Below are 72,089 nucleotides of genomic sequence, written 5' to 3'. Positions count from 1 at the left end.
TTCCGTATGACAGACTCTAGGTCCGTCCGCCTCACTACAAATAACTCAATTTCATTTCTTTTTATGGCTGAGTAATATTCCATTGTATATATGTGCCACATCTTCTTTATCCATTCATCTGTCAATGGACATTTAGGTTGCTTCCACGTCCTGGCTATTGTAAATAGAGCTGCAATGAACATTGTGGTACATGACTCTTTTTGAATTATGGTTTTCTCAGGGTATATGCCCAGTAGAGGGATTGCTGGGTTGTATGCTAGTTCTATTTTTAGTTTTTTTAAGGAACCTCCATACTGTTCTCCATAGTGGCTGTATCAATTTACATTCCCACCAACAGTGCAAGAGGGTTCCCTTTTCTCCACACCCTCTCCAGCATTTATTGTTTGTAGATTTTTAATTAAGACATTTTTGTTAAAGGACCTCACAAAAACTGTAGGAAAAGATTTTCCAGGAGGACAGTGTGAAACAAAAGAAGAATATCTAAAAAATATTGACTTTATCAAATAGTAACATTATGACCTAGTGTTAAGATAAAACACGATAGAAGTAAAACACTGGAAAAGGTATAATTTGGGAAAGAGCACAGTAAAGACACTTACTTTTCAGTAAATGGGTAAAGCAGGGTAGAGACACAGTAAAGACCTTGTTACATTATATGGTATACTAAATTTCAAAGGTGATCATTAAATTATTAGAAATAGGTGTTTGCTTAAGGTAAGCAGAAGAGGAAAAATTGAAGGGAAAACAATCATTGCTTTTTTTCAAGGAGAAAATTATAGAAATATGTAAACTCAAAAATACAAAATTTGTCAGTAATTTAGTATGTATAAATGGGCTACTCTTAAAAACAAATATGTTCAGAATTGATTTTAAAATTTTAGTCTCATAGTGTTTGTAAAAGATACAGGTGAAGCATTAACTTGTAGAAAGTTTGGAATTATAAGAAAGGGGAAAATAATACCAGACAAATACAAACTACTTAAAAATTGCAGTGGCTATATTAAAATATATATATGTGTGTGTGTATATTAATATATATATATATACTTTTATTAAAAAGCATTTCTGAAAAAATGGATACAAGCATTGTGCATATCTAAAAATGTAGCTAGGTAGATAGATAGTTGTAGATATATATATATATATATATATATATATATATGCATTAGACAGAACTTCAAGAAGAAATTAGGGAAAGATTGTAATACACTTCTATTAATTGATATATTAAGAAAAAAATAGTAAAGGTATAGAATTTTTTCACAGCACAATTAAAAAGTTTGATTTCATATACACTTATAGAACCCCTCACACAAGAATGGGAAAATACACTATTGTTTTCAAGCACACTTAGAATCTTCCAAAAATTGACTGCATACTAAGTAATGAAAAATATCAAAGAATTGGGATAATACAAAACAGTCTGACTACAATGCTCCAAATTTGGAAATCAGTGTTAAAAGGTAACCTTAAAATCCTATATATTTAGAAATTTAAACACTCATTTCCAACTGACTCATTTGTCAAAGAATAAATCAGAAAATAATTAGAAAATAATTAAAAATAAATAATAATTAAAATAAAGTATAAAAATATAGAAGATGGTTAAAAGGACAAAGGAAAACTTGTAACTCTAAATGTTTATATTTGAAAAGAGGAGAGTCTACAGATTTGTAAGCTAAGTGTTCAACTTATGAAATCAGAAAAAGAAAAAACGAATAAATACTAATGAAGCAAAGGGGAATAAAAAATAAGAGAAATCAATGAAATAGAAAAAATAATACAGAGGATTAATGAAGGTACACCGTTTCTCTTTGAGAAGATTAATAACATGGACAGTGCTTTGGCAAGATTGATCAAGTAACATATAGAAAGGGTTCAAATGATATTAGAATCAAAACAGGTATATAACTATAATTGTTACAGAATTTTAAAAAGATAATTCAACAATGTTTTGAATAAATTCATGCCAACAGATTTGAAAGCTTAGTCAAAATACCTTTCTAGAAAAATACAAATTGCCAAAACTGAATCAAGAAGTAATAGAAAAATTGAATACTTCTGTAATTGTTAAAGAATTGAATCAGTGATTAAGAATCTTTCCACAGATATTATAACAGGCAAAGATAGCTTTATGGAAGTCAACTGAAAATCCAAGGCAGAGTTAGTTTGCTAGAATACAAACTCATGCAGTGAACAAAAAAGGAGGGGATACTTGATCACTCTATTAATGTAACTATTTCAGCCTACTTCCAAACCAGAAAAGGCCAATGAGAGGAAAAAGCAAAATAAACAGGTCAATTTCACTCATAAAAGTAGATGCCAGCATTCCAAAACAAACTAAATAATATTTTTAAAAGAAAATACCATCATGTACAAGAGATATGGTGTTGGTTCAACATTACAAAATCTGTTAATATATTCATAACATTAACAGATTAAAGAATAAAAACCATTTAAACACCTCAGTAGATACAGGGGGAAAATAGTGATAAAACTTCTCACAGGCTAGGAATAGAGGGAAACTTCTATAAGCCAATGAATCTATGCAAACCTACAGCAAATATCGTACGTCAGTGAACTATTAGAAACATTTAGGTATTGTCAATGGCTGCTTTCATGCTACAATGGCAAAGTTGAATAATTGCTAGAGACCGTATGGCCCTTGGAGTCTAAAATGTTTACTATCTGGTCCTTAACAGAAAAAAAAAAGCCAATTCCTGGTCTATAGTCTAAAATTATTAGATTTAATAAAGCAGTTTATCAAGTTTGTCAAATATATCAATAAAAATTAATTGCATTGCTTTATATTTACAGTAAGAACTTAAACATATTTATATATATGTTTTATACACATAAAATATTTTAGAAATAGAAATTGAAGTAATAGAATTTCAGAAATCTCATTTTGAAGAATATTATTGAAAAATAATCAAAGAATTTAAGGAAGATTAAATAGATGGAGAGAGAGAGACACCACACTCATAGGTAGGAATACCTAAAATTGGAAAGACTGTTACCAAACCCATTTTGGGTCGCTCACCTGATGCACAGTGAAGCCAGTCTACTGACACCAGGTTGTAATGAAGGAAAGTACAGTGTTTATTGCAAGGCACACAATCTGGGGACAAGTGGGGAGAAGAGGCAGCTATGCTCAAATGAGACTCCCAGATGGGTAAGAGTTTTTAAAGGCGAGCGGGAGAGGGTGGCGGGGTGCCTGACCAACTAGTGCTCGGTTCTCTGATTGGTTCATGGTGAGGTAGCCAGATGGTATTTGGGGACTCTCAATCATCATCCTTCTGGTTCCAACCTGTCTTGGGTCTATGTGCTGCTGGTCAGCATGCAGTGAACTTCCTCCACCTGGTGGGGGTTTTAGTATCTGCAAAACAACTCAAGGATGTGACTCAGAATATTATCTGCACTCCTTGAGGGGAACTAAAGGTCCTACTTTGTTTTATGGTTAAACTATTATTATTTTGTCTTGCTTGACTGTTTTCCTTTGTTTCTGTATTTTCTCACTTCTCTGATTAAATTTTATTATTTGTCATTGTGAATAAGAATTCACACAACTATTGAAATCTAGTAGTTTGATTCCTAGATATACACCTTAGTGTAACTCTCAAGTGCACTAGGAAATGTACACAAGGATGTTTAAAAAAGGAGTGCATCTAGCAACAAATTCCTAGAGGCAGGATAACTAAATGAACCATCTATTAGAGTAAATCTCCAAAGCCAAATGCTGAGCGAATAAAGCACACAAGAGTATACACAGTATGTTTCCCTGACTAAAATGCCCAAACACACAAGACTAAACCATATCTAGGAGAACAATATATGTGGTAAAACTCTGAGGAAAATCAAAGTGATGGTCAGTTAGAAATACAGTTCGATGTTCACTTCCTGGGCAGAGGACGGGGGTATTGTTGATAATGTTCTCATTCTTATCAGGAGTGACGAAAATTAGGTGTGCTCTTTTAGTCTCTACACATAGGTTAGTCATACTCGCTGGTATAAATGATACCCTTTTTTATAATACATAGCTGTAAAATATTTTTGAACCAACTAGACAAATGGTAAATAAAGAGCATGTTCCTACAAAAGGTTGAGGTTAAAGGTTTGATTCTTAAATGTATAAAGGTTCACCCTTTATATCACACACCAACTACTGTAAATTCATTCACAACTCCTCCACTACAGCTCTAGCTCCCACCCCCACCTCCACAGATGATCACTAACAATTTTTTGATAGCTGAAAGCTCTGATGTGGCATTCAACCTCTAGATTTTTCATAGGGTAGGCTAAAAAAGAAGAAAAACAAATACCACTACATACTATTTGTAATTCTTTATTTTTCAGAGTCACATTGGAAAATGTGCTGTATCCATTAACCTTTTTGCAAAGAGCAGAAGGTAAGCTAGTTAACATTCGGCAGCTTCGCTGTCTATCGACTTCTAATGAAAAATGCACTGCTACCTTTATTTTCTGTACACTTGTCAGTTGCAGAGAGTTTGTTACAAGGAGAGCCATTACTAGCACTGTGTTTTACTTTCCCAATCCCCCATTTTCTGTCAGTACATATAAATTGAGGGAGATCTTGTCTTACTACCATATGCATTTTAATTTTCTCACTCAGAAATCTCATATTGACCAGTCGCTTGTTAATGGTTTAGTCTGTGCCTAATGAATTTTGAAGATCTTGGAAATAGTGCTTGATAGTGATCCTGTAGGATAATCCAGAGTTAACTGTCTTGCATTTAATATGAAGCAAGAAGAGGCTAATGGAAACAACACATTCCTCTCTGGCCTTGGAAATTATCCAGCATGTTCCCTTAACCATAGAATGATTAAAAATGATGATGGTATCATGGAATATTTGTGCAGGGGACAACAAAGGTGCAGGCGTAGTAATAATAATATGGTGGCAGAGTCCCAAAAGGAAAAAGGTGAGTTTCCGGTCTAGAATATCATCTCTAGATGGTGGATGTCCTTTCTGGCATATAATTAATAGCCTGGGATTTCACTCAGTAATTGGTGATTACATAAGGCTTTACCATTTGCTGATAGGTAATTCAAAAGTCCCCATAGGTCTTTGTCAGTCCTCTATAAATGCAGGCAATAGAGCATATACCCTTTCCCAATTCCTTTTTTATGCCGTCCGTACATATCTGTATAATTCTTAGCATTTGTATCAATTTGGATAATTTCAACTTCAGGTAACAGCCATAATTAGCATATATATATGTATATATTTCTCTCACATAATAAGTCCTCAAGTGAGTTTCCAAGGTTAGTTAATTCCGCTGCTGAACAATGTCGGTGAGGAGACAGAGTTTCCCAGTCTTTCACCCCGCCATCCTCAGCCTCTTGACCTTTGTTCTGAGGCTTGTCCCCTCTTAGTCATGAGGAACCCACATATCATGGCCTTAGGTAATAATTACCAAGCAATTATTTTAAAATTCTTTTCCAGATTTATTGAGATACAAATGATTTATAACATTGTGTAAGTTTAAGGTGTACAACATAATGTTTTGATATGTGTATGTACTGTGAAATGATTGCCACAATAAGCTTAGCTAACACATCTGTCACCTCACATAAGTTATGATTTGTTTTTTTTTGGTATGGTGAGAACTCTTAAGATTTATTCTCTTAGCAACTTTCAAGTATACATTATTGTTAACTATAGTCATCATGTTGTACATTACATCCCCAGGACTTATTTATCTTACCACTGGAAGTTTGTACCCTTTGACCACCTCTACACATTTGTCTCCACACCCCCACTTCCCCAGAAAACACCAATTTACTCTCTGTTTCTATGAGCCCATTTTTGTTTTTTTAGATGCCACATATGAGTGAGATTATTCACTATTTGCCTTTCTCCATCTGACTTATTTCATTTAACATAATGCCCTCAAGTTCTACCCACATTGTCACAAATAGCAGGATTTTCTTCTTTTTTATGGCTAAATAATATTTCGTTGTATATATGTGTGTGTGTCCATGTCTTGGCTATTGTAGATAATGCTGCAATAAATATGAGTGCAGATCTCTCTTCCAGATAGTGATTTTATTTCCTTCAGATAAATACCCAGAAGTGGAATTGTTGAATCATATAGTAATTCTATTTTTAGTCTTTGATTAAATTTCATACTGTTTTCCATAGTGGTTATACCAATTTCCAATCCCACCAAGCATGTGAAAGGTTTCCCTTTAATCCACATCCTCCACAGCACTTATCTCTTGTATGTTTGATGATAGCCATTCTGACAGATGTGAAGTTATAGCTCACTGTGATTTTGATTTGCCTTTCCTGATCATTTGTAATGTTGAACATCTTTGCATGTATCTTCCGGCCATTTGAATATCTTCTTTGGAAAAAATGTCTATTCGGGTCCTTTGCCCAGTTTTAATTGGATTATTTGTGGTACCTCCAGCTTTGTTCTTCTATTTTAGGATTACTTTGGCTACTTGGGGTCTTTTCTGGTTCCATACAAATTTTAGAATTTTTTTTAATAATTCTGTAAAAATGCCATTGGAATCTTAATAGGGATTACATTGAATCTATAGATGATTTTGAGTAGTATGGGCATACTATTCCAACCCCAGTGGAGTCTCATTTCTCATGATTCAGAATTGGGTCACATCCATTTCTATACCAGTCACTGACAATATACATAGATTTGCTTATACTAATTAAGATTTACTCCTTAACCTGCTATCAGCTGGGCAGGGATGCAACCTTTACTGAAAAGCAAGATAATTTTATGTAACAAACTCAGCATCCTGTTGGGCTGATGGCTGTTAAGTTGGTAACCAAGAGTGTCTGCCACAGAAATGGAAAAGGCTTTTAGAACTTTCCATGCAGTGCCTTTACCTAAATCTATATAAAACCCAAATCATCTCTGCTCATTTGACTCTTACATAGATTCTTTTCTTAATGATCCACAAGAGAAAGCTCATTATAATTTTTAAAGAAAGTCCTCTAAGTCCTTTAGTAAAATGATTTTTTCTTCTAATATCTCATATTTAAGCAGAAAAATGTTTTAGATGATAGATTACTTGTAAACTTCTAAACAAAAGCAAGAAGCTTAATATCTAGACACTTTGTAGTATTTCTCAGGGAAGATACTTAGACTTCTGATTGAAGAAAGAACATACAGCAGATGGAAACAATCATAGATGTTTTTTTTAAGTCAGCATTTAGTTCAAGACAGATCCAATAGGAAATCCAGGAAGAGAGATTGAACAGAAATTTGACTTTTATCTATTCATAATTCTTACCTCATCATGCTTTTAAATGAAAATATATACTATAACCTTACCGTGGGATTTGAAGATAGAGGAAATGTGTGACAAAGAACTTGCCAAGTTTTCAGAAATAATTCTCTGCATTATTGCAAGCATTTTGAAAGGAGCTTGTTCAGTGTCTAAGTGGCTCAAAATATGTATAAAGGAGAAGAAATATGAGGAAAGTAAGCTAATATGTATAGAATACCCACGGTATGTAAGGTACAGGACTAGAAACTTTATATACCTTTTAAAGTGTTCTTTGCCTGACAGACTTGAAAAAATACACATTGCTGCCATGTTTTATTTGGAGAAATTGTTGAACAGAGAAATGATGTGATTGGCCATATTGCTCACAGGGGTTGTGTGTGACAGAGCTGGGAATCAAACAGACATGTCTCTGACCACATAGCACATACCTGTGCCAGGACACAGAGGGATCCCGCCCTCTGCCTTAACCTACCACATTACCAAAAATGTCTAAGGAAAGAGATGAAATAAGTGAAAACACTTAGAAAAACTCTACTTTGGATACACAAAAATTGGTTAAGTCTATGCATTAAGTTATGGGAATGGTGGTGAAATGGAAAATTTTTACTTGTTTTGTGAAAGAGGTCTTTATGTAGAGCCCTTGGAATCAAATGTCTATTCTCCTGAATTGTTGGAAATAATAGGAAAGCAAGAGGCAAATATATTTTAAATTAAATGTAGATACTTCCTACATTTCAGAACATACTCTTTTTTTTTTAATGTGTCTATAGTTATAGAACACACACTCTTGGAATGGAATGTATACTTTTTGATGGGGATTTCAAACAAGAAAACTGCAAACGTAGAAATTCCTACCTTCTAAGATAGACCGTGGAGAGGGTTGACAGGGGAGGGAAGCGTTGGTGGCAATGACGGAAAAACACCTAGAAGGGAGGCTGCACCGGACACTACTCCCCCCATGTTTCACATTGTAGCTCCATGTGTGAGCACTGGGCTGCTCTCCACACCATAGTGCAAAGTGTAACTCTGAGCACCACTGAAAAGGGGACTTCTCCCGGTGCCACACAAGTACCAAAACACCTGCATAGCAAATGTCCCTTATTCAAAAAACAATATCTGAATGCACTCTTTTTTATTTTTTAACGTTTTTATTGGAGTATAATTGCTTTACAATGGTGTGTTAGTTTCTGCTTCATAACAAAGTGAATCAGTTATACATATACATATATCCCCATATCTCTTCCTCTTGCGTCTCCTTCCCTCCCACCCTCCCTATCCCACTCTTCTAGCTGGTCACAAAACACTGAGCTGATCTCCCTGTGCTATGTGACTGCTTCCCACTAGCTATCTATTTTACATTTGGTAGTGTTTATATGTCCATACATACACTATCACTCTCTCACTCTGTCCCAGCTTACCCTTCCCCATCCCCGTTTCCTCAAGTCCATTCTCTAGTAGATCTACATTTTTATTCCCGTCTTGCCTCTAGGTTCTTCATGACCATTTTTTTTAGATTCCATATATATGTGTTAGCATACGGTATTTGTTTTTCTCTTTCTGACCTACTTCACTCTTTATGACAGATTCTAGGTCCATCCATTGAATGCACTCTTAATTCTCAGGCTCACAGGGTTTGTGTGTGTGTGTGTGTGTGTGTGTGTGTGTGTGTGTGTGTGTGTGTGTGTGTGTGTGTGTGTATACACATACACTAYATAGTTCCATAAAAAGCATACATAAATAATGTAAATATTGAAACAATTTTAGAGATTATATTTTATAGATTATTGGAGGGTAATACAAATGCATGAATAAGGGTTCATTCGTTTTCCTACACAATTTTATTTTCTTCACTTGCTGGTTCCATTTGATAATGGAAAATATAATGGCGTAGAACTGATATTAAAGCTATTATATCTATGCTAAACAAATTTAAACATATAGAGTTACAGTCAGAAATACAAATAAAGGTTACCTGGAAAAACAAGGTATTTGTAACAAGAATATATTAAAAAAAAAAGTAAAAACTAGGATATTGGTCATTTAAAGTTTTCCTTCATTAGATTACATTCTGATAGGCTAAGGTAGACAATAGAGATCATTTTCTTGGCATGTAATTAAACTGGTTGAACAGATAACTGTCTTACCAGGGAACCTGTTGCTACCATGTAAGAGATTAGGAGGTGCCCTCCATGTCCAAGGAAGTCACATCATTAGGAGTGCATTTTACCTATTTTAGCTCTCTTTGTGGTCCTTCACTTCAAAATTATCACAGATAGAGAAAGGGTTATATAGAGGTTAAGGGTGGAAGGGTCCATTTTGGGTTTCACTGTATTTTATCTTAAAGGACTTTTATTAAATTATATCAGCTGGAAAGAGTCAGAACCATCTCTTTTGAGTCAGTTCCTCTGCACAATTCCCATGGCCCTTAGGACTTTAACCTTGGTCTTGTAGACTTGTGTTCATATTACTTCTATAATGTAAATTTTACTGGAGGCAAGGTCCTTGTCTGTTTGGTTCATTCAGGAAACAACAATGGAGCATGTGACACGTTGTAGGAACATAAGATAAATAAGGTAGACCACTGGTGGTCTAGATAAGGAGAAAGATAAGAAAGTCAATAATGACCATACCAGGAGAGACATTTACTGACGTAAATTTAGTTATATCAGAAATCTGACTGGGAAATACAGAGCAGAGAGTTGGCAACTCTGCTCGGAGGTAAATGAGATTTCACAGAGGCAGTTACTTTTAGGATGAGGCTTAAAGATAGGCATTAAGGAGGAAAAGTTTTTTTCAAAGTAAACAGCACTGTTGAAAGTACTATATCATGATAACTAGGGCATGTTTAGAGAACTCGCAGAATTCAGTTCTGTCCAGAGTGTAGGATGTACAATGCTAGAAAGTTTGTATTTTAACCTGAATCCACTGAAGAATTTTTAGCTGTGACAAAATTGACAAAATCAGATTTTTCTGGTAAGAGGATATGATCCCTCCTGTGGTCCTATGGTAACTACGAAATATGTGAGGTCAATCAGACTGAAAGCAAGTAATGGAAAATTCAATCTAAGGTAATTTATAGCTTAAAGATGATTGGTTGGCTCCTAACCAGTATTAAGGTGGATTCTCTGTATGGGTCCAGTCAGGGCTTAGGCTCCATTTCTCTCCGAGTCCTCACTGGCCTCCTCCATGACTTGACTTTTCCTCAGACTGGCTCCTCTCAAGGTACAAAATGGCTCTCATCATTAACTGGCACTACATATTTACTCCTTCACATCTGAGGGGAAAGAGGTTTTATCCCACAAAGATTAAACAATGATTCTAAGTTTTGCTTGTATTAGCTCAACTTGAACACTGCAGTGTGAGGGATGAGATCATGCATATTGGTTTGTGTCAGTCAGAGGTGATGTCTAGAGCTGGTAGTCACATTGATCCTAACGGTATTGGGGGGTAGCTACACAATGGGGTGACTTGGCTTCCAAAAGGAAATTATGAATGTTATTAAAAAAGGAAAACAGAAAAGGGAAAGAATACAGTAATGGCTGCTGGGTAGGCAACCAACAAAGGAGCATAAAGGAATATACTCTTATCACTGTCCGGGCAAGAAATGACAAGAACTTGAATTTATGTACTGGAATTAGAAATAGGGAACAGTGGAAAGTCTTAAAGGTGTCAAATGATTGACTTTGACATGTGTGGAAACAAGAGAAAATGAAGAATGCCTCCAAGTTTTATGGTTTGGGTAAATGAAAACTTGGTAGTGACATAAACAAAGGTAGAGGAAATAGAATGTGATTAAGTTTTCAAAAAAAGGATAAAAAGGTAAGATTATGAATTGTTTGGAATATATGGAGTTTAAGGTGCTTGTGTGAATTTAAATCGACCTGATTAATAAGTAATCTAATAAATTGTTGTGGATTTCTATTGGTATATACAGATCTTGACTGAAGACAGAGACATAGATAAAAGTAGAGGTTAATGGTAATTTAAATGAAGGTAATGGATGAGAATAACAAGTAGATTTCTTGAGTGAAAGAGAAAACGACCAAATACAGAACCCTGACAATGTTAAAATTAAGAGATTGTTTGAACAAGATTAAAAAGTAGCACTGGCAACTGAGAAAGAAGTATGTTTAAAGCAGAACCAGTAGAGTGTATGAGATTTTACTGTAATGGGAGGAAGAATGTCAGAAAGGGGACAGGGTCATCTACATGTTATTAATTTTATATAATAAGTATTATTTAAAAGCATGTCTAGGGAAGAAGTGGGCTCTTTCAGATAGAACTGTAAGGGAAGGCCTCTCTGCAGAGGTGATAATTGACCTGAGACCTAATTTTAAAAAGTAAGGAGACATTCAAAATATGGGGGGAAACTTTCTCAGGCACTCAGAATAGCAAGCAAGGTAAGCTGGAAATGGGTGAAAAGTGGCAAGAAGGCCAGTGTGGCTGGAGCATGACTAGATATGGGCACAGATTGGAGCAAAGAATGGTTTACAGGCCATGGAATTTAGACAGTAGACTTTAGTGTTAATGGGAGGACGTTGAAATGTTTTAAGCCGAAACGTACCATGATCTAATTTACATTTTCAGAAGGATTTCATGGTTCTTAGCTGGAGGAATGTCTACAGGGAGAGAAAGAAGAAAGATGGAGATCAGTTGGCATCTACTACAGGAGACCAGGTGAAGAGGATGGTGGGATGATCTAGGATGTTTGCAGTACAGAGGTGAGAACCATTTGCATTCAGAATCTATTCTGAAGATGGCAATGTTTAAAGCACTTGATAATGTACAGTAGAGAGAATGGGACAAGTCAAGGTGACGCGTAGCTGCTGATCTAGATGTGAAACACTGAGATAAGAGTTAGTTGGAAGAGGGAGGATGGACATTTCTCCTTTGGCCCACATTAATTTTCTGTGTTTTGTAAACATTCAGATGGAGCTATTGAGTAGATAGTGTAATAATATGTGTAGAGGTAAGAGAAGAGTTTGGGGCTAGAGATAAAGGGGGATTTGAATGACATCATGTGGTTAGAAAAGAGATGCACTGGCTGAGGTCTGCAGAATTCATATTTAGAGTTTTGAAAAATAAGAAATATCTCAAAAAGGAGACTGGGAAAAAGTCATCTTCGTAGTAGGAGGAAAACCTTGAGAGTGTGTTATCCCTGTGGCCAAGTGAAAACAGTGACTCACAAGGCAGGGAGCATCTTCTGTTTTAAATGCTGCCGAGAGCTCAAAAAAGAGAAGGTAGGGAAAACAATCATTCAAGCTGAAGAATTCAGTGAGAGAAATTCAGTGGGTTGTTGGGGATAAGATGTTGGATGGAGAAGACTATAAAAAGAATAGGAATTAAGGAATTAAAGATAGCAGATACAGAAGTCTTCTGATAACTTTTTCTATAAACAAGAGCATAAAAGTGGAAGATGTAGTTTGAAAAGGCTGTGACATCAGAGGAGTGTCTTTTTTTTTTAAGTACAAGAGATAATAGAGCATGCTTGCATGCTAATGCGAATCTTCTTGTGGAGAAGGAGAAATTGATGATGTAACTTCAAAGTTTTTGAGTGAAACAGAAAGGTGACATTAGCTACAGTGGAGGGGTTGACTTAATTTTTGGGATCATTCACCCATTTGTGGAGAAAGAAAAACAGCACACGGCTATAAATTGAGATAGATTGTTGGATTTGTTAATGAAAAGATTAAATTATCTTCCAGTTGCTTCTGTTTTTATCAGGGAAGAAAGAATCAAGTTATTAGTTGAGAGTAAGAAATTTATTTGGACAAAATGAATTTGGTTATCAATTGTTAATCAATAGTTGGAAATAATGCCATTGAAGTTTACAACTGACCAAAATTATTGTTAGAGATATACTTGTATAAGATGCCAAAACCAGAGTTAGCAATATGACTAAACTAGGACAAATTAAAAGACTATCATATAGTTAACATCGAGGTCCTAGTTAGTTCTCTTGACTGTTAACATGCTCTTTGCTCTCTTTATGTTTCCCCATATTTCTATGCTTTTTTTCCCTTCTTGAATCATCTTCTCCAGTAGAGTATTAGCAGAAAAATGTAAGAGACCGTAAATGTCAAATCACTTTATTTTCATGAGAAATTTCTAGACAAATGTTTGTTGGGAGAGATAACTCCCAGAGAATATTGTACTCTGGACTTATTTGTGGATATAGTTTATCTAGGCTAGCTTTATCTCTTTTGAAAATGGGTAATCAAAAGTTGTTTGTATCTCTATCCAGGTATAGGTTTTCAATAAGGAAAAGGAAACGATAGTAAAAAGTCCACTGTGATTCAGTCTTCTAATTGTGAGAAGACTGGATGTGCTTTATTGTAAGTTCACCTTTGTTCACTACACAATGCCTTCTTGATTAACTCTTAGGAAATTATACCTTTAGCAGTTGTTCATGCAGATTCTGTAGACTTGTGCCACAACAATTTGACTCTTCAAATACTTTACTTTTGAAGATGTGCCATTAGTTCAATGGGAGAAAAACTTAAATCTAAGACTTCTGGTGAATATAAGGAAAATGGCAGCATCCTCAATCTTGGTACGACACAAGCTGATTGCTACTCAATTTCCCAAGACACATTTGCATACCCTGAACAATGTCTTGGAAAGGCAGCTGATAAAGTTTTTATGCATGTAATTCTCACATTCTAGGGTTGGAGTGTGTGTTAAGGTATTTACAAACTTTTTTAATGGATATAAATTTGATGGAAGGTAATTCACCTTAATCATTTAGTTTGTCACAGTAGGTATATTAAACCTAATGAGCATCCAGACCCTCCCTGAAGGGTAAGGAAAAGAGTACTTGTCTCTCTGCTGAAGGGCTTTTCAATAACGGGGCACAATCATGAATAACTGCTCACACGAAGATGTCTCCAACTTTCAACTCATACTAGAATGAACATAGTGTCTACAGTGTAGTACATTCTCAGTAAAATTTTCACATATAAAGAATAAATGCCTACCCCCTTGTCAGCCAACAGGATTTTTTATATTTATCTTTTTCCTTCTGTAGTCCTCCAACTGTTTGGTTGCATTTTGTTTTTAAGGTTATCTTCTGCTGAGAAATTAGTGTCATGTTTGAATCTTTTAATTTGTTCATACCTATACGTATACAGGGAAACCCAGAGTGCACTGGCTCCCAGATTTTGGCACCCAAGGAGAAAGGGCTATCACATTTCCTATCCAGGCTTCTTGTTGGAAGATTTCTTTCTTCGTTGTTGGAAAGCTTTCTCCTTGTTGGAATGTTTCTGGAGCACAGAGAGGTAGCTACAACTAAGTGTGTCTGAGGTGATGTCCATTTTTGTTAACCGAAATCAGGATAGTATCATGATAAGTTTAGATTTTCTAAAGGGCCATGATAATGATAATATCTCAAATTCCACCCATTTCTTTCCCACCAGGCCTTTTGTTAGTTCTCTATTTGCAAAGTCCCGTCAGGGTTCATTTTAACGTAGTGAAGAGGGTCTGTAAGCCAGATTGCAGATGTTAGAGTGGGTAGAATGTGAAAAAGTGGAGGCAGAGAGTATATGCAAATCCTTCAAGGGACCTATCAGTAGAGAGAACTATGAAGCTTGGGGGTAAATGAGGCAGGTTTGAGTTTCACATGATTCAGCCACCAGAGTCCTTCTGTTTATGACTACACCATCTTTACTATATGGCTAAATTTTTTTCTAATACCTTACCAGAATTCAAGTCACCCCTTCCTCCTTTTTTAATATGGAAGATTCTTGACCACATTCCTCTAGAAAGACAACAGATAAGAGGAAAGGCTGATAATATATGACAGAAAGAGAAAAACTGATAGAGCAAAATACATTCAAAGGCAGAAAAGCCCAGGTGGATCCAGGGCCCAGGAAGGGGGAAAAGACTTCTCTTCTATTATATCAAAAAGAAAAATGGAAGAAAAAGAAAACCAAAAAGACCAGGTTCTTTAAGTTTGTGAATTTTTTAAGGATATTAAGAACATCCGATCTAATAGGTCTCAGTTTTCTTTGCTGAGTAGTAAGCAGGATAATCTGCTGAGAGTGGAGGGAAGGAGGTTGTCTCCAGAGATTTGAAACTATCCCAGAAGGTTTGAAGTAGTTTCTTTGGAGAATGTGAAAATGAGCTGATGAAGAAAACAAAGATTATCAGGAAATGTTTGAATGACACTCACACATTTGTAGAACCTAATGAGGTATTAAGCAACCAGAATAGGAGTTTCGGGAAATGGGATACTTGAAATTTAAACATTCATAGTTAGAACATTTCTAATAATGATAAGACCCAGAATGTGACCCTAGCGAGGGTTTACTGAAACAGAGGGAAAGTCATTAGGGAAGAGGAGATAAAGGAACCGGCTGATGGACTTTGTTGGATAGGTTATTCACACTGACTTTGAAATTACCTTTGACATAGCTTTTTCAGTGTGTCCAACCACATTTATGATTTGACTGCATGTAAGCAGCCTCAAAGATGGACCAGATGATTCCCATTCCTGGGATTTGTTTGGTGTTTCTTTGTGCGATCCCCTCCCACATTTAATAGAGTGGATCTTTTAACCACTATGGTATTGTGGAAATGACGCAAATTAAATTCATATTTTTCAAGGAGATTGACAGTAAAGAGGACCAAAGTGAAGAGAGCTTGAGCTTCAAAAGATTCTGGGAATTTGACACCTGAGGTGAGGCCATAAAGACACTTGGCACTCATCTTTTTTCTCTTAGATCACTTGTTCTGAAGGAAGCTGCCATGTTGTGAGGATAGTCAGGCAGCCCTCTAGAGAGATCCACCTGAAAAGGAACTGAGGCCTTCTACCAAAACTAGGACTAGATTTCCAAGCATGAGATTGAGCTAACGTAGAATTGGATTCTTCAACACTAGCTGTCAAGTAGAGTACCATGTACCGGTTACCAATCCAGGGGGAGGACCATAAACACTTCTACCCATTGCATCTTGGTACCAGAATCACCAAGGAAAACACAACTCAATCAAGTAGTAGATGGAACAAAGTGCTGTTTACATACAGAAAAGACAGAGAAAGATTAGTTTTGTGCCACAGTGGAAGGACCCCGTCCCCTTCCCTAGAGGACAGACATAACAGTGGAGTTGGCCAAATGCCATATGAGGCATGTGCTTTAAGCAGAAACAAAAGAGTACTCATTGAGTGTGAAACAAGGAAAGATATTCCCACCAAAGTGATAAGCCTGTCATAAGCTGTGTGGGCTCTTTATATCTTGGTAAAGAACTGTTCCAGGACCAAGGCCTATTCTTTATGCAACTGAGGGAGACCAAAAAGACTGCATGCATGAGACTGCCTTTCCCAAACATAGCCAAAGCTTCAGATGGTTGCAATCCTGACCAACATCTTGGTGTCAGGAACATTTAATGGCCTACTGAAAATTGATTTATAATTTCTGCTTCTGATAGTTTAAGTTTAACCTTGTATTGAGCTAGTGTTTCCAAATATGACTGGAGTATTTGCTAAAAATGCAGCTCCCTGCAGTTTTTACCTCAGACCTAGTGTATCAGAATCTTCAAAAGAAGAGCCTGTAAATCTATATATTCTACTATATCCATGATTATTCATGATTAGCAGAATTTTGGAAATACTAGGTGTGCCAGAGTATCAAAAAACTGAATACTTGGGCCATGACAATCTAATCCTTGATGTAAATTATTTAGGCATTATGGTATCAGCCTATATCAATAGACATTATAATATGAATTTTTATGAAGAGTGTTTGGGTGTGTCTAAGAGTGTATTATTGAATATATTTAAGTTGTTCCACCAGTCACATTTTGTTAAAAAAAATTCCAGACTTAGTGGCATAGAACAATGATCACTTTATTGTGTTTATTGATTTCTTGAGTCACAAATTTGGATATAAGCACAGTGGAGCTGGCTTGTCCCTGCTCCATGTCTGAGACTGTGTCTGGGAAGACCTAAATAATTGGGGAAACTAAAAAAGCTAATAGCTAGAAAGACCTGGAGACTTAGTCTCATCTACAGTGTCTGGTTTCATATGACTCAAAGAATGAGCTCTGCTAGAATATTGGCTGGAGTGTCCACATGAAATACCACTATGTGCCTTGGTGTTTCTCAAAGCATGGCAGTCTTAGGGTAGTCATGTGTCTTGCATGGGAGCTCAGGGCTCCAAGAGGGAGCATTCCAACAAATGAGGCAGAATTTGCATGGCTTCTTCTGACATAGCCTTGGAAAATCATGCATCATTTTTTCTGCTGTATACTATTAGCTACAAGTAAATTACTAAGGCCAGGCTGTATTTAATGTTTGGGGAATCCGACCTCACCTTTTAGTGTCTTAGCTGGAGGAGTGTCAAATAATTTGAGGCCATCTTTAAAACTAACAAAATGATGTACCGAGAGTTTTTCAGAGAAAGAGAACTAACTGTGTGTGTGTGTGTGTGTGTGTGTGTGTGTGTGTGTGTGTGTGTGTCATATGACTTTGGTTGATAACACTGTATTGTATAATTGATATTTTAAAAAAAAAAGAAGAAAAAAAAAAGAGAAGACACTGTATGTGATGTTTAACGTGTCACTTCACTGGCTATGAAGTGCCAAAATTAAACATTATTTCTTGATGTGTCTGTGAAGTTGTTTATGGATGAAATTAGCATTTGAATCAGTGAACTCAGTAAAGTAGACTGCCCTCCCTAATGTGGGTGGACATCAACCCAATTAATGCTTTAATTGAACAAAAGTTGGAGGAAAGACATTTTTGACCCTTTTTTCTTGCCTCACTGTCTGAGCTATCTCATGCCATCTTCTCTTGTCCTCGGGCTGGGATTTACAGCATTGGCTCATATGGTTCTCAGGCTTTTGGACTTGGACTGAATTATACCACTGTAATTCAGTTTACAGATAGCCTCCATAATCATGTGAGCCAGTTCCTCACAGTAAATGTCCTAACAATATCAACAATCACATTAAATGGTTTAAATATTCCAGTTAAAAGGCAGAGATGGTTAGTTGGATTTAACAGCCACATCCAACTATGCATTGCTTATGAGAAACTCACTTTAAAGATAAAGACATAAATAAATTAAGAGTAAAAGGAACGAAAAAACTATACCATGCTAATATTAATCCAAAGAAAGCTGAAGAGGCTATATTAATGTCAGTCCAAGCGGATTACAGAGAAAATAATATTACTTGAGATACAGCGTATCATCCCATAATTATAAAGGGGTCAGTATACCAAGAAGGCAGAATAATCCTAAATGTTTATGCATCTAATAAGAGTTTCAAAACATGTGAAGGGAAAATTGATAGAGCTGCAAGGAGAGAGAGGTAATCCCATGATTAAAGTCAGAGATTTCAGTACTCTCCTCTCAATAACTGAGAACTTAAGTAAACAGAAAAATAGAAAGAATATAAAAGATCAGAACAATACTATTAATGAAATCAACCTGATTGACAAATTTAGAATACTCTGTCCAAAAACAACAGATTGCGTATTGTGTTCAATTGTGCATGGAACATTTACCAAGATGAACTATAAAACAAGTCTCAGTAAATCTAAAGGATTTAAACAATACAGAATATGTCCTCCTACCAGAATGGAACTAAATTAGATATTAATAACAGATCTGGAAAATTCCCAAATATTTGGAAGCTAAACAACATACTTCTAAATAACCTGGGGATCAAAAAGTAAATCAAAAGTAAAATCCAAAATATTTTGAACTGAATGAAAATAAAGTCACAGCATAACAGAATTTGCTGGCTGCCACAAAAGTGTTACATAGGGAGAAATTTATAGTTCTAAATGACTATAGTAGAAAATAGAAAGTCTCAAATAAGTAACATCCACTTCTACCTTAAGAGGTTAGGTGATTAAAAAAATAGAGCAAATTAACTCCAACGTAAATGAAAGGAACTAATAAAGATCAGAGTGAAAGTCAGAAAGTAGAAAACAGAAAAAAAGGTAAAAATTAATAAACCCAAAAGCTACATCTTTGAGGAAGTCTATAAAATTGATAACATCTATCCAGACTTATCAGGATAAAAGAGGAAGAAGAAACAGATTACAGAAGAAACAAGAAGATGCTATCATGACAGAATCAACAGTTTAAAAGGATAATGAAGAAACTTTGCAAACAGTGTTTTGCCAATAAGTCAAACAACTTAAGTGAAATGGACAGATTCCTTGAAAGACAATAGTAATAAAACTTTCTCAACAAAACCCCGATAATCTGAATAGCCTTTCATCCATGAAAGGCATCGTATTTAAGGTTAAAAGCCTTCCCACATGGACAACTCCAGGTTTATATAGATTTACTGATGTATTCTATCAAATATGTAAGGAAGAAATAATATAAAATCTATACAAATTCTTTTAGAAATTGAAGAACAACATCATTAGTAATTAGGGAAGTGAACAATTACAATCAAAACAAGATACCACTTGCTATGGACTGAATGTGTTCTCCCTCCAAATTCATAAATTGAAGCCTTAATCCCAATGTTAGTGTATATTTTGGAGTGGGGCTTTTGGGAGGTAATTAGGTCATGAAGGGTAGCCCTGTTGATGGGATCAGTGTCTTTATAAGAAGAGAGGAGAGAAATGGTTTCTCCCTTGGCCATGTGAAGATATAGCCAGAAGGTGGCCATCTGAAAAGCAGGAAAAGAATTTTCACCAGGAACCTAATTGGTTGGCACCTTGATCTTGGATTTCCTAACCTCCAAAACTGTGAGAAATAAATATTTATTGTTTAAGCCATCAGTCTATTGTGTTTGTTTTATCAATGTGAACTAAGATACTATTACACACAAAATAAAATGGCTAAAAGCAGATGTTGGTGAGAGAGTGGAACTGTAATACTCTTTGAATTGATATTTAAAATAGCAGAACAGCTTTGGAAAACAGTCTGGCAGAGTTTCTTAAAATGTCACACATACACTTACTATATGATTCAAATATTCCACTCCTAGGTATTAATACCCAAGAGAAATAAAAGAATATATTCATACAAAAACTTCTACACAAATATTCATAGCAGCCATATTTGTAAGAATCCAAAACTGGAAAAAAACAAATATTCATAATCAGGTGAATGTGTAAAGAAACTATGGTATATACGTATAGAATACTTGACAGTGTAAATGAAGGTGCTATCAATATACACAAACACATTATCATACTGAGTTAAAGTGGATAGACAAATAATAATACTGTGTGATTCCAATTATATATAGAATTCTAGAAAATGAAAACTGATCTGTAGTGCTAGGAAGCACATCAGTGTATGCCTGGGGATAGGATAAAACACACTGAGGGACAAGGGTGAGAGATTACAAAGGGGCTTGAGGAAACTTCTGGACGATGGGTATGCTTATTATTTTCATTGTGATGAATGCCTAACATGTGTATACTGGTTATTCTTTTCATGTACAGTGCTAACATTTTGTTCAGGGCTAATGCATTCTGGGTCAAGTCATGGATGACCTTATTTTCCCATCTGTAATGACAAAACAACTATACAGTTTGTCCTCCATGTCCACAGGTTCCACATCCACCGATTCAACTAACTGTGGGTCAAAAATATTTGGAAAAAAATCCAGGAAATTCCAAAAAGCAAAATTTGAATCTTTAGTTCAGCAGCAATTATTTCCATAGCATTTACAACTATTCACATAACATTTACATTGTTTTAGGTGTTTAAGTAATCTAGAGATGATTTAAAGTATACAGGAAGTTACATGCATTTTATATAAGGGACTTGACATATATTTAATGACATTTTACACTAATAGTGAATTTTTGACACTTGAAACAAGTTAGCTATAAAATTATGAATTATACATTTATATATGAGTGGAGCAACTTGAATATCTTTGGAATGGCCTAAAGTTGTGAAAAACATGTTAAATGAGTGGTTCTGAAGTCTCATTTGCCCAGTGAGAAGAGTTCTTTAATAGCTATTCAGTGGTAATCATGTTCAAAATAATATGTTAATGGATATTGGGTCTTATTATAATAATTTAATGTTCATCAGGAATAAAAAATAGAATATTTGAAACTTAAAAATCTGTAATAACTCAATGATTATAGCATACTCACTTTCTAGAAATATACTAGAAAGTGCCCATAGAATTATTTGTCAGCAAGCAAAAACTGATAAAAAGTAATTGGGAATGCTTTTCATTAAAAACATGGAGTTTTATCCATCCTGTGAATGTTTTTGTGGTTTTATTTTTTAGGCACTATAAAAAACATTTATCATTTTAATTTATTGACATGTCAAAAAGGAATATTGCATAACCGCTTTCAAAATCATGTTTAACACTCTGACCTAATGCATTATATGCTTGAGAATCATTCAGTTGTCAACACAATATTTAAAAAAATTAAAAGTAAAATAGGTGACCCAAAGGTAAAGGCATTTAATCTTCCTCTGGCTATAAAAGGAAGGAAGAATGCTAATTCTTTTTTTTTTTTTTTTTTTTTTTGTTGTGGTACGTGGGCCTCTCACTGCTCTGGCCTCTCCCGTTGTGGGGCACAGGCTCCGGACTCGTAGGCTCAGCGGCCATGGCTCACGGGCCCAACCGCTCGGTGGCATGTGGGATCCTCCCGGACCGGGGCACGAACCCGTGTCCCCTGCATCGGCAGGCGGACTCTCAACCACTGCGCCACCAGGGAAGCCCAAGAATGCTAATTCTTGAAGATTGTTAGACTATGATCTGTTATCATTTAATAGGAAATATATCTGATATATTGATACTTTATGAAAAAATAGATTCTACATGAAGAAATATTTCTTAGTAAAAGTCCTTCTGTTTTGGAATCAATTACCAAGATAATTTCTGATAAACTTAGGGATACTTTGAGGGTTGATTGTCCACCATTTTTCAAAAAATTTCAAAGTCATTATTTTAGAAGTTTCCATAACACCTCCTCATCTATTTCTGTTCATTATATTTACTTTCTTCTAGAAGTGCAGTCTCAAAATACAGAGTCCTGCTCCTTTTTGTTCAATTCTCTGTCTCCTGTTAGTGGCACATCACTGAGCTTGCAGTTTCCCTCACTTTGGGGTCACCCATATGCAGCCAATGTATTAGTCACACAGCATCAGGCCACTGCTGCCCATATGTCTCCCTGCTTAAACCATTTAAATGCAGATTTCAGTATCTATGAGATAGTGTCCAAAATTCTCACTGGGATTAAGGCTTTCCAAAATCTTCTCTCTGGATATCATCAAGACCCTCAAAGGGTTCAGATCCCTGGCTAACGGCAGAAAAATCTCCCACTGACAAAATTATCTATTTTGAAGTGGTTGCTGTCTTTTCTCTTAGCAATTTTGTGAAGGCTCCAGGACACCAGTGGACTTTTGCTAACATGGATCCAATCTCAGTGAATGAACGATGTGAATCCCAAAAGACAATTCAAAGAAGACTTTTGCTGCCACTTAACGGAGACTGTCAACATTTGAGCTTCAGGGAACATTCTCACAACTCCTTTAACCAGTTCAACTCAACTAGTTCCATATTATCAAAGCATTCCTAATAATATTATCTATAAGATAAGGTTAGTCATAGATATTTATTAGAGCTTACTAAGTGTCAGGCTCTGTCCTTCGTATTCACATAAATTATTTTATTGAATCCTCTTAGTCTTTGAGTGAATTTCAATTATTATCTTTAAAGAAATAAGTTTTAGAAGTTTTAAGGAATATGTCCAAGATCACGAATCTAGGTAGTGATGGAACCAAGATAGGAATCTGTGTGTCAGATTCTCCCTTCTCCCCCACATTATTCTATATAAATATTTCCATCGTATCATTCAATTTCTTCCAAAGTGCATCAGGGAATATGTTGGAAAATATATAAGATGTAGTTACTCCCATAAAAACACCACCAACAAAAACTTTGACTAATGTTTTGGTATCACCTGTCTCTTCAGAAAAGCTTACCCCCAGATTACATTTAATTTAACCATGTAAGATGAAAAAAGAATAGGAATGCTCTAATTATAATGGTTTTTCACTTTCTCTTATTCCTTCACACTCCCTCTGCTTGTGTGAGCATTGCTATGGTTGTGTATTTTCCACCAGAAGCCATGAGTGAACTGAATACTCAAGCATGGATCTGGAATTAACACGACTTTCCCTTCATTATTGCAAAAGAAGGTGCTTTAGCTGTGAAATGGATATATAAATTCTTCTCAAGAACCGATCAGAGAAAAGACAGTGTAAATCTTTCTTAAGTAAGGGATAATTGTTTTTTCTTCATCGTGTTTCTTAAATCCATTTCCTTTTTATCGTTTCCATGACCACCACCATAAGTTTTAATTCTTGTCTGTTGTCCAGATTATTTCACTGCCTCTTAATTGGTCTTCCATCTTTAGGCTTCCTTCAGTATTTTAAACAGTTTATCATGCCACCTCCTTTTCCCAAATTTGCATCAGTCCCTATTGTCTTCTCCTGGAGGGTAAAGGCTTTTAACATTTATTTTTCTCTCCAGACAAACAACACAGGAGCATTTCCATGCTTGTCCTTGTAAATATATTTTTTAAATTAATATATGAATAAATGAATGAGTGAATAAAGTGTCTTATAGGTACAAAGATCACATATCAATTGCACATTTTACTTAATGGCACTTTTACCTTTTTAAAATACTGTCCTGACTAATTTGAGGGAATCAGTCCAAATCTCCCTAGTGGATAAAATTTGAATTTTTGATGTATTTTCATGATATGTGGGCACTGTCATTACCTGCAATTGTGAGAGTCACATACCATGAGCACATTTGTGGACTTTTAAAACTATGTCCACAAATCTTTGGTAATAATCCCTTCCAAAAGGGGAGCCTAATTCACCTCCTTTCACGAGTACATTGGACTTGGTGATGTTTTCCTGTTCTAATGAATAGAATATGGCGAAAGTGACTGCGTGACTTCTAAGGATGGAACAAAAAAGGCATTGTAGTTTTCTCCTTCCTCTCTCTCCTGGTTCACTCAATTTGGGAAAAGCCAGCTGCCACGTCATGAGGACACTCAAACAGCCCTATAGAGAGAACCATGCAGTGGGAAACAGATCTCCAGGCAACAGCCTGTGAGGAACAGAGACCACCTGACAGCATCCTTGTGAGTGAGCTTGGAAGCAGATTTTCCAGTGTTGCTCAAGCCTTTAGATGACTGCAACCCCAGCCAACACCTTCACTGCAAAGTCGCGAGAGATCCTAAAACAGAACCATCCAGCTAAGCTGCTCCTGCTTTTTAGACCATGGACATAATAAGAAAAGGAATGTTTACTGTTTTAAGCCATTACATTTTGGAGTCATTCGTTATATAACAATAGACAATATTGCACTCAGGGTATAGATTTTATTTTAAAATGAGTGTGTGGGAATATAAGGAATATTGTCAGAAATAATTGATCTTATATCTTCTGTATTTTTCTTCTACATGTAGAAATTAGTAGCCATTATGTCAAGAACATAGCAACACTTTCCATGGTGTTTTTGGAGTGCAAAGTTAGAAAATGCTCCTCAGACTTAACATTATCATCATTCTTACAAAATAATATTAAAAATAAGCTATTTGAAAATAATATTCTTGTATTTGATGACTTTTATTAAGCCATGGAATAATATATCCCAGCTCTTAGGGACTCAGAGACTATAGCATTGTGTTTGCCACACATACTCTGCTTATGGTATTTTCCTTCTTTCTTTCCTTTATTTTTATAAAATTAACTTGTATTCCAAATTACTTACTCATTGTGGATTACAGTTTCACAAACAAAACATATGTTTTGGTAGTGCATATGAAGTTGTATAGAATGGCTGTTTGATTAATATTGCGGTTGTTTTGCAAAGCGCGTATTCAAGCTCAAAAGCTGCCCCTTTGTTCCTTTTTAAAATTAAGCTTAAATTAGATGCTATATTTTATTTTATATTGTACCAGGTAATGACAAAACAATTTCTTAGAATGTGGAAATATTTTTATAACTACCACAATAACTTTGTAAAGAGTGAGTAAAGCCATAAAATAAGATGAACTCTTTAGTCAATGTGCTATTTTATGTGTTTATTTATAGAAATAGATATCAATTGTGGGCCCATATTACAAATACTTATTGCCAGAATAATAAAATAACTAAGCATTTTTTAGAAAGGATGCAAATAAAAGGATTTTTATATCCTTTTCCAAAGCTCATTAAATAGGACAGAGATTTTTTTTTTCATTCTTATTTTAGACAATTGCATTTACTCACCTTCCTCTTACAGAAATGTGAATCTAACCAATAATATTCAAAAAAGAAAACTAATCAGTCTTATAGAGAGAGACAACTTTGTCATTCTCCACTTCCATATCTACATTAGTTTGATTTTAATTTGGTGTGGTTCTTCCATTTATCCAGGAACTGAGGCTTGCAATTTTTTTTTTTCAACTTGTGAGGGAATTCTAAATATGTCTGCATGGCAAATAGAGGAGTTGCAAGTTGTGTAGAGCAAGAAAAACCTCAACTATGGTAAAACTCCATCCTATGTGCTGTAGGGTGACTATATACACATTTGTTTTATTGTTTTTAATTTGCATATCTTCTGTCTGTCCTTAAATTAGATGTTGGATCTTAATAATTTCACTTGAAACTCGAAGCCCAGATTTTGCTGTGTGAGGAAGTTTCTGAATAAGACATCAAGTTTCCAGCCATCAGAGAATAATTTATTGATACTTGTCAAAAGGAAGTATCAGTCTAACAGAAATGAAGACAAAAGGAATGCCTGATGAATTTTCTTTGAAGTGCCTTTTATAAAAGTCCTTGGTAATACATATTGATGAACTCCAAATTGTCTTGCCTGAAGGGAAAAGAAAGTAGACTGCTTTACACTGTCTTATAAATATTCATCAAAAGAACAAGACTTATGTTTCCAGGCGTGAGGTGAATGATTACGGTTGTATGATTGCCTTGGAATCTGGATAATTAGTAAAACAGCCGTTGACAGAGAATTTTAAACTTGGTATCTTGCCGTCACTTCATTTGGAGTCAGAGTTAAAGCTTCCTATACCAAAGGGAAGCAGTTTTTAGAGGGTGATGGATTGATACTATCAAGTTCTAGCCATCAGTTGCTTCCATCGTTGGCTTATTTATTTGTTTAGCTGAAAATTAAAACAAAAATAATTGGTTTTGTTTTATTTCACTTTTGTTTTATTTATTTATTACTAGGTAATTCATTTTGGTCTAATGAAACAGTACCACTCTTACTAAGAATGATTTGCTGGATCTGTGTCTTAATTACAACCCAAACGCTGTAGAGTGATGATAGAATTACTCTATCCAAACATCCAGAAAGAGTAGTTTTGTGTGGTTGGGGTTTTTTTTGTGATATTGTTGTCATTTTGCTTACCAAGACCCACTTTGGACTGAGCAATTAACCATGCATTTCTTTTGCTTATGGAGTCTATATGCTTCAAGATCAAATTTGATGAAGTAAATATGGAATATTTGATGTATGGAGGAGAAGTAGCTCATATCAACAACCAGAAAAAAATACTGTCACTCAAACTGGTTGTAAATTTCTCCTGACCCTTGTTTCATAAACTATCCTCTAACTAGTTAGGAGGAAAATATTCCATTCTTAAGAAACATTATCCTTTAGAGTGTTTAGTACTTAAATGCAATTAAGCAAATATAATATCTTCTTTGAAGCAAATAGTTACTTGGCTTAAGCAACTGAACCTCATTAGGTCTGTTGAATGAAAGACATATTTAGCAAGTTTTTGAAGAATATTTTCTTCATCTTGAGCAGAAATAAGCACCTGTGTTGCCATTACACTTGGAGGAACACTCTACATTCTTCAACTACAAGTTGATATTTATTATGAAGACCTTAAGGTAAGGAAGTGAAGTTTAAATTGGTATGTGTCCAAGAGTAGAATGAGATAGAACAACAACAACAACAAAAAGAATGACAGATTAAGCGACTCTCCTAGAAAATGTTTAGGTGTTTTCTTAAAACTCTGTGTTTTTTGTAAGGGAGCTTTGACTGCTATAAAGACCTTGGCCAGAAACATACAGAGAGTTTGAATCATCCTGCAGCTAAGAGCTGTGGTAAACATGGGGTAGGACAATGATGGTGATGAGGGCACTGGTGTTCTTGATAGTTTGGTAAGTGAAGTTAAATTTTCCAAAGCAAAGGAATCATATTGCATTCACTCTTTTCTTTCTTTCTTTCTTTTTTGAATCTTGCACTTTGTTTAATGTGCTGTATAATTCATCTCATTCCGAATCTATGAAATATAGTTTGGAAAAAGAAGACTGTCATAAGACATGTGGTGTCAGCAGTCTGGAACACTTAAGTTGGTCATACAGAACACCTAGATGAATTCAATATGGAATCGAAACAAACCAAGAACAACCTGTGAACTGAAGTGTCAGTATCTCTGAGGAAATCGATTACTTTTCTCTTATTTCTGAGAAGCCACCACTGAGAGACATACCAAGTATCTATGATATCATCTTTAGACGATTTTTCCAAGTCTCCAAGGAACAAATCTCCCTTTAAAATATAAATGAGGGATGGCAGGGACATGAGTGGGACAGAAAAAAAGGAACTGATGGTAAAATATTTAAAACTTTGCTTTATTGGCCCCATTAACCTGAAACTATGTAATGTCAAACACTGACTCACAGTGTGCAACCAGTGGTGCATTAAAGTATTAGAGCTGAAATATTTCAGATGTCTAGATACAGGGAAAGGCTACTGTCTAAAAATAACAACTACAATTAATATTTGGAAAATATGGGAGAGCACAACACTTACTGAACCACAGCCCTGGTGGGATTTCTTTTAAGGCACTGTGTCCACTCAGGGTCCAGCATCCCACGTGAGAGAGAATTTACAGGTGTCACTAGGAGGGCATACAATGCAACGCAAGTGACGGGTTATTTAACTTTACAGAACTTTCCCTGGTGGTGACTGGAGCGACATGTTCTGCTCAGTGATTCACTGAAGAAAATAATAAGCTTTAATTATATTTAGCGGTGATAGGAGGTGGGAGGTCTCAGATGAGGCCTGCATTCACAAGAGGAAGAGTATACATGGGCATAAAGCATGACAAAAAAGATGTCCACACCCTCCCAGGGTCAAGTCGATTCCAACAAGTACAAATGTAAGTTCAGTAAATTATCATTTGTTTATCAGAAAATAAAAAAGGAATGATAGAAACAACAAACTGGCACGGCAGTAGTAAAGAGGTGTTTGTATTTCATACTTGTTGAAGTGAAAATTGATGCAAAGTGTTCAGGAAGTATAAAAATTCCTAAGGGGAAGGGACTTCCCTGGTGGTCCAGTGGCTAAAGACTTCGCCTTCCAATGCAGGGGGTGCAGGTTCGATCCCTGGTTGGGGAGTTAAGATTCCACATGCCTCGCGGCCCGAAAACCGAAATGTAAAACAGACACAATATTGTAACAAATTCAATAAAGACTTTAGAAATGGTCCACGTTAAAAAAAAAATGTTAAAAAAAAATCCCTAAGGGGAAAAAGAAAGCACACTCTTTGACAAAGAGAGTTCACTGACATTTATCAAAAGACATTTATCAAAAGAAAATTAATATGAAATTATGTTAAAGTGCATATAGAAGAATGTCCATACGACAGTATTTAAATAGAAAAAATACTAGAAACAACTCAAATGATTAATATTGGGAAACAGGTTCAATACATTGTGCTAAGTAATACAGCTGTATAATATTGAGCCATTAGGAAAATATTTCATAGTTTTAAAAAAATTTATATTTATATAAAAATCATATGTTAAAGGGGGATATATATGTATATGTTTAGCTTATCTATCTATCAGCTATTTATATAGATGATTTTATGGGCCGAATTGAGTCCCCCAAAATTCATATGTTGAAGTCCTAACCCTCAATTCCTCAGAATGTAACTGTAAGGTAATTAAGGTAAAATGAGGTCATCTGCATGGGTTCTTATAAGAGATTAGTACACACAAGTACTGAGCGAAGCTCTTGTGAAGACAGACAGAAAAGGGCTTTCTGCATGCCCCAGAGAGAAACCTCAGAAGAAACCAAACCCATCAACACCTTGATTTTGGATTTCTACCCTCCAAAGTTGTGAGGCTTTAAGCTACCAAGTCTGTGGTACTTTGTTATGGCAGCCAGAGGAAATTACTACAGATAGGTGTTAGTCAACTTTTAAAAATAATAATCTTTAGATATTTTTTCTCTTGATAATATCTATTTTTATTTTTAGCATAATATGTATATTATTTATATAACTTAAAAGTATATAGAAAACAGAAAAGGAAAAAAATGCTAGACTATCTTAGTTGTGAAACACTAGACATGTGGGAATCACTTCCTCTAAGAACTATATTGAGATTTAAGGATAAAACACTAAATGTATCGGATTGTTCACACATGACCTTGCCCAGAATCTAACTTTTGTAAGTTTTTTGCTAAGGCTGTCATTTCTTGCTTCAAATGGAATCGAGCAATATCTCAATGTAAATAGTTTTAATCATAGTAACCATACCAGAGCTGACTAGCTGAAAATAAGTGGGATGATACTTTTCTTGGAACGATCCTATGCCCCTAGTCAGTAGAAGCCTTGTTTTCTGGAACTTTTTTGCCCCATAGCATCTAGCAGAGTACTAGACATGAAGTAATCCTTCATAAATACTTTTTGACTGATTTATTTCAAAAATGAGAGTGACGGACTGCTTCTCAATAATTTACTTTGCTTCAGCCCTTTACTAATTGATATAGGTGACCATTGTGGTAGGAATCTTGAGGTTCTTGAGTTTAAAAACCACCCTTCAAAACAGTGTCAGGGGTATGTCATTTTTTCCCCTTAAAAATGAATAAAAACCCAGAGTATATTGAGTCAGAGAATTTGCCCTAGAAATGTCAATATCAGATGTATGATAGTTAGAGAACAGGACATGGAGGTGACAGTCAAACTGGATTCAGCATGGTCATTTATCAAAAGTTCAGTCTGCCTTGTACATAGTGCATTTTTTATTCTATAGGAGAATTCAAAGTAATCTCATCTTCTGAATCCAGCACATTCTCTAAAATCTCTTCGTGCATGTTAAAATTTAAAAGAATGTAGCTTTATCTATAAAGAAGTAATATGTAAACATGTTTCAAGTGAAAGATATCATAAATATTTAGGAAATACATCAGGGAGGCTTAGGTAAAATATTTCAGAGGAGGAAAATAATCTTCTTAACATGTGGTTGTTAATTTTAACGTAAGATTCTTTTTTTTTTTTTTTTTTGTGGTACGCGGGCCTCTCACTGTTGTGGCCTCTCCCGTTGCGGAGCACAGGCTCCAGTTGCGCAGGCTCAGCGGCCATGGCTCACAGGCCCAGCCGCTCCACGGCATGTGGGATCTTCCCGGACCGGGGCACGAACCCATGTCCGCTGCATCGGCAGGCGTACTCCCAACCACTGCACCACCAGGGAAGCCCTGCAATTGTTTTTATAATAAAATAATTTGAATAAAAGCTATAGTAACCAATAACAATGAGAATTTAATAGAAATATAAATTAGAAATGAATGGCAATAAAATATAACCCTGTAATGGTCAGTCAGTTAAGCATACATCCTAAAGGGCTTGAAAAAGTAGTAAAAATAAGTTTAAGGCAATTATTTAAAATGAAAAAATAATTATTTAGTCAACATTTATTTAGGACTTATTATTTGTAAAGTATTATATCATCCAGGAGCTAAGGTAATTAGAAAATTATTTTATTGTCTGATAAAATAGATTATTACTTTATAGCCATCAATATTTTATTGAAGCATAATTAATTGGACAGAGACATTACCCAGCTGTTCCCCAATTCAGAGGATAACTAAAAGGAAAAAATACATATCTTTTGCCAAAAATAATTACTGCATATTTCCCTCAGGGATTCTCAACCTTATTAGAAAGAATAGGAAGATATCTGCATGGACAAAATGGATTTCCTGAGTAGTTTATTCAGAATTACCCATGGGCAAGACACGATCACAGCCAACAAGCTTGAGAATGATAAGTCACCAACTTAGATCAATGCTCATGATAATAAAACATCCAACAGGGAGGGGTTGTGATGGGAAAGGAAAAGATCAGGAATCCTAGGCAGCTTTTGTATCCTGAGTTATCATGGAACAATTGGAAAAAGACATTTCAAAGATGCCCCAAGGTAGAGCTTCAGCCTGTGGGCTAAGGAAAGAGCAGCAAGCCCCCAAGCAGAGAATGAACTGAGTCACAGACAATGTCAGGCTCAACACAAAGCAACTAGGGGCTGAAATAAGACACAGTTTTAGGTATTTGTTATCTGGAAAATATGTCTTCCCACATAAGCGTCTCCATTTGATCCAGAACACAGGATACTCATTATCATTTCTGAATTATGTGTCTTAGCACTGAAAATACCCTGTTAAAAGATAACTGAGGCATATTAAGATTTTTAAGAGTTCGTTTGAACAAATATCACTTCGAATTGGGCAGCATCCGATCTAGCAGGTAGAAAGGATCTCCGAGGAGCTGTACAAAATAAGACTATTATAGGCAGAAGGGAACAGGAACACAGAAGTCATGTACTAGGTAAAAAAGCAGGTTGGTTATTGCAAGGTTACTTTCCTTTAGGGGATAGTAAGGACCTATTAGGCAGATTACCTTAGTACAGATCAGGTGGTTTCTGATTGGCTGGTTTAAGATTCCATGTCTGTGAAAGCCAAAACTGTAATTGAATCAGTTGGTATCGTGGGGGTGGGGCTTAGCATAAGCAACTCTATTGTGGGCCTGTTGTCTCACTTTTAACACTTCATTCCCTTTAATAATAATAAAAAATTTTCCTAAAAAATTTCTATATGAATTGTCACTTTAGTGTTTTGTTATTTACTTTAATCACTCAATAAGAACCCCACCATCACCACCATCATCTCCATTCTGCCCATTCCTACCATAGCATCTTGCCATGTAAATCTGAAATGCAAAACAGACAAAAAAGTCTGTTAAAATTAATCACTCTGGTAAGAAATTAGAACTATGCCAAAAGATAGAAGAAGATAATGCTATTCATTGCATAGTGTTCAGGACAATTTTGATACAAATTTATCTAGGAATGGAAAACACAGAGAGAAAATGTTAATGAAAATGCCATCTCACACATCTATCTACAAATAGATTTTTATTATTATTATTATTATTTTAGAGAAAAAAATCATTGAGGCCGTCAGTCAATAAAAATCAGCTCTCAGAGTAGGCAAAGGAGATACTGGAATATAGTTGCAGAAGAATAGAGTATAAAACAAAGAAATAATATTCAACCTTGCTTGATAGATCTAATCTAGAATACTATGATTTACTTTAAGGTTAAAATTGGCTTGGAAATTATGATTCCATTTTTCTGCAACACTTTTTCTGTATGTTAAATTGGCCTGTAAAAAGTTTCTTTTTTCCCCTTTTATTAGAACTTCTCAAAAATAATTTCTTCATTGAAAAAAATTTTTTCTGCCTTACTCAATTCATTAAAACATTCCCGGGCTTCCCTGGTGGTGCAGTGGTTGAGAGTCCGCCTGCGGATGCAGGGGACACGGGTTCATGCCCCGGTCTGGGAAGATCCCACAGGCCGCTGAGCAGCTGGGCCCGTGAGCCATGGCCGCTGTGCCTGCGCGTCTGGAGCCTGTGCTCCGCAACGGGAGAGGCCACAACAGTGAGAGGCCCGCGTACCGCAAAACAAAACTAAACAAAACAAAACATTCCCCTATGGCTGCCTCTACCCTTCTTTCTTTTGAATTGTTATTCTGGCTTTTCCTTCTTCTTTTTATTTTTTAATATAGTTCAAGGATTTTTTTCTCCTTAAGTTACTACCTCTTTTTGTTCCCCCTTGTGTCTAGTGTTTCACTACATAGTTTATTTTTAGATTGATGGCCCATATCTAAAAGGTTTACAATAAATTTTCTATTCCTAAATTCCAAAGAATACCTTATGTGAAACTTCTCTTGTGTATAACATCAAGTTTAAAATAATGAATCTCAATCAGAACAGTTTTGTGATCAATTTAGTTGTGGAAAAATACAGGTTCCAATATTTTGTATTGCTTTTACTGTTGCTTTTACAAGTTACTCTAACCGTTTATTTAAATGGTAATCTTCAGTGTTTCCAGCTCAAATGGTTTTGGGAGGAAGTTACAATGAAATGGTGACTGCATACATTTTAAATATATTGATATAAATAGTAAGAAAATGTTCCAGAACAGAAAAAACAAAATAAAGCTACTTTAGAAAAATATTACTGAATAATTTGTGTAGTTTATAAGGCTTCCATTTTATTTTTCTGAAATTACTAACTTTCTATTCAGTAGAATTTATACTTTTTTCACCTAGGTAAGAAGACTTTTCATGTATTCTTGGGAAATTATAATTAAAATAATATATTCCTTAGATCTCTAATGCTTTTAAATATGAAGAAATTTAGAGATTTAATAAGAAATTAATAAATAGAAATTAGATATCCTAGTGTCCAAAAATATGGTTTGAAAGTGAATTAACCTCTATTTTCTTTTTATAGATATGAAAAATTATAACTCAAAATTAGGGTAAAACTCTAGAACCTATTGCTGCCACTGACAAAGTGATACGTTCCTTTGTTAGATCTTAATGTAAAGATATTTACGTAAAGATATTTTATCAAAAAAAAATTTTTTTGCAGCAAAGTTTATTACTGCTTGCATGTTTGCCTGTGTGAATTCTTCATGACTCAAATAAATTATGTCCCCCCAATTGACTAATACATCCTTAGCACATCCCATAAATGACTGTTTAACACATGTTATTAAAATAAATATGTTTTATAAAGGAATATAGCAGTAAATAATTACAACACTACACTTAAAAGAGAAAAATAATAAAATTAAACACAATGGAAAAAGTGCCTACCATTACTATAAGGAGATAAAAGCAGACCTATTAAAATTCTGAAAGAAATTTTTAGAAAAAATTATAAGCTTGAGGAGCGGATGGCATTTATTCTTTATTATAACAAAATTTATTTTAACATCATATTTTGTTTTGCTTTGTGGTAGTTTGTTTACAAAAATTCAGCCCACACCTCACCACATTTCAATGAACCTTGACTTACCTGCGAAGTTCCCTCCCACACTGAGCCTGTGATGGTCCTTGTACAGAAAATAAAAGGCAGTGGAAGGGATGCTGAATGACGTCCAAGGTTACGTTATAAGAAGCGATGCAGCGTTTGCCTTGGGCTTTGAGAACACTTGCTCTGGACGAAGCTAGTTCCCATTTAAGAAGTTCATTCATTCTGAGATGGACATGGCGTGAGGAAGCCCAAACTAGCCATTTGAATGGGTCGTGTAGAAAAGGCACTTGGAAAGGAGAGAAGAAGGGTAAAGAAGAGAGAGAGATTAACTGGCCAGTTTCCCGCTCTGGTTCCAACCATCTCAGCTGAAAAGTCAGTTAAGTGGGTTGCAAAGCCCACCTGGATGTCTAGCCCAGTTGAACCTTTGATAACTCCAACCCGAGCCACCATGTCACTGTACTGCTTGAGAACCACCAAGCGAGACCACCCAGCGGAACCCAGTCAACCCACAGACCAGGAAAGGTAATAATAAATTATTGTTTTAAGCTACTTAATTTGTTTGTTTGTTACACAGCAATAGAGAACTAGAATAGCTTTCCCTTGTTAAAGGTATAGTATCACAAAAATTGCTTTTATCAACTAAGATGAAAAGAGCATAGAGAGGAAAATGCTTTCCTTATTGGTGATGCCAAAGTGAAAAGGAAGGATGTCTGGTCAAGAGGTGATGCCTTATTCCCTGGGTGATTTAATCGCAGTCTAGACAGATCTAAGGAGCCATTTTATAGATGCGGTGTTGACAAACCAGTCTCCAAAACTTTAAAAATATTTCTATTTTGGAAATTAATCTTTTTGATTTATAAACTGCACTTCTAGAACTTTTTAGTAAAGACATACAAAGTCATAACAAAGGTATAATGTTATTATATTCCATGATGCTCCCTGTGTCAGTGACAGATCGTAGGTAACCATCGGATATATTTGTTTATGTATGCAAATACATACCTTAATGTAGTCATTCTTCAACACAAACGTAATCCTGCACCCTAGAGAGATTTTAATGCAGTTCATAAAACTGGAATCAGAAGATTCAATTTGGTCCAACCTCCTTTTGGGGGCAACCAGAGCTTTATCTGAAAAAAAGTTGGAATATTACATGTATTAGAACATAAAATTAAATTCAGCTATCTCAGAGGATAAGTTCAGATTTAATAAAAATAAATGTGACTGCTCATTCATTCAAAGAAACACACTCTCATTTTCCTACAGATGATTCAGTAAAGAGAACACTAATCTAATTATAGTATTTTAAAAAATAAATTGTCTTTGTGCTTGCTATAAAATAAACAACACAGCTGCAGGGCCTACCGAGCTTCACTTATTAAAGAAAATACCTTTTGATGATTAACAAAGGCAGATTTGTTTGAAACATGAATGTGCTCGCTGGAGTCTCCTGGCTGGAGGGGATTTTCAGAAAGGAAGGATTTCAATGAATTGAGGACAATGTAAACCTACATAATTAGAGTTAGATAACTTTTGCTCCCTTGTGATTTACAGTATTGGCAGGAGTGAAGGATAGGGGGTAGAAAGAGTAAAGAATGAAAGAAAAATATCATATTGGTTTCCTAAAACCAATCTAATTATTTTTTGATATAGAACTTTTATATAAAGATGTTTTGGGTAAAATGGCTCAGTCACTTTAACAATTTTTAAAAGATATTATTACCTATGCCAGGCAGTGGAGAGTTTGGTTTTTAATCTGGGGTGAAGTTTAGCTACAGATCCTTGAACTGGTAATTCTTACCTATGCTCATCTCTACAAGGTTATCACGACAATCATAAGGAGAAAGTTTCCTATAAACTGGGCATTTGGCACAAAAATGGCTTGGATAGCATCCAAACTGGGCTACTTTAGCATGTGAAGGGGGTACACTTAATAATTAATTAATAAATATGCTGGGGCATAAGCATAAATTTGTCACTGTCCCTGGCAAACCTGGATATAATGGTCACCCTCCATAGAGAAAATGCTGTTCGTCATTGGCAGGGTCCCCTGTGTATAAGACTGTAGGACTAGTTCTCTCATTTTACAGTTGAGGGTACGGATGAGAATCAAATCCTTTGTTCGAAGTCTCACAGTTCATTAGTGGCAGAATAGAACACAGGTCTCCTAACGCTTTTCCAAAAATGCTGCAGCCAAAGATTCCCACCACTGGTCTATCTAAAAGCTTGCCCTTAGAGATATTTCTTTGATTTGTGGATACACATTATGAAAGATCTTCCCAAAATTATAAATGTTATTACTGAGTGGTTATGTATGAAACCAACAATACCAAATAACTCGGCAAGCATAATTTATCATATTAGCAACCTATTTCCTTGAAAATCAAGGAACTGGATCCCAAGAAAATGAGTCACAGGACAGACATTTTTCTGTGAGAGCATCCATGTGAAAAAAAAATGCCCAAAACTTTGGCAGGCATCACAGTAGCTGCAGGGCAAACACAAGGATACCCCAAAAGCCATTTCTCTTCTTACAGAGCTTACCAGCTACCTTAGAATAACTTTCTCTAAATGCAGAGAACAAAATTTCTACAGCAAATTTTTTATTATTGTCCTATAACTATTCCTATTGGTTTCTTATTCTCATATTTCCTTAGCAGCAGCCATAGACCATAACAAATCTTTCCTACAAATACTTGTATGTCACTGCAACATATTTGCAAATGTGAATTAAACTAGACACTACTTCTTTAAGTCTAAAGATGGGTTTGTTATGCTCTTATATACTCCCTTAGAGATGTTCAAGTGGCAGAGTTCACATAGGGACATCTGTGGAAACACAAGAGGGAGGCATTCAATGGCTGGGCCCCACCTGGAAAAGGTCATGCAACCTGGTTTCAGAAGAATTAAAACTACCTACAAGCAGGCCTTGTTCAAGATGCCTGACAAGTGTGCCAGGAAATTTTGGAACCAGGAAAGTTCCAGACAAGGCATTTCCAGTGGTCCTGTCCCTTGGAGTCATAAACAGTACTGAATCTCCCAGAAACAAGGTGGGACAATACACATGGAAGACTGCCAACCAGGGAAGCTCACCTGAGCCTTGAGTCCAGAGTTTTTATTGAGGTCCCATCATACAGACATGGATGACTGACCATGTGGCTGATCTCAGTCTCCAGCTGCTCTGAAAGTCCAGCTGATACCCTTGTCACACAAGGTAAGTCACCATAATATACACTGTTAGATTCTGTAGGATGATGGCCCAAGGCCTCTAGGTAAACAGAGACACTGTTTTGAGGCAAGGCATCCAGGGTTTAGAGATGACCTTGCAGGAGCAGAAGCAAAGGCCTGGCTTCTCTTTGGCAAGGTTCCATTCTTTACTGCACACCTCTACAGGAGACTTTCCTGAGAATCCGCTTCAGGGCTCTGCACTGACTGAGCTCTGCCATTCCTCCTTCCACCCATCACCCACCCACCCACTCACTGCTTCTCCCTGTGTCTTTATCATTTTGTGCCCCTACCAACTGGTAGACTTGATCAGAAACTTCAGCTCTAATTTCTATGAGAAGCAATGTCCATTTTATCACCATAATCTGTGTGGGTGTAAAGATTTGTTAATGGCCCATCGTGGGCTTCTGACTAACCCAACTAACCCTCAGTTTGACTGTCCTTAGACCAGATCACAACCCTTATCCAATCAGCTGTGACCAAGAGCAATGGAGCATTGGTATTTAACCAATGCGACCCTCATGAGTAATTGTTTTCAATGTCACCATTTGTATAATAAAACTTATGCCTGTCATGAAATACCTGATTTATTGGTATCACGTATGAAGGACCCAGTATGAATAGCATCTCAATTTAAGGCTGATAATAAAGAGTAGTTTGATTTCCTTCATGAGAAAACATGTGCTTTTTCTTCATAACCACACTATCGACCATTTGGCTTTGAAACTTGTATATGTGATATTTACCACCTATGTTTGCCATTGATTCAAAATTATGCCAATTCAGGACCAGTAATTATTGTGCCACTCAGCAGGTATAATATCTACCTTTTAATAATCATTTGCAATGAGAAGAATAAAAAAGTGCATGTCCTACCATGAAATGTTCAAAGTAACATTTATTTTATAATGACGAAAAATGGATATCCTACTGTTATTAACTGAATTATGTCACTCTAAAATTCACATGTGGAAGACCTAATCCCCAGCATGGCTGTATTTGGAGGTAGGGGCTATAGGAGGTAATAAAGGTTAAATGAGGTCATAAAGACTGGGCCCTAATTCGATAGAACTTATGTCCCCATAAGAAGAGGAAAAGACACCCAAGTTTTCTTTCTTTCCACAAACCGCAGAGGAAAGGGCATGGGTGGATTCAGCAAGAAGGAGGCCACCTGCAAGCCAGGAAGAGAGCTCTCACCAGAAACCGAATCTGCCAGAACCTTGATCTGGGATTTCTAGTCTTCAGACTGTGATAAATACCTGTCTATTGTTTAAACCACCCAGTTTGTGGCATTTTTGTTATGACAGCCTGAGCAGACAAATACATCTAAAGTTATGACTAAATAAGTGAACAAGTAACTAAATGAATATCTTTATTGAATAAGAACTGAATGAATAACTGAATAAATGAAAAAATTAGTAAAATTAGGATTTGAGCATATTACACTCTCAGAAAAATCATTTTCACTCTTAGATATAAACTTAAAATTTCCCTGTGAAAGACCTAGAAATTTAAGAAGGCTGTGATCTGGCTTAGGTCTATGAAATTTTTATAATTTTCTGTCATGGACGTATTAAGATTTTTTATCTTTTGTGGAGACAACTGGGAATCTTTCATTTGCCACACGTTCTGAATGAGACTGAAGTCATCTGAAGATCAAAAATCAGTGAAGCAGCAGAAAGCATTAGTGAGTGAGAACAATTCACCATGTGACCATCTGTCCCATATTCTGAATTCAAGAGACTTGGCAAGTCTATAAAAATATCATGCATGAACTTTCCTTAATGATCATATTTTTTACTGCCAGATATATTAATTTTCAATTGCATTTCAATAGGGCATTAGTGACAACCAGTGAGACAAATTCAAGATCTTAATGGAGATATATATCACAGGCTTCTTTTTTATATTTAAAGGTAACATTAAATTTATGCCACATTGTTCAGGAATTCATTTATTTATGTTCCATACTTTATGGGTGCTGTGATGCCTCGTAAAATTTCATATTAGCTAGAATCTCCTGCTAGGAAAATAATATGGTGGTTAATTTGCATTTCTTTACTGAAGATATTTAGCTTTGTATTTTTGTGTCACTATATATATTTTCATGCATTTTATAAAACTTCCTCACCGACAGGAGTGAATTGAAGTAGGGAAGTCAGATCATGCTCTGATATTTTCAATATGATTTGCATATGATTACAGAAAATAGAAGTGGCTGAGAATTATTTTAGGGGTGTCTGGACAAATGCTCTTATATAAGAAGCACCTACAGACGAAAGGCACCATCATTACGTGAAGGAACATCTGGGTCCTGCATCTCCTTCTGGCCTCCTTGACCGGAACTGGGGTTATAGGAGCGATGAGGTCACTGTTCAGTGGTCAGCAGAGATGATTAAAATTATTTGCTCCTCTTCTTGTTTTGAGATTATAAAAGTTATGAGGGAAGAGCCTTGATCTCTTTTCTTCACCACTTTATTCCCAGAGCCTGTATTTTCTCCACACATACAGTCATTATTCAAGAAATAATTGCTGAATCATTGGAAGAAAATGAAGCCAAATGTCATTCCTACTGCTCTGAGAAGGAAAAAGAAAGAATATAAATGAAATTGTTGAGAATTCCTCCTCTCTAAGCCAACTGTCTTCTCAGCTGGGAAGATCCCTGAGAAAAAGCTCAGTGATAAGTGGGCCATACAGGATAGCTTACCACACTCTCCTGAAGGCAGAAAAAGAATAGACTTTTTTTTTTCTATAACTTTCTACATCTTCCTAGAAGTTAAAAAAAAAAAGAAAGGAAGAAAAGGAGGCAGAGCACTCTGAGTAGAGGGGTCTTAGATACTTGTAGCAACTTATATGTTACAGGGCACCTCAGGCACGGTAGACGTGGAGAGGGCAGTGGGCCCTGCCAGGCAGAAAGGGCTGTCTGGGGAGGGAGTCCTGAGTGAGGATGATGTCTCAGCTGGCAGGGAGCCTTTGGATGGCTCAGAACATGTACTCTGCTGAGAGAGAGAAGGAAACATTTCCAGTTCTTAGAATACCGTGGCTTCCTTGACAGAGTTTTCCCAGGAGTTACCCCTGATGCCAAAGGAGAGGGAGGAGAGAAAACTCTTCATTTATCTGGATACTGTCTTTTCCAAGGGATCCAGCAACAAGGAGGAGAGATATAGAATGAGAACAGGAAACCTTTCAGCCTGCTGTCAGGTAGGAGGCAACTGCATAGCTCTGGGGTAGAGGAAAATTCATAAGGAAATGGCAAACATTACTAGGAAAACTGATCATGTAAACCAGATGGGATTTCAAAACAAATTTATGATATCCTGATAATTTAAATTTCTCTGATATTGCAAACATTTCTAATAGGATGGGCTTAGGGCACAACAATCTGAACAGAAGCGGGCAACTCGGATCTGTGTTTGAGTAATAATACTACTTAGATTGTATTTCACAGATAAAACAATAATCTAAAGATGTCTTTATTGACATTTGTAATATACTGAGAAAATATAGATTCTCCTTTACAAAGAATACTATTTCTACGCCATGGTTTGAACTGTTGATGGTGATGCCACTGATTACATGTAATAAAAAAAATGAGGGGTGTAAACAATTCGTTTTGAAATAATAATGAAAGCCATGGTTAAAAGCAAGTTGACAGGGACCAGAAGTGACATGTGAGGAGCCACTTCCAATTAAAGTCTGTTAGAAATTAAGATTAAGCATCACTGGGACTTCCCTGGTGGTCCGGTAGTTAAGACTTCACACTTCCACTGCAGGGGGCACGGGTTCCATCACTCACTGGGGAACTAAGATCCCGCATGCTGCAAGGCATGGCCAACAAAAAACAAACGGAAAAAGAAAAAGAAAGAGAGAAAGAAAAAGATTAACCATCACTAAAGTTACGGTGGAAGTCTAAGTAAAAACATGGTTTGATTGTATACACTGCTTTCTCAGGAATATTGTCATTGGATACATTGAATTATATTGTTATAAAATGCTAAGAAAAATAAATAAATGCACTGGCATAGATATTGAACACCCCGATGCATGGATATTAAGAATGAAAATATAAGCAGTGTAAACATGCTTTAATTAAAATGTAATGTGATCTATTCAATATATGTTGAGCTCCATTCTTTGCATAGGCAAGTGGATTGGCTACACGCCCATCTTCAGAGAGTAAATAGGGCCTCCTCTGCCCAACTCACCCCAGACACTCAGACAGGAAACCAATGACATTATCCTTAAAGAATATACAGTCTATCTGCCTGCCAAATTTAAAAGTTCTGCCTCTGGATATTCTATACATTTTGTCTGGTGGCCAGTAAACATTTGAGTCGAACTGATTATGTATACATAAATACACACATACTCTGAGAACAACTGTAGGAGCCTGATTACTTTATTCTATTAGTGTTTACCTTGTTATTTTCTCTTTCAACTTATTTTTGACCCAGAACGAATCTATTTCTGGGGCTTTGAGCAGAATTTATGTTTACTGATTATGCTGGAAAAAAGTTTCCTTTACCTCTGTCTGTTCAGGCTGATGGAGGTGAAAGTCATATACAGATACATATGTATTTTAGTCATCTTTTTTTATCACTTTATACTGCCCTCAAATATCAACCTCCGTGTTACTGATTGAAGTTAATCTCGGCTAAATGTTTAAAAAGTGAATTCTGGGTTCAGAACAAAGTTTATGGGTAAATATTAAGTTATTAGTAATCCTTATTATGACTGCTACAGTGTATTGAGAGGTTAATAAGTTCTGCCAGTTGATGAAGTCAAGGAGGTATTTGAGGTAGCTTGTCTTCCAGCAGTTACTAAAATATTTCAAGTGAAAGGGAACATATTATTTTCTGTCACATTCTATTCCATTTTGGACTGCTTATATTTATAACTTCTGGAAGGATGAGTTAAAGTTAGAAGAAAGAAGGGGCAGGGTATTATAATCAGAAGAGAGTGTGCATGCACAAGAATGCATTCATATTCAGTTAGCTGCAAACCACTGATGTAGTCAGAATACACAGCGAAGTGAGAGAATGGCTTGATGAGATGATAGAGATCTAGATGAGGCAGAGTTAAGGAACTGGGTCTTTATCCTATGGGAGGAATTTATGACAAAGGAGGACAGCAAGATTGGAATATTACAAAGATCACTCTAAGGGAATGTAAATGGTATATTGGTGCAGGGATGTGAACTCTTGTAGGTACTTGCGATCGAACTATTGCATTAGTCTAAGCAAGAAATAAACGTAGATAGTGAAAGAGAAACTAGGGAACAGGAAACATATAAGAGAAACATTTAGATGACCGACTGACAAGGACTTCCACATTTCTGGCAGGGAAGACTAGCAGTAATTGATGATATTTACCAAAATTGGGGAATCCAAAAGAGGAAGAGAAGACATAAGGGAATGAAGCAGGGAAAATGATGAGTTCAAAGCCATGTTAAGTTTGTGATACAACTGGAAAACTCAGGTGCAGATATTCTGATAAGTCAATTTGATGATATTATGACAGGAAATCTAGGCTAGAAATATTGGGAAACAAAGCAGATAACAAGTGAGGACACTATGAACAAAGGCAGTATCGTGGAGAATGGTGAAAATGGGATGGAATTAAGAGACATATTGAAGTAATATTCAGTAAGACTGGTGCCAAACTGATTTAACATTAGAGAAATTCATTGCTCTTACTAAGCACCAGAGCCAGTGCTGTTTAAAGTGTGTAATTCTGCGGTACAACTTCTAACCTTTAAACAGAACTGTAATTAAAATTAAGTTTTATAGAAATATTACTTTATGTTAGGGAATTATGTGTAAACTGTAGGTCAAGGCATATATTATCTAAGTTTAGTATTCAAAGCACCAAGTACTGTGTATATGGCCAATGCATGTTTATGGAAGCAAATTAACACATCTATGCTGCAACTTTCATCATACTATACTTTTTTTTCAGCATATGCTTACTGAATGTATGCTATGGGCTAGGCCTTGTGTTTTTTGCTAAGGACAAAAAGATTAAAAAAATAATATTTTAGATTAAAAAAGCAGTCTAGACAAAGACAGAAACATATAAAATGATAATTACTATAATAGAAATAAGCACAGAATGATTGGAATCATAGAAGAGGGTATATCAGCCAACTGGTCAGCTTCTCATAGGTGATGACAAATAAGCTGAATCTTGATGCTGAGCCAGTTCATTGGGGTGGAGGGGTTGTACCCCTGGAGGTATTACAGGTGTGAGAGTCATCTGTGTGAGTAGGGTATGGGGCTGGGAGATCATAGAGCTCTCTGAATAACACTGGCAAAATACTGAGATGATGGAAAAGAGAGGAGAGAATAATGGACCACAAAGATAAATATTCAGGTGGGGACAATATGTTTCTACACCATGCTTAGGAATCTGAATAAGAGAAAAAGAGGACGAGAAGACTGGCTGTAAGTTCAAGATCAGATATTAGGTTAGAATGTGTATTAGTTAGAGTAGGCTGACTACTGTAATAAATAACCATTTCATTAGCTTAACCAGTAAAATTTCTATTTCATCAATATCACAGCCTAATGAAGGGTGTTTGGGAGGGTCTATGCTCAATGCAGCTGTTCATGCACCAAGGCTCTTTCTATCCTTTAGTCTGCCCCCCTCTATCCTTAGAACCTTCTCTATGGAGCACGTGGGTGAACAAAGAATGGGAGGATACAGACAAGACTGTTTCAGGGGGCACACCTGAAAGGGGCATGTATCGCATCAACACACATTCTACTGGTCAGAAGTCAGTTGCATGGTCATACCTGACTCTGTAGGAGACTGAGGAATTTGGCCTACCCAGATGTCTCATAGGGGAAGGAAAAAGAATTTGATGAACAAGTTTCTTCTGTCTGTGAGATAGGCAAGTATAAATAAAAAATAGAGGACTAGGTTTTAAATCTATTAATATATTTATGAGTCCTGAATATAAAACATCAGTAGTTTAATCATGGAAGCAAATGAAATCTCCAAGTACGATTAAGTATATTGAAAATAACTCAGGGGAACTTCAGCATTTCATGTACATTTTAAAGAAAGCATGAAAAATGAATTGAACATATATGGCCAGAAGACTAGGAGAGAGAATGTCAAAGATGTCAAGGGAGGAAAGAATTTCGAGAGGGAGCAGTCAAAGACATGATAAGCTCCAGGGTAGTTAACTAAGATAGAAACCATTGGCCACATTCTAAAACTTTAACTACTTCAATTTGGTATTAATTCATCATGTCATTTAGATGGTTGAGTGACCTACAGGAAGGGGACTATGGCTGTATCTGTAGCAATGAATAGTCTTATGATGTCTCAACTTGTTTTAAAACTTAAGCTGAGATTTCAAATTAGCCTTAACAAAAACTTTAAATCTATATTTAGTTACTTTTCTCAGATAAGTTTTTTATGTGAGGTCTTTCTTTCTAAAAAGATTTTAAAAATCAATAAAAATAACTTATAATTCCACTTAAATTTCATGTTTATAAGCTCCTTATTTAATATGTTCTGCAGTCAGATGGCAGCTCTTTTGTGGATTCAGAATATGTGTAAAATATATTTGCATATATACATACACATATCTATGTACTTCCTCATGGACACGTCTAATTAAATTTAAAATAGTGACAAATAAAAGTAAAGTATATAAATTCTTTGCTAAACATCTTTAGTTGTGTTTTAAATTATGAAAACCCTTGATGCCACTGTTTGGAAACTGTGTAGCTTCAAGAAGTAAGGTGGATGGGAGGTGGGATACATTACCTGTGTTTTAATATCAATGTTTAAAATATTTAAACATTAATAATAAATGTCCTGAAAGCATAGGTACATATTATTTGACATTGAAAATAATGTGAAGAAATATTTACCAAATGTTCTTTTACTATTGTTCTTTCTTAAAAAAAAAAAAAGTCTTACATTCCCAATATATAAAATAGTTACAAGAGGAGCTCCTATATTTGATTGTTTCCCTTGGTGGTGACCTCTGAGGCAACTCTGAGAATTCCTATGTCAAAAGGAGCAGAGTTTAGATAAGCTGGGATGAAGTGAGAGAGTGGCATGGACATATATACACTACCAAATGTAACATAGATAGATAGTGGGAAGCAGCTGCATAGCACAGGGAGATCAGCTCCATGCTTTGTGATGACCTAGAGGGGTGGGATAGGGAGCGTGGGAGGGAGGCCCAAGAGGGAGGGGATATGGGGATGTATGTATATGTATAGCTGATTCACTTTGTTATACAGCAGCAACTAAGACACCATTGTAAAGCAATTATACTCCAGTAAAGATGTTAAAAAAAAAAAATGGAGCAGAGTTTGGAAACAACTGTGTGAAGGGTGGGCTGTGCTGTGGCAGGAACTTCCACAAGAAGGCAAGTGTTGGTGGGGAAAAATGTGGGGTCAGATGCTCCAAAGCTCTAAGGAGGAAAGATTGAGAGGAAAATATTAAGCAGGTGGCCAGTGGCAGGTCCTCATGATAAAATAAAATAAAATAAATAAAATAAAATAAAATAAAATAAAATAAAATAAAATAAAATAAAATAAAAAAAATAAAATAGCTGTTGTAGGGTAGGATGTTGGTGATGAAATAGACTATAGGGCAGGCCCAGGCCTGGGAAAAGCTTGAGAAGAGAACTTTGCAGCAGACACAGACAATAAAAGAAGACAGATCAAAAACAAACAGAACAAAAAGACTCCAGACACTTAAGCAGGTAAAGCACAAATGAGTTTTAACAGCAATGATTAATACTTAGTAAAATGAATGAAATTTCTTCCCCTAACTATAAATAGCCTGAACCATGAAATATTCTCACCTTGAATTCAAATTCCATTCACATGTATTCACTTATAATGTAGCTAGTACCTGTGAGCTGGGCTCTCTGCTAGGTGGTGGGGAGATGGAGAAATCAGACCCAGTCTCCTCCTGTAGAAATCTTTCTTCCTTCTAGGAAAGGAGTGTGTACATAAAAATAATGGCCAAGAGGAATGGCAGATGTCATACTAGTGGAGCTTAGGAACAGGGCTTCTAAATCTGATAGATGGGTTGGGCAAAGAGAATACTTCCTGGTACAGAGGAAACTTGAACTGGGTTAGTGATTTACCATCAGGGGGTATTTAGACAATTAGACTTCAGCAACAGTAACACCAAAAATTGCAGCAAATGAATAAATCCAATAAAGAAAAACAAAACACATGTATTAATTTCTTAGTATATTCCAGGCGCTATAGTCTGTGTTTCATTTGGATGGTATCTCATAGAATGTAATTATACTTAATTAGCCTAACCACTATGACTTCAATACACTTAAGCATGGAAAAGAGATTAAATTTAAGTCTCTTGCCTAAGGTAATAAATTCTGTCTTGGTGGCTAAGCCAAGATACAGGCTCAGGCAATCTGACTCCACAACTTGTTCTTAACTACAGTCAACAATGAAGAAGTATCAAAAAAGAAAGAAAGAAAGAAAAATGAAAAAGAAAGAAAGAAAGAAAAAGAAAGCAAGAAAGGAAGGAAGGAATCAAGGAAGGAAGGAAGGAAAGAAGAAAGCTATGGAGTATGGAGTCCCCCAGCCCCCTAATATCTGTGAAGAAGAAAAATACTCTTTTTGTTCCAATTTCCTTCTGGGTGATGTCTGCTTTCTAGAGAGATCTCAAAAAAAACATTGCATAAGTTTGAGTATACAGTTTATTATGTGAGGTAATATCTAATTTTTTGGTACTATTTATAATATTGAATAATATTAAAAAGAAAATTCCCAAATGTTTGAGTTGTTGTGGCTTTTTATCTTGTCATTTTAAAGGCAGGAACAACAACAACAAAAAATACAAAGAGCACAATGACTTAAAATGCGAATCACAAAGACCTTTGAAAATTATTGTTATAAATTTTTTGTTAGCCTTCTTTTCAAGGCCAGTGATTTTTGATTCATTTAATATTTCACACAGTTATTGTAGAAATTCCCTTCTCTCACTAAATTTACCGCCATCAGGTCCTTTTTACTCTCTTTACTCAACTTAGATTTGACCTCCATCATGATAATCTCTCCCTTGCTTAGCTCTCAACAGCCCTCACCTTCTTGCTTCATTGCACTTGCTTGTTTGAACCACCTTCCTACTTATACAAACTCTGAGCCTGCACTCACCACAGCTGAATGTGGCTGGAGATCAACGCTGTCATGCAAACTGGTCCCACTTTAAATTCATGATTAAGTGGGCCCTTAACGTTGCTGGGCAGCCAGACTATATTCCCCAAGTCTATGCACCTTTCACTTTCCCATTCTCCCCAAACTTCCATCACCTTCACTGATTCTCATTCACAGCTGCTGACCTCTACTCTATTTCACTTAGGAAATGCAAGCACACGGAAGAAAACTTCCACATCTAAATCCCATCTGCACTGTGTCCATAAAAGAACGATTTTGCTGTTCATGCTCCACACAAAGGCTAACTCCTCCTCAAGTGCACTAGACCCCATCTCTTCTTATCTACACAAGGAAATCTCTCTAGTAATTCTCCCTATCTTTGCTTCATCATTACATTTTTTCCTCTCAATCTTTCTCATTAGCATATAAACATTGTTATTGTTTTTCTGCTCCTAAGAATCTGTCCCTTAACAGATTTGTCCCAATGTTGATAGCAACAATGCCTGTGTGTGCATTATACAATTCTCTCTATGTTTGTGTACATTAAAAAAAATCCATAATGCAGAAGCAAAAATGAAAACAAAAACCTCCACTGGCCTTTCTATTCCCTTCTACATACAACACTAATCCTCTCATTCACATTATGACAAAACACCTCAAAAACTATCAATGCTCTCACCTTTGTCACTTCCTTTTTCTCTTGAATCCACTCCACTCAGGTTGAGATCAATGGGATAAAGGTCTTAAGGAGGCTTGAAGAACATTTCCATGAGGCTTATTTTATTGATACAATTAATCTATCAGTAGTGAGGTAACTAATCAACTTTACAAACTGAAAATCAATGAACCATTATATAATCAGGACACTTGCTCCAAGTTTCATAAACATATCTTGAGCTACCTTTAGCAAACAAGAATAATTTATTGACTAACAAAACCAATCTCACAGAGTTGTAATGAGGGCTCAGGGATAAGTATTACCCACTTAACTCTGCTTCTTTCTTTCTGTTGACTTCCCCTGCTAGACACAATAATACTGGCTGTCTCCACACTTGAGTACCTAACATATGAAACCAAAGAGGACCTAAGAGTTCTTCCATATTGTCCCAGGTTCATAAATTCCAAGGAAGGATTCTTGTTGGTCCTGCCTGACTCAGATACTGACTCCATTAGCAATAATCACCATAGACAGGGTATCAGAATCTGTAAGAAGATGACAGTTTCCTTTGAAATCATCTAGTTAGTACTGGGGCAAGGAAATTGCTAGAATGAATTAGTGGGAGCGTGTTGAACATGTGGTGAATTGCTGCACCAGGAAAACAAAACAACAGATGTTTGTTAACACCTATTGGTTTGGCTTCCTACTTTCCAATTGGAGACCACTGTCCTAGAAGCCTAATTGTACTTATCCTTTTTTTTGTGGCACAATAAAAGGGTTTCCACAATTTAAGGCAGCAAACAGAATAGTTTAGCTCATGCATATTTTCAAGGTTACACAGAGAAGAAAACTCAGGTTAGTTCCAAAGGAAAACTGTTCTGTTGAAGCAACTTAAGAAGGTTAAAAACCTTTCCAAAGATAAGTAACTTTGTGATGATGTTATGGATCAAATGTTTGTGTCCCCTAAAAATTTATGTGTTGAAATCTAATCCCTATGTGATGGTATTTGAAGGTGGAACCTTTGGTAGGTAATTAGGTCATGAGGGTGGAGCCCTTATGGATGGGATTAGTGCCCTTATAAGAAGAGGCTGGAGAGCCAGTTTGCTCCTTTTCCATCATGTGAAGACACAAAAGTCAACAATCTGCAACATTTAAGAGGGCTCTCAACAGAACTCCATTGTGCTGGCACAATAATCTCATATTTCTAGCCTCCAGAGCTATAAGAAAATAAAGTTCTGTTGTTGATAAGCCACCTAGTTTATGGTATTTTGTGCTAGCGGCCCAAGCTGACTGAGACAGATGATAACTAAACTGATATCACGGAAAGTAACATGAAGATTTTACTAACAAGAGTCTTTCATATGCTCAAGAAACTTAAAAAAAATATAGTAGCTTAAAAAGAAGCTCTATGATACAATATAATGTAAATAAGTATAATAATATAAATAAGTATATTGCTACTGAGGTGAGGCTCAGAAAGTATTACCTTTCAATCCTTTGAAATAAACAATATGCTTTCCTTTTCTACTTTGAATATATGGTAACTGTTTACAACAATTAATTGTTTTTTTTTTTTTTTTGGTGCCTGTTTGTGAATGAACGAGGTCTCTGAGACCCTAGAGATTCAGGTGGAGGTTTCAGGGAGTTGGAAACCAGCTACAAAAATGATCACATAAATTAACAAAGAAACCAAAAAATTCTTTCCTTTAATCTCTTTGTTGTTATTTTAAAAATTATAAAAAATAATTTTAGCATGAATTTTCTAAATTGTGTTATTAGTGTTTTATTTTGTTCAAAGCAAATATTGAGTAACACAGCATGCTGTTATATATACTTAGGAAGCAAACATGGGTGATGCATTACTATGTAAACTGCAATGGAAGGGATTTTGGTCTTTTCTGTTCAGTGCTTTCTACCCAATTCCCAGAGCAGTGCCTGACTCATAGTAGATGTATCATGATTTTTTAAAAAATAAATTAGCTAATCTTTGTATGTTATAATTTCAAAATACCATCTATTGATATGTATTTAAATGTATCCTGCCATTATGATTATGGACATCAGGTTCAGCTCAAGGTAGCAAATATAAATTTTAAAAAATGAAGGCACCAATGTATCCTTTGATCTTACTATCATATCACATTTTTGAAAATCATGGGAGGAAAAAGCCTGTGTTAAATTTAGCCAAATGGAAGGAGAATCCTATAACTGGCCATCAAGCAAAGACATCAGGTGATATGAATCCATTCTATAAGAAAAAGCCTTAAGTTTTTGGATTGGATATTTATAAGAACTTAGATTTCCCAACTGAGAATTCATATATTAGAGCATTGCAAGTTTACTTTTCTCTCTCACAAACAAAATAAGTTGCCATATCGGAGAGACTTTTGTGGAGTCATGTTCAGCCATCATACATCTTTGATCTCTCAAGGAAAATTACCTTTGTCAACAAATGTTATCCATTCCAGAAATACTGATATGTTTTCCACTATTTTAAAGCAACCCTTAAAGAAATCGGCAGCTGTTTAATTTGCATTCTGCATGCAACCGGACAAAAATATAGGTGTCCCTCAGTGAAGCCAGCTCCTAGCTTTCATCTCTTGTGTGCACATTGTTGCCATCAAAGAAAAATTTGCATTTTATAAGCACATTTTGGAACCTGAAAATAACATCAATGTCTTCAAAATGGTGAAAATCTTCTTTGCCAGGGAAAGCTTCCACTGGAAAACAAATCTTGGTGTTCTCTGCACAGGTGGAGCACCTGCAATGCTTGGCAACACATCTGGGTTGGCTGCTTTCTTGAAGAAAGGCGCTCCACATGTCATAATGACTCACTGCCTTCTATACCGGCATGCAATGGCATAAGAGACTCTGCCAGTAATTCTGAAAGGATCTTCGTCCACTGCCATGGAAAGATCAACTTTATCAGAGCCAACGATTTAAATCATTCATTTCGGCATGTTTTGTCAAGGGTTGAAAGAGGAATATTAACTTCTTTACTACATGTTCCAAAAGCAAAACTTTGAGTGCTTCATTGCACTTTGGGAAACTTTTACCTTTTTCTTTTCTCTCCTTTCTCTCTCTCTTCTTTTTTTCTTTATTAATTTTTTTGGAGGGGGACAGGTGGAAGACAAAGTGATATAAAGGAAAATTCACTCAGAACTACTGGACAAGGAGGTGTTGATCCATATGTTGACTAAGGGAAAGCTATTTTTGACAATATAAATGAGGTAATTCATTCAAAGCAGAGCCTTGAACTACAGATGCTGCTAAAAACAAAACAAAACAAACACACCACTCTCATCCCTACCTCAAGCCACCACCACAACAGATGACAAACTATTGTATCCAAGTCACCATTTCTGAACCAAACACTAGAATCAGGAAACTATCTCAAAGTTACAAATGCTAGAAAAATCGTGTTTTTAGTCTGCATTGAGGGTAATAGAGACTTGCCAAATTCTCTGTGGGAAGATATCTACAGATCCCTGGAAAATCTAGAATCCTTCCCAAGGTTACTTCTGCTCAAACCACTTAAGTATTAAAACCTGGATTTGTGATCCTCTCCTTGCTGACACAGAAAGCATCACTGTGGCACATTTTGACCCAAATGACTTTGGGACAAAGGGCTTTCCAGGATTTCAAGTCAAGAAATCCCAGACAATTCAATTATAGTTGACAATGTACAGTCACCTGGCAAAGCCTTTTGTGAGAACATTGATTTCACTCATATGTCTCCATAAATGAGGTTATTAGCATGCAAAGCAACCTAAACACAGTAACCAAAAATATCAAAATTAGATGTCAAAGATAACATGCATACTTTCAATTTAAAAATATGACAGTTCCATGCTTTTAAGCTGAATATCAGATTCTTGCTGACATTTCCTTTGGGGAAAAATGGATTTGTCATATTGTAAAATTTGGATCTTACATTTTGGATGGCTTAAACTTTTCAGTAAGCAGCGTTTAATTATATTTATAAATGCATGAGAGCAATGAAGACATAAATATTTGTAAAGATTTCTTTCATAATACATCTCTACTATTTTGTGATTGAATAATTTGATACAATAGTTATAAAGTTATAACTAGGTGCTCCAGAACGACCAGCTATCTGGACCACTCACTTTCTCCAAAAACCTTTGTTTCTAGTTCTCCGTGAAGACAATCTAACTTCTTTACAACTTTGATTTATAACCCTGTCCTGCCCCTTTTGCTCTCACTAGATAATCTTTATCCTCCTTCACAGAGAAATTTTCTTAACTTCCCTCTTCAAATCTGTAAGCTAACATGCAGCTGTAGATTGACTCTCTTTTCTCTCATTATTTTTAATACTAAAAGAATAAAGATTTTTTAACAAGCATTGTAAGTTGCATTCAATAGCCTTCAGATACACCACACCACAAACCATCTACAATCAGTCAAACCCAGCAGCAGATCATTCTTGCACAATCCATGAGTTAGGGCAAAACTCCCTGCAATTTACAGTGAGATCCTACTCCGGTCTTGCGGGCAGGGATTGAGGAATTACATCTCATTTCTGATCACTAATGCGTGATGAAGAGCGTCAGAAGAATTCTAAGAAAACAAATAGAAGTGATTGTGATTTCAAAATAAATTATTTGGAGACATTAGCAAAAACATCAAAATGATAAAGTATACCTGCTTCTACTAAATTCTTGATGGAAAAGTTCTCAAGAACAAGCAATTTGTTTCCTGCTGCAGAAGGAGGGAGCGTTCTGTTGTTGATATTGTTTTTAAAAGATCAAAGGGGATTTCTTTTTTCACAGAATTTCATATTTTGCTAACGTGAAGGCATATAACAGCAACAAAGAAAAACAATGCATACAGCAGTGAATACACCAGAGTAATGTTGATATTTGCAACAACTAGATAATTTGGGGGGTTTTAGAATAAATGCAACAGAGGTCAATAATCATAAAATTTTAAGGTTAGAGCAAGATCAGTCAATGACTAAACAGAGTTAACATCTTTTATAGGACTATTACTGATTATTAGCTTTTTTGTTTTGCAAATGGGAACATACTGGTAAGAATGGAAGAAAAGGACAATAACATGCATAATATTAACTACACACTGCAAAAATTATGAACCATGCAGAAGTTTACCTCAAGTAGTAGCACTAATGGTCTACTAATGGTTTTTCTCTCCATTTATAGTGAAAGTTGATACAAATGGCTGGAATCCAGAGGGGCCATGCTGCTGATGACACCTACGGGATGGCACACCATCTGGAGAGAAGTGTCCCTAAGAACCTGTGTAGAGTTGAGCTTTCCTACCAGCTCAGTTTTTTCACATTGGGACTGTCATTGGAGAGAAAACTATACTTCTTTTTTCTCCAAGCATATTACAGTGTCCTTTTGTTATAGTAATTGAGCTTTTACTCTAATTCACTAAAGTTCTGTCACTCTTTCTATATAATCTCAGCAACTGCTGTGGCTTCAGTTATTTTCAAATGCTACTGATTCAAGTATCTCTTTCCCCAGCCCAGAGCTGCATATCTAATGCCCCAGTGGATGCTCGGATAGGCCACAGAAATTGAAATCCAATAATCACAAAACTTAATCTTTTCTTACTCAAACTTTCTTTCTTTCTTTTTTTCTTTTTTTCTCCTCTGGTGTCTATTTGAATCAGTGGTACTATCAACAACCCCGTGGCTTAAAATAGAAATCTTGGATGAGCTTTTCTCTCTCATACCTTTCATATCCAAATACATAAAATCTTATCTTTTCTACGTCTTAAAAAACTCTCATAAATCCAACCACTTCTTTTTATGTCCCTTGCCAAGAGTCCAGGACTCTATCATCTATTCCTCATGTTACTGCAAGTGACTTAATACTGCTTTCCCTGACTCTAGTTTTGTCCCTCTCTAGTCCATTCCCCACAGCCCTTAGAGTCAGCTTTCTACAGTGCAAATCTAACTCCAGAAACTTTCAAAGATTCTCCAATGTTCTCCAATACAGTCAAGATTTCTTAATAGGGCAAACAAGGTCTTGCTCACTTTTCCTATGTTACCTATTGTTCTCACCTCCTTCATATGTCATATTCTAGCTTTTCAGAGCTTTTTAAAATTCTGCCACTACTCTGTCTTACAACCACACTTTCCAATAATGTTTCCTGTGCTAAAAACAAACACCTCTGTCATCAACTGGCTAATGCCTACTTCTCCTTCAGGTTTCAACTCAGAGGCCACTTCCTCAAGAAATCTTTTTTGATTTTTTCAAGTCTGGGTTAGATGTTCCTCCTATGTGAAAGAATGCACTGGACTCCCAGTAAATAGCACCAGTTATATTACATGATAATGTCTCTTTACTGTTCCATTTCTCACTGGGAAGGGACAGGATTTGTCTTATATTTTCATATGCCCCATATTCTGCTACCCCCATGTCTAATACTACTACTAGCCTACAGTAGGGATTTAGGAATGACATACATCATTTTTTTGCCTCTTGCAATGCAGTACTTCCTAATCCTAGAATCCAGACTCAAGACACTGTATCAGCACATTGATCGTTGGTCCCGGATTTTATGGCTCCATTCTAACTCTGATTATTCTGATCTCATAGGTTTTACACATAAAACATAAATATCTTGGAAAGTTCGGTATTATGCATTACCTTGGAAAATTTCTCAAATTCTGTCTCAATTTTTTGCACCTGGTTATTTCACAGCAACTCTGACCCACGTCCTGGTTCACACCCCACACCTCCATGCTTTGTCCCTTCTGCCACATAAGCTCAGGTTGTTTAGATTCATTTGATATTTCCTCTAAACATAGAAACAGTTATAACATTCTTTATCTGTGAAGATGCCTTTTGAAATCCTAACAACTTCTTTCTGTACCACTTTGGGATTCGGACAGTTCAGAAGATGGGAATTGCCCGTACGCTCCAGTTTGATTGTCAACACCTTATCCCTTAAACATTTTCTCTACAGAGTAGTTCATGACATGAAAAAATCCATCCTTTCATTTTTAGGAGAGTTTGCCTTGTACGTTGTAAGACAAACTCCTCCTTCCTCCTGTTCTTGGCAGATGTCTTAATTAATCTTTCTTTCATATTAATGAAAGCCTCAACTGTAGGACTCACCCAACTCTTTAAAAAAAATCTTCACTAAAGTTAATAACCTCAGAGAGTTTGCAAAGCTGGTATGGAATTTACAGAACAAAGCTGTGAAGAGCCACAGGCCTTCTCTAATAAAGATATCGCTTGTTTCTACTGCATAGTTTTGCTTACACAGCTTTATAGATGTTCTCTCTCTTGAGGGTACCAAGCGCATTCAAATGCCCTATTTTTCTTCTAATTGCTTTTCTGCCACTGGCTTGTTAGCAGGTCTCATGTGTTCTCTCTCCCTCTCTCTTTCTTTTACCCGTTTTTCTCTCTCTCTCTCTCTCAATCTCTCCCTTCCCCCACTTCAGTATTTACCTCCATTCCAGCATGTCCATCTGCCTCAGAATTTAGGAAACCCACTGCTCCCTAAAAGCCAGCAGAAATGTGCACATCTGAACCCTAGTGCAACATTTATAAGCTCTGTCAGTTTCTCCTTCTCCTTTGTGTTCTATGATATTCAGCACTTTCCACAAAGGATGTAATAATAATAAAAAAAAGATGAAGATCAAAGAAGGTGCTTATCTCCAGTGACATGTCCAAACAGTCACTCTGGCCCTCTCTAATATGCTCATCTAATTTGCTCCTAAGCCCAAGCCTGGAAGAAAAGCATCTTGAGGAAGATTTCTTCCGTGGACTGAGCCATCTGCTAATGCAGTCCTGTGCCAGTAATTTACAAGTAATGGTTTACAGCTGTGAACCTTGGCTTCTGCGCTGTTTTGGTCATTTAGTAATTACAACAGTTTCATTAACATTTAAAGGGAATAGTCTGTTCAATATCAATTAGGGACGATCTGCAACTGTGTAGCTCCATTTTCATATTTGCATTTGACATTTAATATTCTGCACACATAAATTCTTGGGCTTGAAAATGCATTGCCACAGAAGGTCAAAATTAATCCAGAGCCCATTTCTACCCAGCTCTACTAAGCTTTAGGAAAAATTTCTGCAGAGAGTGGGAACATAAAGGTTATTTTGGGGGCGGTTTTACACATCTCAACATTTAAGTACTTTTTCCCACCACTAAAGTTAAGGTTACAGAGTTCTCTTCAATTCTTGTTATATCTCCTGTATTTTGAGGACATTTCAAACTTATCTGAGGCAGATTTGCATAGTATTAAGAAGAAAGATGACATCTATTACTTGCAAATCTTACGTAACTGCAGTGATATTTAACTTTAATATTTGAGGGTATGGGGGGGTTCTGTGGATTTCAACACTTAATAAATAGAACTAGACTATGACCAAAAAAAAAGGCTTCCTAAAATCATTTACATCAGGGAATAGGTCTTAATCTCTAATTAAATTGTTGAGCAAAGGTTGACTTTGCTAGGACTTATCTCAGAAGAAACAAAAGCCCCATGGTAATTTGAATTTCATGTGGCTGAGAATGGCCCAAGGATTTGACCCCTGATGTTAAGTGATTTTGGTGGGGGACAGAGTGAGAAAGATAGAGCAAATTTCAAGTGAGCTAAAGGTCTTTAAAGGAGATAAATCAGGAGCTTCCATCAGGAGAGAGGATCGGTTTGAGATTATTAGGGACAGATCACAGAGGATGTCCCAAGGATGGTTTGAGTGACAGAGGTTGAAAACAGTTTGAACTGAAGTCTGGGGTTTCTTTTGACTCTTGATTCACAGAGTATGACATGAGAAGAATCATTGAGTGTGCACCATTATTCTAAGGGTCAGTGGTAGTGAAGAACCCACTGAATGAAGCAAGGATTATGAAGAGGTTGTTGAAAGAGAGTCCAGCGAGCCTACATGTAATTTGATTCCATGCAGGTATGTGCAGATATGAAATTGTGATTTACCTGATATGGCAGAGTCTGCACCTTGAGATGTGGTGATGAGCTTTCATTTGTTTCAATTTTAAAGTTGTTTACAATCTTATGCTGCTCAAGCAGATAGAGTGACACTGGGAACACAGACAAAGTGAAAACTGGGTGTGTAAATATGTATGTCCTAGGGCCTCAAGGCCTGTAAGGAAGTCCCACTTCCCACCTCCCAGAATCTCAGTCTCAAGTAGGCACCTACAAGAAGTGGAAAGGAGCAGTTCCAGTCAGTAGGGAAATATCCGGATCAGATCATTTAGATCGTCTTCAATATTTATATTATATAATACATGTAATCTACTAAAAATAAGGTGTATGCTATAAAGCAAATCATTCAAGGTCAGCCTCATTCAACATACATAAATGAGGTTGTCTCACATATTCCTTGGCTCCTCAAGAACTTGTTTGCAATGACTACGTGTTGCTTATTAGACCAATCCAAATGGTTTGTTCTATCTTGGCAAACACTTTACTATTACCTTCCTGTCACTCTGCATTTCTGGTTGGTTTGTGCATCTGTAACTTTTTCCCCAACTAGAGTATGGGCTTCAGGAGGACAGAGTCAGAATCTTCTATTTTTCTATTCTCATATTTTCCAGCTGGACCTATGACGTTATTTCCAGCTCTCAAAGTGTAATCAGGCAGGCAAGAAGAAGGACTCAACTTGTGATCAGGGAAATCAAAAATCAATCAACCAACCAATCCAGCCTCTAAGACTGAAGGTCAGGTATGACTTTAGTTCCTGAAAAATCTGGAGCATAGAGTGATACAGGGTCCCAGACATGGCAACTGGGGACCCTAGGTGACTAGGTGAACATGGAGCTCGGGACCAGAAAGCAGGCTCCTCTGCTTGGCAGGTCATCAGATAAGCAGGTTACTCTATTGGCTCACTAAGTACAGGGTTACTTAATGTGTCTTTTGGGATGTCAGGCATTTGAGTGCTCAGCAGGTGGATAGAACCAAAGCCGTGGAGAAAGGAATATTTCCAAAAAAATAAGAAATAAGAGGATTCTGGAATATGCGGACAATCAACATCATATTAGAAGGTTCTATCTGGATCCCACAGACCTTGGTGACCAGTAGGCTAGCTCCAGATCTTCAGCAAATCCAGCCACAGGTCTGAGGTCTTGGAAAAGTTCATGATGAAGAGAACTTACACGAGCTAGTAAGGATCAGTTCAGAGGTTTGTGTCATGAAGAACAAATATTTCACCTCTAGAAGAAGCTGAGAGAAAGTAGTAAAGGACTCAGTAATGTGATGAGGGAAGGAGACGAGAGGATCCAAGATTCAGGAAGTGGATATTAAGTCCGATTCTGAGTCCATGAGGAATGATCCATAGCTGCTAGAGTTTCCTATGGCCCAGGTGGGGGTGTGCCCACATCTTGGGTGGAGGTGAACCTACAGGATAATGGCTTTGGCCATGTTGGAGAGAGAACCACTTCTCATCAAACTGCAATCTTAATCACAATGAACAAAACAAAATTTTTAAAAAGTTACAAAACTTCTGTGTACTTGTCTTTTTCTCTCTGTATTTATCAGATGACTAGCTGCTGGGTCTTATAAATGCATGAATCTCAATAGTTCAGCAAAATAGTGGCTTATGCCTTATTCATGTACAGTCCATCCATGACTCCATGCAGTCACATCCAGGGACCAGGCTCTTTCCAGCTTTGGCTTCATTTTCTTCTGCAGTCAAGCAGCACTTGGTGGAGAGTGAGAAGGGAGAATCAGTGCCCTTGGGCCAGGGTGGAAATCAATCAGAACTTAGCAAGTGGTTGGAACCAGAGCCCAAATACAGTACTGGGGAAAGTGTTATTTCCTTATTTCTGTCCATAGTAGATAGAAGCTGAGAAATGTAGTCTGTGTAGAGAAGAAAGAGGGAGATTGGTTTAGTAAATGCCTAACACCTAAATTAGAACTTAATGGCTGTTGGGGAAGGTGAAGAATCATATTTCCAGAGTTACCACATTACTAGATTCAAATGTCCAGTTTTCACTTAAAAAACCACAAGGCATACAAAGACATAAGAAAGTATGGACCTTTTGAAGGGAAAAAGATAAAGCAAAAGACTATCCCTGAAAAACTGGCCTGATGGTGGATCTACTAGACAAAGACATTAAAACAACTGTCTTGAAGATGCTCAAAGAATTAAAAGAAGACATTAATAAGGCAAGAAAACAATGTATGAACAAAATGGAAATGTCAAAAAATAGAAAATGTAAAAACAAACCAAAAGAACTTCTGTAACTGAAAATTGCAATAAATAAAATAAAAAAATTGTTAGAGGAATTCAAAGGCAGATTTGAGTAAGCAGGTGAAAGAATCAATGAATTGGGATATGACCTATTCTATAGAGATAAAATTATTAAAAGAGAGTACTGCAAACAATTGTACACCAACAAATTGGAGAAACTAGATAGAATGGAAAAATTTCTGGAAATATAACACCTCTCAGACTGAACCATGTAGAAACAGAAAATCTGACTATACCTATAAGAGTAAGGAAACAGAATCAGTAATCAAAAATCTCACAAGAAAGAAAAGCCATGGACCTGATGGATTTATTGGTGAATTCTACCAAACTTCAAAAAAAGAACTAACATTAATTCTTCTCAAACTTTTCCAAAAAAACTGAAGAGGAGGGAAGAGTCTTTAACTCATTCTATGAGGCTAGCATTATCTTGACACCAAAGCCAGTTAAAGGCACTACAAGAAAACTACAGACTAATATTTCTTATAAACACGAATGCAAAAATCCTCAACAAAATAGTAGAAAAATGAATTCAGCAGTGTATTAAAGAGGTTATATACATGACAAAATGGGATTTATTCCTGGAATAAAAGGATCATTCCATATACAAAAATCACTCAGTGTAATATACTACGTTAGCAGATGTAGGAAAAAAAGAATCCATGTGATTATCTCAATTGATATGGAAAAAGGATCTGGCATATTCCAACATCCTTTCAGGATAAAAATGCTCACAAAACTAGGAATAAGAGGGAAGTACCTCAACATAAAAAACAGATAGGATAAAACCCTCAAGGAAAGTCAAACTCAATGGTGAAAGACTGAAATATTTTCCTCTAAGATCAGGAGAAAGAAAAGGATGCCTGCTTTCATCGTTTCTCTTCAACATAGTAGTGGAAGATTTAGCCAGAGCAAATTAGGCAAGGAAAATAAGTCAAAGGCATCCAAATGGGAAAGGTAGAAGTAAAATGATCTCTGCTTATAGATGGTATGATTTTATGAATGAAGCAATAAATGAATTCAGTAAAGTAGCAGGATACAAAGTCAACACATGAAACTCAGCTGTGTTTCCATATACTTACAATGAACAATCCAAAAAGGAAATTATGAAAACAATTTCATTTACAACAGCATCAAAAAGAATAAATTAGGAATTAACTTATCCAAGAAGGTGAAAGACTTGTACAATAAAAAAATTCAAAACATTTCTGAAAGAAATTAAAGAAGACATAAATAAATGGAAAGACATTCTATGTTCAAGGATTATTAAGACATCAATACTACCCAAAGTGATCTACATACAGATTTAATGTGATCCCTATCAAAATCCTAATAACGTTTATTGCTGAAATAGAAAACTCCATCCTCAAATTTTATGAATTCTCAAGGGACCCTGGAATACCCCAAAAAACCCTGATTAAAAAAAAAAAAAGAATGAAGTGTGAGGATTAAAACTTTCTGTTTCAATACTTATTATAAAGCTACAGCAGTCAAAAGAGTGTGGTACTAGGATAAAGATAGACATATAAACTAATGGAATAGAATAGAGAATCCATAAATAAACACCTTCATATATGACCAAATTATTTTTGACAAGTGTGTCAAGATCATTCAACCTGGAGAAGACAGTCTTTTCAACAAACAGTGTTAGTAAAATTGGACATTCATATGTAAAAGAATGAAGATAGATTCTAACCTAACACTGTATACAAATATTAACTCAAAATTGACCCATGACCTAAATGTAAAACATAAAGCTATAAAAACTAGAAGAAAATATGGGGCAAAATCTTTACAACGTTGGATTTGGCAATGATTTCTTAGATACGACATCAAATGTGCAGGCATCAAAAAAAAATCATAGGCAAATTGGATTTCATGAAAATTGAAACTTTTGTTTATCAAAAGACACTATCAACAAAACAAAAAGGCAACCACAGAATGGGAGAAAATATTTGCAAATCGTATATCTGATAAGGAATTAATATCCAGAATATAGAGAGAACTCCTAAAACTAAACAACAAAGAAACAACCCAATTCAAAAATGAACGAAGGACTTAAATAGACGTTTTTCCAAATAAGATAAACAAATGGCTAATAAGTACATGAAAAGACACATATCACTAATCTTTAGGGAAATTCAAAGAATAAATACAATGAACTACCACTTCATACCTGTTGGGATGGTTACTATCAAAAAAAATCTCTAAAACCCAGAAAGCAACAAGTGCTGGTGAGGATGTGGAAAACTGGAATCCTATGCACTATTGATGGGGATGTAAAATGATACATCTGCTCTGGAAAACAGTATGGTAGTACCTCAAAAAATTAAAAATAGAGGTAACATATAATCCAGCAATTCCATTTCTGGGTATGTATTCAAAAGAATTGAAAGCAGTGTCTCAAAGAGATATCTGTACATCCATGTTCATAGTAGCATTATTCACAAAAACTAAAATGTGGAAGCAACCCAAGTTGTCTAAGAATGGACAAATGGATAAGCAAAATGTGATATATGTATACAATAGAATATTATTCAGCCTTGAAAAGGAAGGACATATGGTATAATATGCACGGAGCTTGAGAACATTATGCTAAGAGAAACAAGCAAAAAGAGAAAAACTGTATGATTCTACTTATACGAGATATTTAGAGCAGTTGAAATCACAGGGACCAAAAACAGAATGGTGGTTGCCAGCGACTGGAGGTTAAGGAGGAAAGAGGAGTTACAGTTTAATGGTACAATTTCAGTTTTGCAAGATGAAAAGAATTCCAGATATGATGGTTCACAACAATATGAATGTAGTTAATGCCACTGAACCATACAGTTTAAAATGGTTAAGATAATAAATTTTATGTTATATAAAAACCTGGGGTAAAATAATTGGCAGAGAGAAGAAAGTGATTGATGCTACTGAGTAGTCATTTAAAATTAGGCTATTTTTCACAAAGTAGGTTGTATCAGGGTCCTGGACAAACATATGCACAGTCAAACGAGGTAAATAGGGAGAGTATAAATAAGGAAATATCTTCAAAGATATGAGCAAATTAAGGGAAACCAACAGGGATGGTAAAGCCTCCCAGGACCAACAAACTGGGGAAGCCATCACCACTCTTTGTCTAAGTGGCAAGGGGAGGAATTAGTTACCAGGATCCAGAAACAACAGTTGAACCTGAAGGCCCCTGATTAAAAATGCTTTGTATTTTGTTTAGAAAAAATTAGCCAACTCAATGCCTGGCATGGAGGGAACCAGGGAAATAGAAGCACAAACTCAGTCTCCTCTGTCTCTACATTTTCTGCTGGTGCCTGTCATTAGTCAAACACAGCCAGAAGTTGGAAGGCAGAGGAGCTTAGCTGATGCACTCCAGAGAAGTCAGCCTCCTGGGTGCAGAGCAGGTGGAAGTTGGATCTCTTGGGATAATGAGACAAATCCTGGGAAGGACTGAAGGAGGTCTTAGGAACTGAGGGTGAACTTTGACCACCAGCCAACAAGAAGCTGAGGCCCTCAGTCCAAGAGTCCACAAGAAATTAAATACTGCCAACAACCACATGAGCAGACCCTTGCCCAGTCAAGTGTCGGATGGAAACGTATTCCTGGATAACATTGTGATTAAACTTTTGTGAGACCCTGAAGCAGAGAATCTAGCTAAGCTGGGCTCAGACTCCTGACCCACAGAAACTATGAGCCAAAAAATGTGTTGTTTTAAGCTGAGACAAAGAAAACAAAAAGAAAAAATGCAATGTGACCAAATTATAAAAACATACTTTACCTGGAATATGACAAAAATAATTTAGAATTCTTCCACTCTAATAGAACTTCTTTTTGACATATGTATATTTCCTTTCAATCCTCTTTTTCCTATATATCCTTTACAATAATTTAAGGATTTAACAATTTAATTTTATTAAAAATAATATTGAATGACTATATCATTGAGTTTCTTTCCAGCCATTTTCTTTTGTTTACTAGAAACTATTAGAGATTATAGTCTGCGAAGGCTTAACAGTAATTGTCGATTTCACTGGCCCTTGATCTTTAAAAAATGGATAATTTAGAGAGGAGGTAAAATTATTGGCTAAATTTTACGTCATTAATTCTTGTTATCTCTCACTTATAATCACATGTATGGACAAAAGTCGGCCACATGTTGATACTGAAGTCTTTGAGTACTTTTTTTTAAATCTTTGCTTTTAGTAAAAGAGAAAATTGACATGAATACTTTATAGCTAGGCCAATAAATCAGAATAGATTTGGTTAAACAACTCCCCAGATCTCAGTAGCTTAGCAAAATAAAGTGTAGCTTCCAATCACTCAAAGCCATCTGTGAGTACACAGCAGCCCCCTCAATAGATGATTTGAGCTCCTTCAACATCTTGATATGGATACAGGAATTCTTCCACAACCAACCTCAAAGGGCAAGAAAGAATTAGAGATTCAACATTGGTAATTAACTATTTCAGACTGAAATATTTTACTTTTGCTAACATTCAAGTAACCAAAGAAAGTCCTATGACCACACCTTATTATGAAGGGTCTTGTAGGTCAATCCCACTGTAAACCCAGAAGGAAAGGAGTCCTGGGGAATATTGGCAAGCAGCTGTGATGTTGGCCACACTTTCTTTCAGAAGTTTTTGGATATCTACTGTTAGCAATGATGCAAAATAATACCTTAAGACAATGGACAAAGATTTATTTTTAGATTCTTATGCCCTATTCTTTTATTGATATCTGAGAAGTCTCATAGATATCCAGGGTTTTGTTTTACTTTGTTTTTGCTGTTGTTTTGGTTTCTGTATTTTTAAACCACAAGGACACAGATTTCTTCCATTTACAGAGTCAAGTGCTATTATTGCAGGAAAGAAAAAGAGCACTTGATCTATTTCTCATAATATCAATGGAAGTGACTAAATATTTACAGGTGATTTTGAGAGTTAACAGTCACTTTTGCCCTCATCAAGATCAACACTAATGACACTGGGAAACCAGTTTTTCATTAAGTAAAGTCAATAAGGATGATACAGATCTGTATAAAATGGGAAAACAAGAACCACTGCACATTTTATTGAAACTTAGAATACGTATAAACAAGATTTATGTGAAAATGGCTAATCAAAATAACTAGACATAAATGGAACTTAAAAAAAACTCTTCAAGGTTAAGAACATCTTTAATCTTATTCATTTCTGCTTTAAAAGTTGTATTACTTGGTTTTCCCACAGCCTCTGGAAGCAGCATCCTTACACCTATGCTGTACCCAGGTTGCAGGTGATTAGACCCAGATTGACCTCAATCCATTGGATGACCCCAAACCAGCAATTTTATGGTAACTGTTTTAAAAACCTTGTTATAGATAACACCATTAAAAATTGACTTCTGGGCTTCCCTGGTGGCACAGTGGTTGAGAGTCCGCCTGCCGATGCAGGGGACACGGGTTCGTGCCCTGGTCCGGGAAGATCCTACATGCTGCAGAGTGGCTGGGCCTGTGAGCCATGGCCGCTGAGCCTGTGCGTCTGGAGCCTGTGCTCCACAACGGGACAGGCCACAACAGTGAGAGGCCCATGTACCGCAAAAAAAAAAAAAAAAATTGACTTCTATTTGCACAAATTTTGTTACCCTAAAATCAATGCATGACTACCATGTGCCTAATCATAGTAACATTGGTAATAACAGCAAAAGTTCTATCAAACATTGACTATGACAGATGTTTTTTAAGCATGTTGCATGAACTACTTCTTTAATCCTTACTTCCAGGAAGTAGAGATTATCCTTAACTGTGTGTTCAAATGTGATCATGAGGCACAGAGATTTATAAATTTGTCCAAATTTATATAAGTAGCAAGTGGTAGAAACAAGACCTGAAAATATACATTGATATACAAGGCATCTCATCCATTAGAACATGAAATATCTGTTGGCTACACTGTTAACATCTTTACACAGAACAAGACTGGTAAGGTTCTGTGATATGTTTAAAAGGTCCTGTTGTTCATTATTAGTTTTATGTGAACTATATTGCCTATTATTAAATTATACTATTTATCAACTGTTTTATATTTATTTAATTTTACATATAAATGTCTCTTTTGGAATGTTGTCTAATGCTGATTTTCATTTATAGAATGGAAGATATTTCCACTGAATATCACAAAATTTCATGGGAGCAACTCAGAATTATGTGTGTCTCTTGGTTTAAAAAAGAAGATTGTTTATCTAGTTGATATTTTAAAAGCTCAGCTATAGGGTGACTGATTTCTTTGTATATGATTATAATAATACTTGAACTATTTTACTGTAAACTTTTACAGTAGGAAGACAAAAGCAAAATCAAGCAAACAAACTGCAAAAAGGAAAGCATTATGCGGAGCAGGGTGGTTCCTGAAAAGGAAGAGATTCGAGCGTCTTAGAAGAGTTCCTCAGCTAAAACCCCAAATTCCTCTTCTCATATCCAGTATCTCCTTGCCTCTTCTGTTATGATGCTTAAATTCTGCCCTTACTGACTCACTCTTTTGGATTTTACACATTTGGGTCTTCAAGAATCTTCTCTAAATCTATCATTTCCCAAAGGATGTGGCACTCCCTGAAAACATTATCCATCTAGGACTGTGGGCATGGGAACTGTGCAGGAGTAAAAATCAGGTCAATGGAACTAGCCTTGCGTATCTATCCTCTGAGATAATCAGGGGATGAATAGTTAGGAGGAATTGTGGAAAAAGGACTTGGAATAAGCTGAAAGTCATTTCCATGAAGCTTTTTTATTATGCCCTTGCTTTTTGTTCATGCTGACTATATCTATAGCAGAGAATGCTATGTTGTTAGAAGTAGAGCATAGCTATCTGAAGAGCCTCTGTATGGAGGCAAGCTGGGATCGGAATCTTGAATTGATTCCGACTTGATCAATAACCAGCCATGTGAGCTTGGGGAAGCCATTTTAATCTGTCTCTGCTTTTCCCTCATGGATAAGAACAGTAATATCTCCTCTAATGGAGTAAATTCGTTATAGGAAGTGTCTACCCTACTGATGAGCTGCACTCCTGGCCTTGTGTGTGGCCTTTGTATGCGTGCGGACAGAGGTACTTGTGAAAACAATTATCAAGTGTTTAGTACGAGTTGGGAGCCGTGCTGTGTGCTTTATATACATTATCACATTTAACCCTCCAAGCAGCCCTATAATGTAAGTTCTATTTTTATTTTGTTTTCACAGAAGGAAGCCAAAGACTTAAAGAAATGAACTAAGTTTCCCCAGAACTCACAGCTAAGGAGCTCAGTAACTGACTCCAGAACCTACATTCTTAATCACTTTATTTTGATGCAGCCATACTTTCTATTTGGGGAAATGTAATATATTTTAGATATGTGCATGTCTTGGACAGATTTAGTAAAGAACTGTCCATTGTTCAGAGTATCCTATCCATCTTACATTGGCTGAACATGTATAAAACGGGGACAAATAAATTTGAAGAGTTCCTCTTAAGCAAATTAGATAAAGATAAATCTATGATGAACAAAGGGACCACTGTAGTATAATCATCCCCCTGCTGCCCACAGCCTGAACCATGATTTGAGCCCCCCCTGGACTGTCCCTCATCAGCAGACTCCTTCCTAAGCTGGGCTGAGGAATCATTGCCACTCGTGTTTTGTATACAATCTTGGAAACACTAGAAAAACCTGATCCTGCATTTCTGCGGCTGCTACGATCTTTAAATGTCACCCTAAAATAATAAAATATCTAGGACCTATCTGATATGAGCAGAAGTATTCCATCCCTCGGAGCACGTGGGATTAACAGAAGGAATCTGGAGCTGATGGAGTGGGCTGGGGGTGGAGAAGAGAATAAAAATGCTCCCACTTACAGGAAGGTGTCTGTCAACCTGTGGTTAGATGGCAGGATGCCCCAGGGTGCCACACCAGCAGGAAAATACCACACGTAAGGAAGATCTGAACATGAAGGGGTCCCTAGAGGTAACTGTATTCATAAAAATGGATTGAGGACTGAGCAAGTCTAAGAGATTGCAGATAACAGAAGGAAGAACTCACTTTGGATTTCCTATGAATCGCCCAACAAATTCAAACAGGGCCTCGGGAGCAGTGCCCTCTGACCCCAGAGTTAGAGACCTTGCCACTCTTGGCTTTTTAGCCGCCCATGTAGGTCATTCTGAGCTACCTGTTCTGCAGGGTTCTTGTGATGTTTAGAAATATCCTTTGTAAGATGCCTAGCAATTACATCCAAGTCAGTATTCAACAAATGTTTCATTCACTTTGCTAACTTTCTGCAATAGGTAGGTTTGCTTTTACATTTAGGTGGCCCTTTAATTAGAAGTAAACTCCCCTCTTGTGTGTTCTCCCTTGCCCTCTCCAGAAGGACTGTCATTCTTAATCCATGTGGGAGGAACTGAGGTACAAAGAGACTGCTCGGGGTGCACAGTAAGTCAGGCTCCTGTGTCTCCCAGCTCTGCTAATTCCCTTTGCAAGGACGAAAGCCTGCCAACTTAGTCTTTGCCATGTGAATGTAGGGGGCAATCCAGCCAGGTGGCAGATACTTTAGCCAAGAATAATACCCAGGTTCTGATATTTGAACACCAATTATCAGGAGTTCAAAGCACAGATTTATCCCAGTCCCCGCTCCCACTCAAGTCGTGTAAGGAACTCTAATGATGAGCAATTGAGGACCAGGGTCTTTCTTCGTGTTCATTACTTTCCAACAAGATCTTAACTTGATAAGGCCACCCTGAAAAGTCTAGATCAGCTGTAGATAGGTTAGCAGGTGCATTTATCAACTGCTTTTTTTTGCTGGGTCAGGGACTGCTGTGGTTTTTAACTTTTTTCTTCCTACTAAAGAACTTACTTACTTTTTCAGTTTTTTGATATTTAGGGGATGGCTATCTTCTTCTGACAGCATTTTCCATTATGGTACCTGAAGAAGGTGCTTAACCTTTTCTCCCAGTTTCTAAAATCATGTCTTTTCCATAAATTGTATATATTATGCAATGAAATGCGGGAGAATTGTCTCATTGCCTCTTGTTCCAAAATACTAGCATATGCCTAATTAATACAGGGATATTCCATAAATCATAGATGCCAAGGAAAAACGATGTAAATGGGGAAAACTTTACAGAGAGTATCAATCAGATGCCTGGTACCTGTCATTTAAGTAGAGCACAATTCCCTCAAGGTTTACCAGCCTCTCTCACAGCACCAGCCAGAGCATTTAGAAACATTAACTGCTTGTGCTCTCTCAACCCTCAGAATTCCAGTTCACTCTCTCTTTTTTTATTGTTCCTGGGGTTTTCTTTTGGAGGGGGTAATTTTTACACTGTTTTGCAAGTCAAATGAGTAAGTTCAAAAGATGGAACGCGATGGAAAAGAAAAATCAACGCAACATCTTTATTTGACAGCTCTTAGTTGGGCTAATTACTGGGTCCAGGTAGGAAGCACAGCTAAAGGGGCTTAGCAACAGATGGGAAACCAGTACAAAGCTGTGGGTTCTTCCTCTGCCTCGGCTGTGACTTCCTGCAGGGTTGAACAAGTCATTCAACCTGTTTTAGATTCACTTCCCTTTCACTAAATCATGGATAATAATGCCTACTAGGTATGTCAGACATTGTTGAGAAGAATAGCTCATAGGAAGATCACAAAGCACTTTCAAAGGGTTGAAACGCTCTATAGGCACAGGCGCCGCAGAATCAAGCTGCACAGGAGGTGATGTCCCTTTCAGTCAGGTCCTCTGTTCCCCATTTAAAACCGAAATGAATGCAAATCTGAAAGTGACTTTGTATTTGCCACGCATCCCCTCTGCCTCTCAGGCATTCTATTGCTAACTGATTGTAACTATGCAAATGATACCGTTATCTGTGGCACACACTGGCTTCTATACTGCGGCACCAGCAGTTTAAAATGCTTGATGAATCTGAGGCTGATTGGCAGCTCCAAACTCAACTGTGACCTGATCCGTGGTCAGAAAGTACATGCCGATTTGGATAAGGGAAAAACCCAATGGCAGCAGGCTTTCTTTGAGGTTTTAAAAGACCTGAAGTTTGGTTGCCACAATGTAGAAAAATAATAATCATTTTAAAAGTCTGCATCTGGTATCTGGATTGAAAGCAAAATTCGTTAAATGCACCAGGAATTTTGAAGCTCTAGAGAGTTCCCCGGCGCAAAAGTAATCCTGAGATAAAGAGTGGGACCAGTTTCGGCTGCAGCTGAAATGATTGCTGCGGAATGATGGGTGGTGATGATTTCCTGTTGTGACAGAGAAGGGAAATCTACTTGGTCCCTGTGGCAAAGGATCAACAGACTCACTTTAGTAATCCCCAGGTGCTTTAAGGGCTGGATCCTGTACTAAAATAAAAACATATACATATAAGTAAGCCAAATGTTAGATGACTTGGGGCTGAGACAGAAATCAGAGGACACTAACATTTAATGATTGCTTGCAGGGTTGACAATGTTGCCACGTTTTATACACTATGTTACTGAGCCCCACAGAGGTCAAGTGACTTGCCCAAGTTCACTGAGCTAGTAGGTAGTAGAGCTGTGAGAAAACACACAGCCTCTGCTCTTTTCACTCTTCCAGGCTGTCTCTAGTTGTTGTCTGGATCTATGTACCAACCGCGGGGAGAGAGACCCACTGACCTGGACAGCACCCCAGACCAGAGGACAGGGGAAATCCTTTGGTGGACTTGCCCAGTCGCCCGCTGTTTAGAGCTCAGTGAACTTGCCTCATGGGAAGCTCAGTTGTCTCCCGTACTCTAAGCCACCTCTTCTCTGACTGGTCCCCGCCAGCTCTTGCTGTTACTCCTTCCCAGTGATCAGCAGCTATTTTATGTTTCCTCCCATTGTGCTCCACCGCACCTTTGTAGTTCTTCTGCCCACCTTCTGCGTACAGCTCACCTTCATGTTATTGAAGGGCGGTTGTGTTTGTGGCCCGTTATTATGTTCTTGAACAGCCCTATGAAGTGGAACTTAAAGCCGCCAGTTAGTAGAGGAACACACATTAACCATCACTTCTCTCCCACTCTCTCACTCTCACTAGGACCTTTGTGATTGTTGTATATTCAGAACTTCAAACACAAAGTCTGTTTGTTTCTTTTTAAATCACTGGTTAAAATACCTACCTTTTAGCTAACATTAATTGAGCATTTATTATCAGCAAGGCTCTGTAGTAAATGAGTTACATAATTACTTCACTTAAATCACAAAATCACCCGATGAGGCAGCTCTTGGTGTTAATTCCATTTTACAGACCAAGCAGTTGAGGTTTATGGTGATGAAGCAGTTTGCTCAAGGTCACAGAACTATTACCCAGCAGCACCAGGTCTTAATCTCAGATCTGGCTCACACCAAAGTCTTAAATCTATTAAAATCTTAACTTCATCCAATTCTTAACTTTATATATTTTGTGCATCTCTATATGTTAATATAATTCTTGGAGCCCAGATCTGTTCTACCTTTATATCAGTATTTGGTGCACAATACAGTATTTGGTGCACTACCCACTATGGACCCATAAAATTAGCCCATCTAAATTGTGATAGATGTGAATCAAAATGCAAATTTTACATTTACCATCACAAATCTGACACTGATTCATTTAGTCAGTTTATAAAATGTGGACCAAATTCTTTCTGGTTTTTTTTTCTTCTTTTTTCAAAAATGCCTGTGGAAGTACCCTGGAAAATCTTTCTGGAATCAGACAACCCTGGGTCTATTATCTAACAGACTCAGATTCTTGCTGTGTAGACCCAATTTAGATCTGCACAGTGGTATCTTGGGTCAACAGAGGGAAGTCTGCAATGGTACTGACATGCATATGTGAACCAGGCTGTGTTTCACAGAGCAGAGCTGTCAGACTAGAAATAATGTATCAAGATGCACTTTCTGGGCAACTTTAATGATGCTCCCATGGATATTCTTAGTACTGTGTTAAAACCCCCACCTGATAGCACTTAGGGCTTTCAGAAAAGAGTTGAATGTTTTGTATGGCTTGAATTGCGGGCCTGGGTTAAGGCATGAAGGTAAGTAAGTGATAAATAGCTCCACTCCTAATTACTCCATTTTGATTATTAAGTTTCAGTAGCATTTCATAAATATCAGATTGCACTATTATCTTCAAGAGAGCTGTTTTCCTGAAACTGCTCAAATCCAACAACCAGCTCTGAAACTTACTTTCACATTTTAATTTGTCAAGTTGCCTCTTATTTATTGAAAAGTCGAAGCCCAAGCAAAGATCTAGCTACCGGTAGTAGAGAAGCATTGCTGAATAATGTTCTTACAAACATATCTTATTGTTTTGAGCTATTAAATGCTGATATAGTAGTGGCCTGCAGCATGCCTAAGCAATAAGGCATGATTGGGACTCTCCCAGCGTCTGCTGCCTGGGGTCCATTGTTGGGGAGTTTTCTAATCACAGCGTCTTCCAAATATATTACCCTAGCTGGCATTCCCACATTATGATAATCACCTGGGTTGTT

The sequence above is a fragment of the Aethalodelphis obliquidens genome, unplaced genomic scaffold (genome assembly GCF_003676395.1).
Source record: "Aethalodelphis obliquidens isolate GAN/ISIS:26980383/991018 unplaced genomic scaffold, ASM367639v1 scaffold3, whole genome shotgun sequence".
NCBI classification, from domain to species: domain Eukaryota; kingdom Metazoa; phylum Chordata; class Mammalia; order Artiodactyla; family Delphinidae; genus Aethalodelphis; species Aethalodelphis obliquidens.
The sequence above is the reverse complement of the archived record's forward strand: the minus strand, read 5'-3'. Positions refer to the sequence as shown.